The 59182-nt window shown below is 37.1% G+C and overlaps 1 non-coding gene and 1 pseudogene across 1 annotated transcript; both read left to right on the plus strand.

Annotated features, from left to right (window-relative positions):
- Nucleotides 1-26059: 26059 nt before the first annotated feature.
- TRNAR-ACG (transfer RNA arginine (anticodon ACG)) lies at nt 26060-26138 on the plus strand. The gene has a single exon. It is a non-coding gene; the product is annotated as a tRNA-Arg (tRNA).
- Nucleotides 26139-46204: 20066 nt separating this feature from the next.
- Nucleotides 46205-47742, plus strand: LOC141249471 (ATP-dependent DNA helicase PIF1-like; annotated as a pseudogene).
- The last annotated feature ends 11440 nt before the right edge of the window (nt 47743-59182 follow it).

Raw genomic sequence — 59182 nt, forward strand, 5'->3', positions numbered from 1 at the left:
AAGAAGAGGATGTTGAATCGACTCCTTCAAAGAAGAGCAAGAATTAGGTTAAGCAGAAAGACAATAAGAAGGCTAAGAAGTAATCCAAGGCAGATCTACCAGACTTTCCTACAATCCCTCTCAGCATAACCAAGCGAGACATTCTGTGTCCCTTGATTGTGCCTCCTGAGATTTTAAAGGCGATTGAAGATGCTTCTGGTTCATATAGATTCCAGTATTTGTTAAAGATTCAGAGCTCGGACAAGCTTGACACTGAGGTAAGCAAAGCGGATCTTCATCTAGTAAGTCAATTTTATTCACGCTTTACCAACTCTTCTTCAGGTTTTGGCGAGCCCTCAACTATCACCTTCATGTGGCTCAACAACGCCGAGGAGAGTTTTAAGATCAATGACTTGACGAAGGCGGTTGGTCAGGATCTAGGACCAGATGGTTCAGTAGTTGGTTTTGGGCGCTTGTACAAGAAGAACTACCCAAGCGGTTCTACAACAATATAGGAGCAAGTGTTGGGATGAATGTGCCAGCGACTCTAAAGACCAAGCATCTCTCAACGTCTAAGCGGCTTCTTCACTACTTCATAGTGAAAAATATCACCCCTTGTAACACCAACTTGGATCAGGTGACTATATCAGAATGTTGCATTATGGATCAGTGGCTTCGAGACGAGTTAATCCACACCGCCCAGATCATGTTCTCTCACATGGTTTCATCCAAAGAGCATCATGCCAGTCCACTCCCTTTTCCGCATATCGTTGCACGGATGTTGAAGAATGAGGATCTCTATAAGCCAATCTCTAAGACCAACTTCAACGACATCCTCACTATGGAAAAGGTAGCTGACCTTGTAGCAAAGTCAACGAAGTCTCTGCTACTTGCCGCCAGCTCGTACAGAACCCAGTCCCGCGAATTAGCCACACCTGTTGCAAGAGAGTCTACCTCCAGTATCGTCTCTGCTATCCAGAATTTGTACTCTACAGGCGAGAAGCGACTTGTTGAACTTCAAACACAGCTCCAGCTATTTAAAGAACGTCAAGAAGAGGAAAACAACATTATCCTGAAACTAGTAGCTCTTACCAGAGAGCGTGATGTTTAGGGTGTTTATTTCTTGTGTCTATTTTGCTTCTCTTTTGTGTGTTTTTTGCTTGTCTAAGGTTTACTAGAAATCGTAGGACCCCCCAGCTCTCAAGAATTTGTAAGGATGGTTTTTTAATTACAATAGTTTGTTTGTTTTGCTTCTATAAACTTGCGTTATTCTAATTGGTTACTCCTTGCTATTTTTGTGCTGAATGTCTTGATCTGTTTGATTACCTAGTTCGCTTGTTACCCTTTCCCAATATTAGTTCCCTTTCCATGAATGATCTTGCATTTTTATTATGTTAAAAGGAGAAAGTAAAATAGATAAATCTATTTGACTAATTAGGAAGAATTTAGACCAGGTTGGTCTAAGGGGGGATAAAGTTATACTTGCTAAGTGCTTTTAGTAAGATTTTGAGCAGATTTGGTGAATCTGATAAGTATCAGTTTTAGCTTCATTTCATATCTTATAGCTTAACTTAGTATGTTTTGAAGTATATGTGCTTACACTGTTTAAGTGTTTGTCATAATCAAAAAGGGGGAAATTGTTATTTTAAGCCTCCTCGGCTTAAACACTCCTCTTATTTTGATGATGATAAACACAACATTTGATGTTTCTTATGTGTGATGAGCTTTAAAGGTATATTTTTAATAGTTAAGAGTAGGTTTGACACAAGCGACCAAGCTAGAGACTAGATTTGAGCCTTGCGAAGACAGCGAGTCTTGCTAAGGCAGTTGCGACCAAAAAAGAACAAAAGAATCAACCCAGAAGTGAAGACAGTTGAAGGCGAAGGACTAGCGCAGTGCGTAGAGAGTCGATGCACACTATTGAATCCTTTTCTTCAACCAAAGTGAAGTGAAGAATGTCCCATGTAGAAATCTTGCACCAGCGTGTAGAGTATTCAGGCCAGGCGAGGATAGTCGAGAAGCTTAGTAGGAGGATGTGTGGTTCCTGCCTATGGAGAGCGAGGGACGCGGATTGCCATGTTGGAAAAATAAGAAGCGTGAGGAATGGTGTGGATAGGATTGCCAGTGTGGACAAAGTTTTCTACAATGGTTGTTGCTCAAGAAAAGAAGAAATGCGTGTGGAATTCTGGTGAAGCTAGAAGTGAAGACAGTTGAAGGAAAAGGACTAGGACATAAGTGAAGATAGTTGTAGGCGAAGGACTAGCGCAGAAGTGAAGACAGTCGAAGGCGATGGACTAGCGCAATTGAATCAACCCAGGAGTGAAGACAGTTGAAGGCGAAGGACTAGCGCAGTGCGTGGAGAGTCGATGCAAACTATTGAATCCTTTGCTTCAACCCAAGAGAAGTGAAGAATGTCCCAGGTGGAAATCTTGCACCAGGGTGTAGAGTATTCGGGCCAGGCAAGGATAGTCGAGAAGCTTAGTAGGAGGATGTGTGATTCCTGCCTATGGAGAGTGAGGGACACGGATTGCCATGTTGGAAAAATAAGAAGCGTGAGGAATGGTGTGGATATGATTGCTAGTGTGGACAAAGTTTGTTACAAGGGTTGTTGCTCAAAAAAAGAAGAAATGCGTGTGGATTTTTAATGAAGCTACTTGGTGCAGCGGTCACTAGTATTGCCAACGTGGTGATCTTCTTTGTTGTAATATTGTATAGGTTTTCCTTACTTGGGGAATAAGTTTGGAATTCTATAAATAGGTGTGATAGGAGAATTGCTAGCACAAAAACTTGAGAACCTCATTGGAAGAGAAACAATCTAGCTCGCTTAGGAGAAGCAACCCAGGGAAAAACACGAAAGGATTTGAAAACCTGGAAGTTACTATAGTTGAGTGTGTAGGAGAAACACAACAGGACTAGAAAGCTAGGAGGTGAGTACGATTGAGTATTTAGGGTGAGAAGCTAGTGATCTCTGAGGGAGGGAGTGTGTCAATTCATCTTGAGAGCAACAATAGGAGGAAACCTTGTATACACCTGAAGAGCGTTTGTATTGAGTCGAGAGTTGTAAAGGATTGTAATTCTGTGATTGATATAATCAATATATTGGTGAGTTTCATCCAAGGCTTGAGTTAAGCCAAATGTTCTCACCATACCAAATATATGTGCATGTTGACCCGAACTTTCTTTCTAACAATTCAAAGTTCCTATTGTTGCAAATCCCTTACTTCCTCGTTTATAACATACTCGCTTTGTAGCGACTTGTGTTTACAAAGGGGACATAGACTTGCTTTAACGTGTTTTTATTGTCCGCATCTTTAAAACACTTAAGCTAGACTATCGAGCTACTCTTTTATAAGAGCTAGTCGATTTAAGCTACTCTATCTTATTGAAAGAGCAATTCATTCCTACATTAACTCGGTAAATTCGATCCTTGAACACTAGTGTTTTAGCTACTTGTACTTCAGGTATAAAAGTAAGTGTGATATTATTTTCACTATCTTTTATCACGCTTATAGCCAGTCTTGTACATATTTTATATAAACCCACACTTCAACTCGAACATCATCATATGATTGCTCGTGATCTACAAAGAAACCGCCTCCAAATCACCTGAAATCATAAAATACAAAAGTAGACTTGAACTCTACAAAATTTATGAAAATAATATAAAACAAGACTAGAAAGAAGCAAAATGACTCTATTTAGACGAGATAAACATGACCTTCACTAGCCTAAAATGTATGCTATCAAAATCCCCCAAGCTTGAACCTTGCTTTCCCCAAGCAAGCACACGATAATGAAAGGCCAAACCAAAGACACATTTCTTCCTAGCATACTTCTCAATCAATGATAGGAATACATCAGTTCCTCCACTCTACATCTCCACATGATAAAAGAACAATTCACTCATACTCATGTGTTTAGGCATGTGTTTCACTCAAATTTATTCCTCAAATTTGAATGTTAACTACAATAAGCTTGCAACCAAATCTAGATCTCCACTTTTAGGTATGATGTAAACTTTAATCATGAGACATATAATAGAATTGTAATGGGGCCAAGATATATTGATAAGGCATGGATAATTTTTGGCAAAGTTCTGCTAAATACAAGGAATATGAACTTCACCAAAAACTAACACCAACACGGTTGATATTGTAATAAACACAATAATCACAACCCAACCCAAGAATTACCACGTTGTCATTTGTTGCTTGTTTTCTTTTTCTTCACTTATTTACTTCTTCTTTTTTCTTTTCTTTTTCTTTTTTCTATATCTTTTTTTCTTTTTATAACTTTTTTCCTTTGATGAAAAATAATTAAGCGAGTAGATAGAGACAACGTGATAAAACATTTGATAATCAAATATCATAGAACACCCGTCATTTACACAACTCCTCCAAGATTGTCTCACACCCACACAAAGAAAGTAGAAGTTCAATTCACCGTATAGGTAGGATACAAATATATTGTCAGATTACTTTTGTGGATCTATCAAATATAAAATCTTTAAGGCTCAAAACGCTACAAGAGGAGAAAATTAATATAACAGCGGTCAAGGATAGTATGGGCTCATTAAAAAAAATCAGTGTCTCAATCAAATGTAATGCATATTAGACCAAAATGCAGTCTCCAAGAAGTATAGAAGCAAGTTTTATAGATAACAAGAATAGAGATCACAAATAAAAAAATATGAGAGGACTTATGCAATTGTTGCCCAAGAAAGGCCAACAAGCTCACTAGGCGAGGTATCTATAGTATCGGTTCTAACAAATCTTAATCAAAGTCCACATGCTCAGGTCAATGTCAAAAGCTTGATCAATCATATCATCCCCATAATGAAATTGCAATATTAACATCTAAAGAATATTAAAGAGAATCATAGAACATGCACAATTATAAGAACCCACAATGGACCAAGCAAGGGTATATGATAACAGACACACAAAAATCCAAACAAAAACCAAAATAAAAAGAAAAAGAAACAACCGGATATGCAAATAATTACATAACATACATGCAATGAAAACTTTAAATACTCCCCTCCCCAAACTTATAACTAATATTGTCACCAATGTATAATTATAAAGCAAAGGAAGAGAAGTACTCTCAATGAACTACTCTGAATACGGTGACCAAGGAGAAGTTCGGTCCTGGAGCGCACGTAACTCAGCAGCCATGGAGTCCAAGCGGGCATGGAAAGCGGCAAACTCGACTAACATGTCACGATGCATCTTATCAACCATATCATATAAGTGTGGATCAGATGGGTAAATGGAAATCATATAAATGGGCCTAGACTCTACCCGAGTAGCATGAGGGTCAAAACCCTTATCGGCCTCATCATCTTCCATATCCAAGACATCCTCTTCTTTCATCAAATCATGCAGCAGGTCGGACGGACCACTCTTCAACTAGGCATGAGTAGGATCACCAGGATGGACAATGGCTTTCTAGGGGGTTGATTGCTTGTGTGAAACTCTCCCATCAATAGGAAGACAAAGAAGATGGACACCATCCATCAGAGCTAGGTCCGAATACATAGTTTTGTGGTACCGGTACAACAACCGCATGTTATAGAGCAAGTAATATCCAAGAGGGAGTGGATCAACAATATTAGAATGTCCGGTCAAGTCAACATGAAAGTACTTAGCCAATAAAGTCACCAATAAACCTATAGCAATGGTCTCCTTATCCTTGTTGCACGTCGAACTCAAGTGTCCCATCAATAAGCCACCAGAGTCAATTTTATGGGCATTTAAGGCCACACTAAGAACCATCACCTCTTTCTTGGTGGCATTATTCTCTCCCTCATCAAGAGTTCTACTAGCATAGTAGGTAGCTTGTAGCTTCTCGACCTTCCTTTGGCAAAGAACATCCCCAACAACATGATAACTTTCATCACACATCACCTCAAATGGGAGATCCCAATCAGGAGGTTGGATTATAGGAGCATAAATCAAGGCATCTTTCAACCTGCAGAAACACACAAAACATTACTCTGAAAGCTAAAAGGAAATCCTTAATGACTCTCCTATAAAACCCAGCATGTCTAAGAAAACTTGTCACTCCATTGACCGATTTTGGAGGTGGCATCTTCTCTATGATCTCAATCTTGGCCCTGTCAACCTCAAATCCAAGATTAGAAAGAAAATTCATTAATACTATCTCCTCATTTACCATGAAATGACATTTTGCCCAATTTAAAACAAGGTTAACTTCTCTACACCGTTGCAAAAATTTGGACAAGGTAGACAAGTAAGCATCAAAAGAACTACCATATATGGAGAAATCATTCATACAAACCACCATGATATCCTCAATAAAGTCTGAAAATATAGCCATCATGCATTTTTGAAAGGTACCTGGTTTATTACATAGACAAAAAGGTTGTCTCCTATAAGCATATGTGCCATGGGGACATGTGAATGTAGTCTTATCTTGATCATCCAAATGGATAAGGATTTGGAAGAAACCACTATAACCATCCAAAAGAAAAAGTATGAATGTTTAGATAACCTTTCCAGACTTTGATCTATGAATGGGAGTGGGAAATGGTCTCTCCTACTGGCCTTATTCAATTTTCTATAGTCAATGCATATTCTCCACCACTTAACAGTTCTAATGGGAATCAATTCATTCTTATCATTTTTCACAACAGTCATTCCCCCTTTCTTAAGAACAACATGAACAGGATAACCCATGCACTATCAGAAATGGGATAAATAATGCATGCATCTAGCAATTTAAGCACTTCTTTTTCACTACTTCTCTCATGATAGGATTAAGTCTTCTTTGACGCTCAATGGTGGGTTCATGATCATCTCCTATTAATATCCTATGCATGCACATGAAAGGACTAATTCCTTTTATATCATTAATTAAATATCATATGGCATTATTATGCAATCTAAGTTCATGCAACAATTTCTCAATTTCACAATCACTTAGACTAGCATTAACAATCATGGGATAGTTAGAATTAGGTTCAAGGAACTCATACCTCAAATTCAATGGAAGTGTCATCAACTTGAACTTGGTTCCTCTTGAGTTTCTTTCGTGGGAGAGGTGTCTTCACTATCTAGGGTCTCAACAATGGTCTCATGCATCTCCATAGTAGATTTCAAATCTAAGAGGACATTAGCAAGTAGCTCTAGATTGCCATCTAGGCTCACAATCTCTTTCAAACAATAATCGAAGGAATCATCAATCATAACAGCCATCAAGGATTCTTGGGTTTTCTTGTCAACCATATCCAAGCTATAAACATCATCCTTAAAATCAGGCTGCTTAACAACTCTAGGAAAGTTGAATTCAATTTTCTTTTCCCCAATTGTAAAAGAAAGAACACCCTGATTAAAATAAATTAGAGCATCCTTGATACCTATAAAGGTTATTCCCACTAATATTGAAATAGGAGAATCAACATGAATATAAAAGAAAATAAAATCAATCGGGATATAGAATTTGCCGATCTGGATAGGAATGTCTTCTAAAATACCAACTGGGCATGTTCTGGATCTGTCATCCATGATTAGGGTCATCTTCACCTATCAAGGTTCTCCTATATCAATCTTCTTGAATATGGACAGAGGAATGATGCTCACACTAGCATCCAAATAACACAAGGAATGGTAGGTACTCTTCCTTATCACCATACAAACACTAAAGCTGCATGGATATTCAAGCTTAGGGGGTGAATTGTTTTGGATGAGAGAACTACCCTCATGGGTCAAGGAAAGGTGTGGTAATAATCAAGGTGTCTCTTTTTGGATAAGATCTCCTTCAAGAACATCACATAAGTTGGCATTTGTTTAAGAGCTCCGGTGAAGGGAATGTTGATGCAATGTTTTTCAACACCTCCACAAATCTGCCAAATTAGTGATCCAAATGAGCTTGAGCTCTACTTTATGGGAAAGGAAGAGGAGTCTTGAAAGGTAGTGGTTCCATATACATTGGCACTTCCTTTTTCCTTTCTCTTGAACCACAACTTCTTTGGAATCTTCAATAGCTACACCTTTTTGCTTAAAAACCATCACTTTAGGATCCATAAGTTGCCTTACACTCCTTAAGGACACATCATCTATTTGTCCTTTTAGATCGGCCTCAGTTTGGCCTGGAAGTTGACCAAGAGTCATAGTTTGGCCTGGAAGTTGACCAAGAGTCATAGTAGCATTCTTTGCATATTGAGCATGCAAACTATCATGACTATCCATTTTCATGTTTATGTTCTGAAGCTCCCTTATTATCTATTGATGTGTAGACTCGTCAGATGGTTGGGAACTCTCTTCATTTGAGGGTGAAGGATTCCTTTGTTGGAAACCGGGGGTTGTCTTGGAACAACTTAACCCCCCCCCCCCCCCCCCCCTCCCACCCACAAGAGAACTTTGGATGATTCCTCTAACCGGGGTTATAGGTGTTGGAATATGAATCATCCCTACAAACCGGATTGAAATTAGTCATATAGTTTTCCACACCTTGGGTTTCACTTTGAGTACTAAAATGTTGGCATTTGAAAATTGTCTGGTCACTCTCTCCAAAAACTGCCAAAACAAAATAGATGTATCTTGAGAGGATGCCCCCCTCCATACTCTTTCGACTTTTGAACCACCAAATTCAGCCTCTTGATCTCTTGTTGCATAGAATCTATTTGAACTTGTTGGTGTGTCTCATAATTCACCTCATACAACCAAACAGTCTTATTAGGAATTGATTGAACATCACTATAATAATGAGACTATTAAGCAGTGTCCTCGCTCAAATCCCATGCTTCATCACATCCATTTACAAGATTCTACCTCCAGCAGAAGCATGAATAATGATTCTAGTAGAACTATCAAATGCATTATACAAGACATGTAACAAAGTCCACTTCTCTTTCCCGTGATGAGGGCACAACATCAACAACTCTTTGATACTCTTCCAACCTTAATAGAGAGGCTCATCATCTTTCATGTGTATGGCTAGAATCTGATTTCTCATCTCGGCCGTCTTCTTGGGAGGAAAATACATGGTGAGAAATCCCTTGGCTATCTCCTCCCAAGTGGTAATAGAGCCAAGAGGCAAGGCCTTATACCAAGATTTTCCTCTATCTCATAGAGAGAACGAGAATGCTCACAAGAAGAGTGCTTCTTTACTCACTTCATAGATCTTCATCGTGTCTATAAGCTCTGTGAAAGTGGCCAAATGTAGGTGTGGATTCTCATAAGACAAACCTCCAAACTGATTTTGTTGAACCATGTTGATCAAAGAGGGCTTGAGCTCGAAGTTATGAACTTGCACATGAGGTCGAAGCACATGTGAAACTTTCCCTTGGTGATTGCGTGTCACATAGTCACCTAGAGTCATACGTGGTTAATCCATGACGTTATTCAGCAGAGTATCATTCCATTACCATCCATATCTTGTTCAGTAAGATAACATCGTTGACTTCTTCTCAAATGAAAAGCACGCACAGGTGATGGACGATGTCATAGGCAATCCAATCAAAGTAAACCATAGCGTACTCTCCACAGATGTAGAGCGGTAAGTAAGAGTCGATCCCATAGGGAGCCTGCGAATCTTGTCTCGTCTTTGCAGAAGAACTAATTTAATGAGAATAAAGAGAAAGAAGGGGGGATATTGGTTGATTGGTTTGGAAAACAATTAAAGCAAGCGCTTTGCTCGAATTAAAGTCCTAAAGTTGATCAATCCTGTAATCGTGTGTCTAGTTGCATTATTAACATAGAGGGCATAGTAAATAGACTAAAAATCAAAACACCATTGTAGGCATCACAAAGAACAAGTAGGGGGAATTCATGATAGTCGATACTTAGAAAGTTTAAAAAATGCATAAAAATCAAACTAACTATATAGGTGAGATATTTTCCTACCCCCACACTTAAGCTACACTATATCCTCATCATAAAATAAATACAAAGGTAAAAGAAGGTGAAAATAGAGAATTTACCTCGTCAACGGGTTTCCTCTCGGTCAGCGCCTTTGTTTAACGTCGTTGGCTTGACGTATTTCGCTCTCAATCTGGCTCGGGCTCCTCTCGGGCCTTCTTCTCCTTGGATCCTTTCTTCACTTGGTATTGTTCACTTGCTAGCTTTTTCTTTGCTGCTTGGTCCAGCCAGACTCCTCCTCTTCTTATTGGTCCCAAGTGTGATTCCTTCTTCCCGTTTCTCGTCTTGAACTATCATTGTCTCTCATCTCGTTGCATCCCCGGATTGAGCTCGCCAAAAGGTAATGGAGATGGGAGAGTGTATCGGACCAGTGAGGACAGCGGAGTGTGGATGCGCTCAGGGGGTGCGAGGGGGTGTTCCTTCCTCCAACAGGGCCGTCGCTAAGGCGTGGTCGTGCGTGGTCAAGGCGCGAGTTCGCGGTACGCTAGAAAAAGGGGTGTGATCGAGCCAATAGAAGGCGTGCTTGCGCTTGTCTATAGAGGCGAAGGTGCGATCGCTCTAACAGCAGACGCGATCGCGCAACTGGCCTGTAGTGATTCCGCCGTCTTCTTTCGCGGCTGATTGGGAGATTTCTTCGTCCTAGCTCAGGTCTGTCTAATTCGGGCTGTTCACCTCAGTATCTTCTTCCTCCATGGGCTCTTCGTTCGAACTACCCTTGGTACTTCTGGGTGTAGAGTTGGCGCTTGTGGCCCTTCGTTCTTCCCACTTGGCCATTGAGTCCATCATGCATTGGACTTGGTCCTTCATGAACTTAGTGGTGTTTTACGCATCCTCGACAACCATCATTGTAGTTTCCTCGAGTGCATGAGTGGTGCTCTCGAGGATCCCTATTAGAACTTGAATTAGGGTCCTTGTGGAGGTCTCCCGGTCGGATTAGGGCCTCCAAGATCGCAGGATTTCCACCTGGGATGCTCTTCATTTTTACTTGTGTTGAAGAAAAGGATTCACTAGTTTGCAACGACTATCCACGCACTGCGCTTGTCCTTCGCCTTCAACAGTTGATTCTTTTTTTTCTTTTTGGGTCGCAACTTCCTTAGCGAGACTTATTGTCTTCGCAAGGCACAAAGCTAGTCTCTAGCTTGGTCGCGTGTGTCAAAGCTACTCTTTAGCTATTAAAACTATACCTGTAAAGATCATCACATACAGGAAACATAAAATGTTGTGTTTATCATCATTACAACAAGAGGAGTATTTAAGTTGAGCAGGCTTAAACTAACAGGGTTCTAGAACACCCAGCTCACAAGGATAACAAAGAGCTAGTATCCTACGCTGAGCCAACATTGATAAGTAACGCGCTGACTAGGAGGCAACCTGGTAACTATTAAAGCATTATTAGAGTATAGTAGATTAGTTAATTTATCTCATTTTATCTTGAGAGTTTCGGTATACAAGGTAACTTCAGGCAAAAAGAAGATGTTCCAAGTTCCTGCAATCTCAATCTATCTTCCATGTGGTGGGAGGTACATATCCTTATCACTACAAGGGAGCAATAAAAAATGCAAAATTTTATATAAAAGAAAAAAATACAAAAAGATAAGTGGGAATAGTGAAATGCTCTCAAAAAGTACAAAAACAATATAGAAATAGAAAACATCAAAGAAATAGAAAGATGGTCGAGGCACGCCAGTTTCACCTTCCGTTTCACCAATACTCTCACATGTTTCCCTTCTACTTCCATATCTAAAGCAGTCGCCTCCATTGGCTAACACCGTTCTAGCGCTGACAATGTCCCACTATTTTCTTTTTACATATCAACGGATTTGGGTTTTTTCCACGGATTCTGGTGTCACACCATCACCCACAAATCCACATTTCGTGAGATTGACGAATTTCATGCTGAATACATCTAAAAGTTTGTTCTCTGAGTATCAAAGTAGATTTTACCAGAAGCACTGTTGTGCTGGGTCCCCAGCTTCTTACGTCTCACGTCCATTCTCCGGTGAAAAAGCATTTCTTTGGTATCTTCTTCGATAAATTCTTTCACTTAGTTATTTTTATCCTCTCACCCCTTTCTCTACATGTTTTTATTTTTCCCTTTTTCCCTTATTTTCGTGTGTCCTAGAATTACATTGAGGACAATGAAGAAGTTAATTATGGGGGAGATAGATTCATTATTATATGTAATTCACTATATTTTTCGTAATTTTGTTGAGTCGCATTTGAATTTCATAGTCATAGGCATTTCCATTTTTTTATTATTGAGTCTATAAATATTGTATTTTTTGAAACAATAATAATATGAAGCCACAAAAAGAAAAAGGCAATAAATCCTGAAATATTTCAAAAAGCTTCAAGACGATTAATGCAATAAGAAAGTGACCAGGACTTGTATAGACTGGTGCAATATAAGGTTATGAGATATGGAATTATGTGATCCCATTATTAAAAGAAGAGGTGTGGCAAGGTACAATCCCTAAAAGGCACCTAGAAAAAATGAAAGAACGAAAAAAAGCATGATCTATAGGTTTCATCATTTTGTCAAATGTGACATAAGTAGAGGAGATATAAGGCGTTCGGGAATATGATGATTAGTTTGGGGGATTATGATGATTAATTGTTAGATAATGTGAGTTATATTTTCTTGTACATACTAAGACATTTGGTTATGATGATTACAGAGTTTGCTTTATTTTAGCTTACCGGGATGAGTGAAGGTTTAAGTATGGGGTATTTAATGTGGAACAATCATGATGATTCTTCTTGCACTATTTAGCATACATTTGCAGGAGTTTTGATATATATTTTTAGTGTAATGATTCGGACTCAAGAATCGAGAATAATATAAACTTGAAGGTTTTTACATGCTTTTGTGAGTACTCAAATGTTGAAGAAGATGATGAAGAATGAAGTTACATGAGTTTAGCTAATTTGAAGTGTTTCTGAAGATAAAGTACAAATCTCTTGTCAACACTATGGAGATATAGCTTTTGGAAAACAGGAAGTCAACGCGCCCTGCACCCAACTGACCTCACCTCGTGATGTGAGTTTGGGTGGTTATAGAAGATAAAGAAGAAAAGATAGAAGAATTCCAGTATTTGTGCCCCATGATGGATTCGCCACGTCCCGCCGCCATCTAGCAGCAAAATATTGATTAAATTTTTGTATTTCACCTTAGGAAATCTTAATTAATTATGTTAAATTCGGATTTCATTTTATTATATTAGTTTGATTTATTAGTTTATTTTATTTATTTATCTTTATTTGTAAAATGGAATAGGAAGGATTTTTGTATAAAAAGGGGTCATCTTCCTTAGGAGATCAGGAGTTCTACGACTTTTCTATTTTGAGTTTCATTTCTCTTAGTCTGTGTGAGTAGCTAAGTTTACAGTTTTTTCATCCTACATTGAAATTTATATAAGTTTTGTTTTTCGTTAGTTATTCGCAGTTTTTAATTCCATAAGTTTAATTTAGTGCTTCTCTTGAATATAAAGTTGATTGTTTTATATTTCTTTCCTAGACTGCAATTAGTTGAGTAAATATATTGCATATTGTTATCCTAGTAACATAAGATTTTATATGGCCAAGCTAGTTACATGCATGTTAAAGTAGGGAGTTACATGTGTCTTATTTCATTGTACCTTCTAATCTTAGATCAGGATAAGGATAACACTAAAATTAAACATTACATGCTAAAGAATTACAAGGAAAGAAACCTTAATGAATATAAATGAATTTGTTAGGTGAAACATTCATCACACAATAGTAAAAATCAAACCTTTGTTAGTTTTGCATATTTCTACAACCCATGCTTGCTATTAAAACACCAAAGTTCTTTACTTGCTAAATTATTTCTTTATATGTGATTGACGTGGACTTTCCTATTTACTACTTATTTAGGAATAGTTCATTTATTATATACTTTGATTATCTTTACCGATGATTGCGTCCCACATCAGTGCACATCTTATTATATCGTACTATACTAGAGTTTAATGCAGATACTTAAGATACCTTTTTGAAAAATAGGATCCTGCAACTTTATAAGGAACTCAAATGTTGTGTCCCGTGCTTTGCAAAGGCTATAAGGAAAACTCGAATTTAGATGATAATTCATCCTTATTATATATTATATATAGCATATCATTAATAATTCAACTATGTGATATTATTATTATACTTTGTTGTTGACATGAGGACTCGAGGGTAGATGATAATTCCTTCCTATTATATTTTTTCTATAGTGTACAATCAATACATCTTCTATGTGATCTTATTATTATAGTTTGTTTTTATTGGTTACTAATGAACTATTTTTTGTTATCTCTATATACTTTTAGTTGTTGCAATAAATGATCTAGATATATGTACTCCATAATTTATAGAGTTGATTTATAATTGTAGAAACTGGAATTTTATTATAACCATATATTTTCTAGAAAGAATAATAATACAATAAAAATTAATATATGAATATTATTAGTCTGATTTTAGTTGAGCTATATTTCGAATGGTTGAATAACCATATCTAATTGAGTCCAAGAAAATGAGTTCCATAAAGAATAATAATACAATTAAAAATACTACATGAATATTAGTAGTCTAGTTTTAGTCGATCTACATTCGGAAAAGTCCAATAAACCTATCTAATTGAGTGCAAGAAAATGATAAACATTTACTTTTTACATATATATGAGGGTTCATATAAGTAACTCAAAATAATTAATGGTGTATTTAGTATTTTATAATAAAATGTTTGTTTGAGTTAGAGTGTGTAACTAGCTAGCTCAACCGTTCTGCTTAATTTGATGATGATAAACATAAGTATTTAATGTCCATTGTGTGTGATAATCTTTCCAGGAATAGCTCGAGGAGTTAGGATAGTAGCTTTGACACAAGTGGACAAGTTGAGTCCATGTGGAGACTAGATTTAGGCCTAGCGGGGAAATAAAGTCTCCCCAAGGCATAGTAAAGTAATAAAGAGAAGAATAAAATGAACAAGTGAAGAGCTGTGAAGACAGATTGACTAGATGAAGTGAAGGAGAGTCCCTGCGAGAGTTAGTGATCGCGATTCAAACTCAGAGAGAGTGTACATGCAATCAAGTGAGAAGACAAGAGTCTATAGAGGAATCCTACACCACGTGTAGAGAATTCGGGTCAGTGAAGGAAGGATGTGAAGCTAAGGATAGGGGAAAAGAATTTTCTACCTGTGGATAGTCAAGGTCGGGGATCACCAAGCTGGAGAAATGAAGGAAGTGCTAAGAGTGTGGAGAGGATTGCCAACGTGGACAAAACCGTTACTCAAGAGAAGATGGACATAATGTGAAAGGTCATTGATGCTTTCCGGAGGTGGGAAGGTCACACGGATCACTGACGTGTAATTCTTCATTGCCATAGGTTATAGTTTCGCTATTACTTGGAGGACAATTTTAGGAATACTATAAATATGTGAAATAGGTGATGTTAGGCACACGAGTTAAGAGAGAATCCAAGAGAGCTAAAGATTTAGGTGAGAAGGCCACAAAGTTGAGTACTAAGGAAAAACTTCACTTGATGAGAGGAGATAGCAAGAGCGAGTGAGACAGACTTGATAGCTAGAGGAAAGCTAATATGTGATGAGTTCGCGTGAAATTAGCAAGTGTCCTGAATCAGATTGAGAGTTATGAAGATTGCTTGTCGCCAGATTGTATTGAAAAAGATTGTTACTGAGTGATTGTAATTACTCTTTATTAATATAATCATTAGTGGTGAGTTTGATCTCGAGCTTAGTAGAAGCTTAGGGTTCCCGCCTTGGTAAAAATCCTTGCATTTGAGCCGAACTCTTTCTCTAAACCTTTCTTAGTTCAAGTATTGTAGCTAATATCCCCTTCCACAACTCTAACACACTAGAAAACTAGCTTGTTATGTTTAACATGGAGATTAGACTAGCTAAAACATGTTTTCAACTTCTATATCTTTAAAACACTTAAGCGAGTGGATCAAGCTACTCTTTTGTAAGAGATACTCGATTTGATCCTAGTAAACCTACAATTGGTATCAGAGCTCATGGTTGCTCAGATGCATTGATTTTATAGCTCGATCTCTCTCTCACTCTCTATCTCTATCTCTCTCTTGTTTGAATCATGAAGGACAAGAAAATTCAAATAATGATGAGATTGATCAGGAAATTCTTCAAAAGAACAAAGCAATTTCAACAACGTTGAACAACCGGCTAAACGATGAAATAAATCCAATGGTGTTCGATGTCATGATTCCAGCTCTCGCTCTAAAAACATTGATGTTCAGCACCACTTTCTATACGACCACGTTGAGCTTGAGAGGGTGAAGCTTATTCATGTGCCGAAAAAGAATCAAATTGCCGACATCTTTACTAAACCTCTTAACCAAGTACCTTTCTTAAATCTCACACTTCTTTTGGGATTAATTCCTCTCAATTAAACCATTCATCCACTTGTTGTAAGTTCCTTCTGAATTGGCTACGTTTAGTCATATTATTTCTTCACTAGCAACTTAAGTTGAGATGCGCTATCATGACTTTTCTTGTTGACTTGCTTTACCTGAACAAGATCTTCCTGGCTTGATATGTATATTGATGCAAACATTGTACTATTTTCTGTATCAATTCATGCTCTTCTTTACTCCATGAATAGAGAGTGGTTATCGTCTTCTTCCCATTGTATAAACCCTTATATATGATAAACTTATACAATGTCCCTAAACTATCTTTAATGACATGCTTCCTGATTCCATGCATACCCCCTCGACATGAAGTATTCATTATATTGACAAAGAGCTCGTGAGCCATTATACGCACATGCTTACGACATGAAATATCTGAGTGTGAGAGTGTTATGTCCCCCCTGAAATGTGCATTAATTCCCCTTAGTTGTGCTTTGATATTCATGATAAGAAATTTCTATTTTATCACATCTCAAGCATGAGCTTACTCCTTCCCAGTTTAAGTAACAGAGAGCCAATTGTTTAAGCAAGTAATGAATCTACTACCTCAAAGCCAAGCACGACTTGCTTAAAACAAGTGCAAACGGGCGAGGTGAAAGCTGAAGTCAATACAGAATTGCGGTGATCAGATAAATAATTTCTACTTCAAAGTCAGAAGCTCGAGACCAGTTCCAAGATACTCTTTATTATGTAGCACTGAGACAGGAGAAGCTAGTCTTCTAAGCATAATTCAAGCTTTTGGTAAATGCTGGTGGACATACTGAGCAAGAAGATCATTTGAGTTGATGCTCTTATGTACTTTCTAACTATTCATCGTGTGACTATTTGATAGAACTGTTAGGATACCAGCTACAAAAAAGTGTGAGGTTTATTATATATTAAGTATGCCTTTGATTGACTATAGTACTTTAAATGCTTCTTGGTTATTGTCTCGCATAATTGTTCTTTGATTGATTTTGCATATTTTTGAGTTAAGCTTGACTCACTAGCTCCATATTAGTTCCCTTTGATGAATTAACAATGTATTTTTCGATGATGCCAAAAGGGGGATTTAGAAAGTCTGGGCAAGTGAATGAATGAGGTACAATACTTTTTCCGTTGTCAAAATTGGGAAGATATTAGACTAGCTTGGTTTAAAGGGAACAAAGATACTCTTGCTAAGTGTTTTTATCAAGATATTGAAATAATTTGTTATATCTGAGAGCACTTGATTAAGCTTAATTACATATCCATAACTTAACTGAGTACGGTTTGAAATATATTGTGCTTTGTTATTTAAGTGTGTGTCATCGTCAAAAAGGGAGAAATTGTTGGTTTGAAATAGAGTGTGTAACCAGCCAGCTCAACCTTTCTACTAGTTTTGATGATGATAAACATAAGTATTTGATGTCCATTGTGTGTGATAAGCTTTCCAGGAATAGCTCGAGGAGTTAGGAGAGTAGCTTTTGACACAAGCTGACTAGTTGAGTCCTTGTGGTGAATAGCTTTAGTCATAGCGGAGAAACCAAGTCTCCCAAAGGTAGAGTGAAGTAATAAAGAGAAAAATAAAAAGCCCAAGCAAAGAGTTGTGAAGATGGAAGGACTAGCTGAAGCGAAGGAGAGTCACTGCTAGAGATAATGGATCGTGCTTCAAAATCAAAGAGAGTGTACATTCAATTTAGTGCGAAGACGAGAGTCTACAGAGGGATCCTACACCAGCACGTAGAAAATTCGGGTCAGTGAAGGGAAGGCAGTGAAGCTCGGGATAGGGAAAAAAGGAGTTTCTACCTATTGATAGTGAAGGAAGGGGATCGCCAAGCTGCACAAATAAAGGAAGCACTAAGGGTGTGGAGAAGATTGCAAACATGGATAAAACCGTTACTCAAGAGAAGAAGCACAAAATGCGTGAGGCCGTTGATGCTTTCCAGAGGTGGGAAGATCACACGGATCGCTGACGTGTGCTTCTTCATTGTCATAGATTATCGTTTCTCTATTACATGGAGGATAAGTTTAGAAATACTAGAAATATGTGCAATGAGTGATGTTAGGCACACGGGCTGAGTTGAGAGAGAAGCCAAGAGAGCTAAAGCTTTAGGAGAGAAAGCTAGAGAGCTGAGTGCTTAGGAAAAACTTCACTTGTGTAGAGGAGATATCAAGAGCGAGTCAGATAGAGTTGACAGCTAGAGGAAAGCTACTTTGTGCTGAGGTCGCGTGAAGTTAGGAAGTGTCCTGAATCACCTTGAGAGTTGAGAAGATTGCTTATACTATGTTGAACGTCAGATTATATTGAGAGAGAGTCTTACTAAGTGATTGTAATTTCTCTTTATTAATACAATGAGTAGTGATGAGTTTTATTTCGAACTTAGTAGAAGGTTAGGGTTATTACCTTGGGAATAATTCTTGCATTTGAGCCAAACTTATTTACTAACCTTTTCGAAGTTCAAGTATTGTAGCTAATCTCCTCTTCCGCAACTCTAACACACCAGCTAAATAGCTTGTTGTGTTTAACTTGGAGATTAGACTAGCTTAAACATGTTTTCAACTTCTACATCTTTAAAACACTTAAGAGAGTCGATCAAGCTACCCATTTATAAGAGATACTCAATCTAATCCTAGTAAATCTACATATATTAAGTGGTATAATTAATGTCTATTAAGAGAGTCACTAGTATTTTTTAACACTCCTAAAATTATAATATATAAGATAAAATATTTCACTTTGGAAACTAGACAAGATCGTTATATAAATGTTGGTTTTATTGATATCATTATAGATCAGCCATTTTAAAATATAGTTTTATGTTGGTTGGAATAACTATATCATGAAAAGTGCTATTCAAATAGTTATAGCTAAATCTATGGTAGTTTGTACTAATTTTGTCGCTGGAATGCATATATTGCATCAAGAACCTGCTAAAATCTATTGTTTGGCAATAAAATTAGTACTTTATTCTCAATCACCTATTAGAGTTAGGTCGTGGAGATATTCATTAATATCAAGATTTTGTGAATGAAAGAAAAATTCAGGATAGTTAAGTTTTTATACTGAATACATAATGATATGCTCAGTGATATCAATGTGTACACTACGACATTACCGAATTATTTATAGACGTATGTGACGTATGTATGCTTGTTCTGGCATTCTTGAAACACATTGGTTTAGCAGGAGTTTGTGTAGATGTTTGGTATTTAGTTATAACAAAGAAAGTTTGATCACTTGTTTCATTATTAAATATATGAACATAATTTAACTTTTTGGATTGATCTCCAAATAACACAATTTTTTTTGAAATCGTCTATATACAAAAGTTTTTTTGTCTACATGCATATGATTATGTGCTCCTAAAATTTTCGCACATATTTGTGTCCCAAAGTAATCGCATATGCGTTTTCAGGGATATTTGTGGAACTTTTGGGTCAAAATCTGTGTGCTTATGCGCCTAAGTTAGCCGCACAAAATTGTCCCCTTTCGCCTTTCTGTGCATTTAAAATAGGCGCACACGCTCATCCCCCCTCCTAGTCTGTGCATTCAAAGTAGGCGCACAAGCTCGTCCGTCCTCCTCCCTGCATTCGAAGTACGCGCACAAGCTCATTGCTTCTTCTCTGTTTGTTAATTTTAAGTGTACAAGCTCATCATCCTCCTCTTCATGTGCGTTCATAGTAGGTGCGCAAACTCGTCCCTCTTCATCCCCGCGTACATTTAACATAAGCGCATAGACAATCTCCTACCCCGCCTATGTAACTTATATTTAGAAACACAAGAAAAGTGATTTAGCTGAAATTTACCCCTCACAAACAAATGAAAAAACTGTTAAAATTGTCCCCAATGTAGTTAAAATAATTGTAACCATTGAAAAATTGAGTTCTATAAAATTGGTGAAATTGCCCCAGAAATATAGAATAAGTAATTGTAATTATTTTCTTAAATGACTTGTGTAATCAATGATCGGGTTGATTTGCCCTAATATGGCCCAAATAAATCATTACTAGATGTCTCATTTATGTACAGGATGATTCATAATTATTCTTTCACTATATCCAAGCTAAATACGAGAGTATTGCCTTAATGGTTAATTAGGCCAATTAGGCCCAATAAGGCCCAATATGACCCATTTAGATTAATACTTGATGTTTAATCATTATATAAGGTGATTTATCCATATTCTTTAACTTCATTATGTTCATGTATGAGAATATTGACATTAATGACTAATTGCGCCAAATTGGCCCATTAGATCATTACTTGATGTTTAATCCATGTACGAGATGATTCAACCTTATTCTTTCGCAACGTCGAGTCTTAATACGAGAATGTCGACCTTAATATTTAACTGGGTCAATTAGACCCAAGTAGATCATTACTTATGTAGAGATAGAATAAGGTTGAAACACCTGGTACATGGATGAAACATAAATTAACGGTGGGCTTATTAGGCCTAATTGGCCCAGTAAACCATTCAAGTCGATAATCTCGTATTTGGACTCGACGGAGTGAAAGAATAAATATAGTTACGTTGATGAAACCCCGCGTAGTGATCTACTTGTGCCTTATTGGCCTAATTGACCCAATTAACCATCAAGATTGATAGTCTCGCGTTCGGACTTGATGGAGCGAAAGAATATGGTTCAATTGCCGCGCATATGGATGCAACATCAAGTAATGATCTAATTGACCCTGTTAACCATTAAGGTTGATATTATTATATTTGAATTGACAAAATGAAAGAATAAGGATAAACCACCTCGTATATTGATGAAACACCAAGTTATGATTTACTTGTGCCTAATTAACAGTTAAGTTCAATATTTTTGTACTCGGGATAGATGTAGTGAAACAATAAGGTTGAATCACCTCGTACATAGATGAAACATCAAGAAATGATCTACTTGGGCCTTATTAGGCCTAATTCAGCGAATAAATTGGATTATTAGACACAATACTGCCGAAGTACTTCTTTATTTGGGCTTACATTAATGTACGATGTAATTTAACCTTGTTCATTCACTACGTCGAGTTCAAATTCGTGATTATAAAATTAAATGTGTAATGGGCCTTATTAGGTCAAATAAGGCTTAATTTCTTCTTTATTCAAGCTTTAATCCATGTACGAGGTAGTTTGAACTTATTCTTATACCACGTCGAGTCTGAATGCAAGATTCTCAACTCTAATGAGTATTAGGGCTAGTAGGCCCAATCAAGCCGAACTACTTCTTTATTAGAGATTTCATCCATGTTTGAGGTAACTTAATCTTTTTTTTCACTACGTCAAGCCTGAAAACAAGATTATCAACTCTAATGAGTAATTGGGCTTAATGGACCCAATAAGGCCCAATTACATCTTTATTTGAGCTTTCATCCATGTCCAAGATAACATGACCTTGTTCTTACACTACGTCGAGTCGACTACGAGATTCTCAACTCTAATGAGTATTGGGCCTATTAGGACCAATAACGCCAAACTATTTTTTTATTTGAGGTTTCATCCATGTTAGAGGTAAATTAGCTTTTTTTCATTGATTGTGGAGTCTCAATACTAGATTATCAACTCTAATGAGTAATTGGGATTCATAGGCTCAAAAAGGCCAAATTTATTTTTTATTCGAGTGTTCATCCATGTAAGAGGTTACTTGAATTTGTTCTTACAGTACGTCGAGTCCAAACACAAGATTCTCAACTCTAATGAGTATTGGGCCTAGTACGTCCGATATTGCTGAATTACTTTTATTTTTGAGTTGTTTTCCATTTATGAGGTAACTTATCGTTGTTATTTCACTACGTCAAGTCCGAATACGAGATTATAAACTCTAATGATTAATTGGGCTTAAAAGACCCAATAAGGCCCAATTACATCAACTTAGTGTAAAAACTCGAATAAAGAAGTAATTGGACCTATTAAGTACAATTACTCATTGGAGTCAATAATCTCGTTTTCGGACTCGACGTGGTGAAAGAACAAGGTTAACTTACCTTCTACATGAATGAGAGATCGAATAAAGAAGTAGTTCAACATTAATGGGCCTACTAGGCCCAATCTCGTATTCGGACACGACGAACTGTTACAACAAGATCAAGTTACCTCGTACATGGATGAAAGCTCGAATAAAGAAGTAATTGGTCCTTTGGGCCTGTTGAGCCTAGTTACCCATTAGAGTTGATAATCTCGTATTCAAACTTGACATAGTGATAGAACAAGGTTATGTTACATCGAACATAGATGAAAGCCCAAATAAAGAAGTAATTGGGCCTTATTGGGTCTATTAAGCCCAATTACACATAAGATTTGATATTCTCATATTTGGACTCGACGTAGTGAAAGAACAAGGTTAACTTACCTTTTACATGGATGATAGCTCAAAAAAAAAGAAGTAGTTCGACGTGATTGGGCCTACTGGGCCTAATACTCTTTAGAGTTGAAAATTTCGTATTCGAACTCGACGTAGTGAAACAACAAGGATACATTACCTCGTACATGAATGAAAGCTCGAATAAAGAAGTACTTTGTCGTTACTGTGTCTACTAAGCCCAATTACATATTAGAGAGGAAAATCTCGTATTGCGGCTTAACAGAACAAGTTCAAGTTATCTCATACATGGATGAAAGCTCGAATAAAGAAGTTATTGAGCCTTATTGGTCCTATTAGGCCGAATTACTCATTTGAGTTGGAAATCCCGTATTCAGACTTTAGATAGTGAACGAACAAGTTTTTTTAAAGGAGGGAAAGAACAAGGTTAAGTTACCTCGTGCATGGATGGAAACTTGAATAACACAAGTAATTGGGCCTTAATTGACCTGTTAGGACAAAATTACTCATTAGAGTTGATAATCTCATATTCGGATTTGATGTAGTGAAAGAACAAGGATAAGTTATATCGCACATCGATGAAAGCTCTTCTAAAAAAAATTTGGGCTTATATGTGATCGTTAAGGTTTGCATGGTTTGAAACATATAAGCTTTATTGTAATGGGCCAAGTAAGCTTGTATTGTCCATACGTCAATTTATATGGCACAGATGATTGTAAATTCGTAAACTAGGTTATATATGACAAGTTAAGCTTTTACTGGGTATACGATGAGTTCTTGAACATTTTATTCATCAACACGGCCTATATGGCCACCTTTAAGGAGACGGTTTGTGTGCTTATGTTTAATAGACACGAGGAGGAGGAGGAGGGACGAGTCTGTGTGCCTACTGTGAACACACATGAGGAGGAGGAGGATGAGCTTTTACACATAAAGTGAACGTATAATTAAGGAGGAGGAATGAGCTTGTTGCCTACTTTGAACACATAGAGGAGGAGGGATGAGCTTGTGCGCCTACTTTGAACGCACAATGTATGGGGGGTGTGCCTACTTTAAACACACTAGAAGAGGAAAAGAGACAGTTCTGTGCGGATAACTTAGTACACAGAGGAGGAGGGGGAAGAACGTGTGCGCCTATTTTAAACGCACAAAAGGAGGAGACAATTCTGTGCGGCTAACATAGGAGCATATATTTTGACCCAAAGTTTCCACAAACACGCCTGGAAAACCATGTACGGTTGATGTTGGAGCACAAATTTGTGCGAACCTACTTTAAACGCACTAGAAGAGGAAAATAGACAATTCTGTGTGGATAACATAGGCACACAGAGGAGGAGGGGGGACGAACATATGCGCCTATTTTATTCGCACAAAAGGAGGAGACAATTCTGTGCGGCTAACATAGGCGCATATATTTTGACCCAAAGTTTCCACAAACAAGCCTGAAAAACCATGTACGGTTGATGTTGGAGCACAAATTTGTGCGAAAATGTTAGGCGCACAAATCTTTGTGGACATTTTAGACGCATAGTGTCGTGTGCATATTTAAAAGACATACATATATAAAAAGATCCATTATTTGTAAAATAGATATATTTTCAAGTAACATAGTATGCAATTTTCATGTCACTCATCCATACTTGATATATGTCATTAATTATGTTAGCGTCCTGAATAATTTTTAGTCAAAATGTTTATACATAAAAAATTTGTGTATGGAAATTGTTTTCTTCATATGTACCTCAAGTGGGAGATTTTTAAGTCATTTTATCTAATATTATGTGAGCTTACATCTTTTTGATACAATTTTTAATAAGGCATAATTAAGTGTCTCAACGGAGAAAGACACATACTAGACTTTATATATTGTCCGTTACGTTCTGATAATGGATTCTCTTGATTATTCTATATTGTAGGTATCGCACCTTCTGATTCCGATTATACTAATTATTCAAATGAATATTGCTTATAAATATCTAAAGTTGTGTATTTTATATATTCCTTGTTATGACTTCTACGACTCTTCCTGCTTAGTTTATGGCTATTCTGATATAATCTATGGTCTCATACGACTACTATTGTGGTTTGACCAACTTCTCAAGTGCCCCATCTCAACCACGTTCTTATGAATATAGCGTATTTGAATTGTCGAGGAATCCAATGACCTTACTTCTAGACTGAAATCTCTTTCATACTTAGAAATAACCACCTTGACATGCTATGCTTGGCAGAGACAAAAACTAACACTCCACCATATAATAACTTCATACATAAGATTAGGATCAAACATGTATATATTGCGCCTTCGGTATTAACAACTAATTCCATTCCATATGCACATATATCCCTTCTTTAGAACGCGAATAATATTATATTGATTCAGTATCATGATAATAATAAATCGTTCCTCGTATTCTTTATTTATGCTTCATCCAATCCAATCGAAAGCCAAAATTCTAGGATTGCTTAATATCTAATCCGACAATAGAATGCTACATTTGTTATTATGGGTGATTTTAACGATCTCTTGTCATCTAAAGATAAAAATGGTGGTTCAATTCCGCATCCTTCAAGATTCACTCATCTTCAAGAGTTTACACGTGATTTCAATTTGTATCCAATATCGGCACATAGATTACCGTTCACTTGGAGGCGATCCTCTAATACTTTTGACACTATATATGAAATATTAGATCGTGCCTTTATACACCATAACGTCATACCTGGCTATGAGAACACTATAATACAACATGAACCAATTACTACGCCGGGTCATTGTTGCATTGTTCTGAAATTAAGCTCTAGATTGCCCTTCAAACAATACCCTTTTAGGTTTGAAAACGCATGGATTGATATCACTAGTTATCAAATGATTATAAGGAAGGCTTGGTCTTACAACTTCTGGGGTTCTTACATGTATACAGTTTACATGAGTCTTAGGATTCTTAAAAAATAATCCAAATCTTGGATGAAAACAACAACTAGAAGCAATCCGGAACAGCTCGCGAAATCGTACATTAAGTTTAATTCACTGCTCAATATTTCCATCCATCATCCTGATAGAATTGACTTGCAATGTAAATATCAGACACAAATGGCTAAGTATAACAACCTTCTAAAATTCCAGCACACTTTATAGAAGCAACGAGCAAAAGTAAAGCATTTAACTGCTTATGATAAGAATACCAAGTATTTTCAAGAGTGTGTTAAATCTAGGACCTTCAAATAATGCATTGCGCATTTCACCTCTCTAGATGGTATTCAGTACTCGGAACAACATAATATATCATCAGCAATAACACGTGATCTCGAATCTCGATTTATGCATTCACATATCCACGCAAATAGATAGAAACGCGCTTTCACATCTTCTTAACCGGAAATGGCTGGGGAGAGGAAAGGTTCCTTTTTTTTTTAGGATACTCCCGCTCCCGGGAACAGATCCAGTGGAGGCAGGGTGGGGCCTGTAGCTCAGAGGATTAGAGCACGTGGCTACGAACCACGGTGTCGGGGGTTCAAATCCCTCCTCGCCCACAACCTTCCCCTTTTGGAAGGACCTATCCCTCCGGGGATAGGAAAATCATGATCGGGATAGCGGACCCAAAGCTATGTGTGTGGGTCTTTTGTCGAAATGGAATGGGCCTTACCTTTTTTTACGTGTTATCGTGAATGAGGTAATTTTAAACTATAGCATGCCCCGGCCACCGGCCGGCAGCATACCTTTTTGTTTTACGTCCCGTAACTCTTCCTCAGCCAGGCTTGGGCACGACATCAACATTATACCAGTAATTATTCAGAGTCACGATAATGACATGCTTCTTGCCAAAGCCAAGCCCACGGAAGATTAAGCTACGATTATGAACTTACAAAAAAAACTTGTGGGCATGATGGTTTCCCCGAGGAATTCTACCAAGCGTATTGGATAATTATTGGGTCCTCTGTTTAACATGTGATTCCAGCATTTTTCCACTCTGGAACACTCCTCCAAGAAGCATCCCAATCATTTTTTACACGAATACCAAAGACTGATGGAATAAACACTATTAACCATTACCGACCAATTAGTCTATGTAACACTATTACAAGACCATCACTAAGCTAATGGCAAATCGGTTATCATCACTACTACCGAGCCTAGTCCACCTATTGCATGGTGCTTTTGTGCATAATTGATTAATTCAAGATAATATACTCCTTTCACATGAAATATTCCATTCTTTCCATAGAAAAGGGCCGCAAAGGTTGGATGGTGATCAAGATCGGTCTCGAAAAGGCTTATGACAAAATTCAATGGTCATTTATAAAGATGATGCTCTCTCATTTTAGGTTTCACGACAAATGGATTCATCTTATTATGACGTGCATTCAATCATCTTCCTTATATGTCCTCAACAATAATATTCCGGGAATGGTTTTCAAACCAAAATGTCGTATCCGTCAGAGGGACCCAATTGCACATTACATCTTCATAATCTCCATGGAATTCCTGGCACGTACCCTCCAGAAAGAATGCGAGAACAGTTGTCATCGGGTAGGAATTAAGCTTACACAACATGGAACATGCCTTCCTTTTCTTAGCTTTGTAGATGACACTGTTATTTTGGCAAATGCAACCAAGAGGAATATGAACTACATTCGCGACACTTTACATAAATTGTTAGAAATTTCCGGCCTCACAATCAACTATCAATAAAGTTCCCTCTAGATGTCAGCTAACATTAGTCGTACCCAAAAACGACGTGTCACTTCCATTATTAACGTTCCAGTTACAACCGGGATGCAGAAATATTTGGGAATTTCGATTGTGGCAAGACGCGTTAAAAACACATGTTTCAATGAAGATATACTCAAACTAAAACAAAAATTAAATTCGTGGAAGACTAAACCCCTTTCTGAGCCTGGCAGACTGACTCTAACACAATTAAACCTCTTATCTAAATACAACTACTTGATGCAAAGCTTCCTCTTACCAGTAGGTGTTTGTAAACAGATAGACGACGTCAATAGGAACTTGTTTTGGAATAAGCAGCATCCTTCGAGCCCACCGCTAATTGCTTGGGATAAGATCTGTAGACCCAAGGAATTTGGTTGTCTTGGCTTTCATAAAGTATCCAACACTAACACTGCTCTATAAACAAAACTAATCTAGAAAATTATCTCCGAACCTTTGAACATATGGGTCTGGATCATCTCGGAAAAATACCTTCAAAGTTCCCATGTGTTTACTTATAACAGCCACAAGAAGCACTTATGGCAGTTTGCACGACTCTTGTACCTCCGAGACGATTTTAAAAGAGGTACACATTGGATTCTAGGAAATGGTACTGACATTCATTTTTGCATAGTTAATTGGATTCCAGACACTAACATTACCCCATTGTTTAACCCAGCATGCCACTCATTATCTACAACAGTTGTTGAATTCATACTAAATGGGAAACAGTGGAATCCCCTTAAATTAGCCTTTATCATGCCCATACATATTGTGAACAAAATTATACGCATTCATATTCCGTGCGAGGAAATGTCGGATCCCCTAATTTGGAAGCACTCCACTTCTGGAGAGTTTTCCACAAAATTAGCAACGAATTCCATTACGAAAGCTCCCTTGTCTTCTTGGTCACATAATCCAGCCTATGTCAATATATGGAAACTCAAGATCCCACCCAAAAATACAGACCTTCCTTTAGAAGGCATTGGAAAATGCATTAGCAATGATAGATAGATTCAATAGATTTTCTAATTTTGTGCCTTTTCTCTATACATTTTGTGTGGCGACTATAGAAACTTCTTCTCACGTTTTCTTCCAATACTCGTTTACCAGCCATCTTATAACCCAAATCGAATACATAATTAACCACACATACAACATCCCATCGCTTATTCCGTTCAACAATAATTTCTATGCAATAATTCAAACCGGGAACCTCTTTGTTTCTTATGGTACGACGTCTGGTTACATAGAAACTCTATAATATTCAGCCATATCACATCAAGCCAATCCTCGACAGATCTTGCATTCTTCCTGGATAGCAGCTCTGCGGGATGCTTCCGACAGTAATCACCGCCCTCGTTCTTAGACCACAAAGCGGAGCCGTTCTCAAGATGCTTGGAAAAAGCCGCTGGCACAATGGTTCAAAATCAATTTCGATGCCCCTGTCCACCCAACTAGTATCTCCAAAACTAGGAGTGTTATAAGGAATTCAAACGAAACAATTATTGCCATCCACAATTGGAACATTCAGGATTGTGACCCTCTATATGCAGAAGCATATTCAGCGCTTGAAGTGCTGCAACTCGCTAATTCGCTGAAACTCCGATACATTATTCTAGAGGGAGACAACCTCTATGTCATTAATTCCATCAAACATATCTGGCGGGTGCCTTGGACTATAATTCTGATTTTACATGACATTAACTCCATTTTGGGTAATTTTATAGGTGTCAAGGTGTTGCATTTCTTTAGGGAATGTAACCATCTGGCGCATCTTATAGCGGCTCATTCAATGACGGAGAATCACATAAATGCTGTCAAAGCTTCAAGGTTTAATGCAGAGGGTCAAGGGTTTTTGTCTGGATTACCTCATGATTTTATTAGGAGGATGTAGCTGAGTGTGGGAGTTACTTCTTCCTCGACTCATCCTTTTGTCTCCCAACTTCTGAGCATTGTCCCCAGAGACAATGTGGGATCCGATCGGATTCGGAGCTAATGGATTCCATATTAGCCTTGTATCCAAATAACATTATGGGCTCCGTGAGGGAATACAACATTTTGGTTCAACCGCTTAATGAGATTCTCTTGATCCAATATATAAAGATAAAAAAAATTACGGACCCTAATATATAAAATCATTCAATAGGCTCCATTCTCTCCTCCCATCAGATGAAAGGCAGGGCATATAAAGTATTCTAAGGAGATCTGAGTCAAGAATATGATACACCTTCATTTCTCATTTTTATAGTTCCACAAAATATTTGATTATGGCTATGGATAATTATGTCGTCAATTGGTTCTTGATAATCTTAGCATGATTGATTTTGGCTTAGTATGGTTTTTCTAAATTGATATCAACTAAAATTTGTATTGAAGAAGAGCATGAAAAGTTCCTCAAAACTCTCCAATTATAAATAAGCCGTTTTGCACGGAATCACCCCTTATTTGGTCGAATTTACAAGGAACCACCCTCTATATCAGTATTTATTCAAAACAACCTATATTTCACATTTTTATTATTAGTGCCATGCAATGACGGTTTCCGTCCAAATTGAGACTGAAACCGACATTGGACATTTAATCCATTTCACCGCTTTTAATAGAAATTTGGACGGATACGTCATCGTGTGGCTCCTGGTAATAAAAAGTTGATATCTGGATGGTTTTGAATAAGTACCGATATAGAAGATGGTTCCTTGCAGAATCAACCAAGGATTGATTTCGTGCAAAAAAACCTATAAAATAATACTAGTATGATTGGTATCGGCCAAGGATTAGTTTTTCCAACTAATTTTGCTTTGTTCTTCTTGAATGATTAGTGAATTGATAATGCAATGGCACATGAACTCTTTTTCTTTCTACTATACTAGTATGAATTCTGAATCTTGTGTTCAAGTTATGAGAAGGATTGTGATGATTAGCTAAGTAAATTAACCCACATTCAAATCAATGATAATATTTTCATGAGCTCTCAGCCACCATGTATGTATAATGTAACAAGTATATTAATGCACAGTCAATATAAAATTGATGCACACTAACAAGTAAATCTATCCAAAAAATAAAATTAATGTCCACTTATACTCACATCAATATTCACTCTCACATCTAAAACTAATGCATACTCTTTCTCAAACAGATGCAAACTCAAGACAAATCAATATACACCCAAGTCTAAAGTTATGAACTCATACTTACACTAATTTTCATCGCAAGCCAGTGCACAAATCTTCTCACAAATATGCATACTCATAGTGAAACAATGAATACAAGAATGATAAGAAATAATAAACGTGTAAGGTAACATAAATGTACAGTTATACTTATATCAAATGCACAACCTCTCGTCATAAAACCAAACAAAGATACTCTCATTTTTAAATAATTGTGCGTTTAATGCAACCTAATAAACATAAAAATATTGACAAACTAATAACACCCAAGACAAACTAAAACCTCCGTTCACACACTTCAAACCTATACAGAGCATGAAAAGTTCCTTGAAAAGGTCCAATTATAAATTAATCATATCCTACTCTTTCCATTTTAGTTTTTCCAGTTAATTTTTGTGTATGTTGTTGTTGTATGATTGGTGAATTGATAATGCAATGGCTCGTGAAATCTCTTTTGCTTTCTTTTATTTTATACTAGGGGTGACCCGCGTGCTTCGCACGCGGGCTTGTGTTGTTTACTCTATTAGTGGGATGTTAAAGATACTATTTAGTTATTTTCTTTGTTGTAAAATACATGTCACTATAAGATATTAGTAACACTAATTTAGTAAGTTTTAGTGTATACTTGGACATATACTTGGATATATAGCTCCCTAACTCGTAATGGTAGAACCTATTTAGCGCTATAAGCTCTCTCGGTTGAGCACAATTTCTAGGAACAGTACATGTATAACAAATGATCGTATTGAGAATATGAAAACATCATCTTGAGGCTCTTATTTTCTTCAACCTTTATGTCTCTCTGTGGATAACTCTGTACTACATAAATGGAGAAAAGATTTTGGACATGAGCAGGGACCTGCAAAACAAAAACAAAGTTACCTTATATTTGGTCAATCACATAGGTCTTATACACAACATTTGTTGCATATAAAAAAACGTTCAAAAATTCTTACCAAAGTTTTGAGAGGGTAGCTTGGATCAAGCTCACGACACTATTAGTTTTAAAAAAAGAGACGCTTTGTCATTCTTCATAGGTAACTCACAAAATAAATGGCCTGAAATAATTTAAAATTGTGAATAACTAAGTATACTATCTTCATAAAAAAACTCTTTCAACTTTTTTTTTCTTCTTCCCTGCATTAGAGTACTTTAGGATTTTTTTCCTTCAGATTCTTATGCCATTTAAGGTCTTAAAAGCATCGTGAACGAACTATTTGGTTCCAAGGATTGAGAAACTAATTACTTTTTAAATAGTTCTGAGTACTCATATGTTGACCACTTTTTAAGTAAAGTTTTTATGGTGTAAGGTAGCACATAGCATTTTGTAGCTTGTTGTTTCCCTGTATTAACCTAATTTCAATAACCAGGAATTCGCAGTTACTCAACTATCTGTTACTATAGAGAGAACTGTAATCATTATGTAGTTTATAATGTAAGTTCTATGTGTCTAATAAATAGTTTAGATTACAACCTGAAAGCATGTATTTTAATTGGATTTTTATTTGCTGGACCAATTGATTGAAGTACTCCCTCCATCCTTATTTTATTTTTCCTTTTGACCGAATACACGGGTTTTAAGGGAAAAGTGAAGAGTAATAATTGTAGAGGAAAGAGATAGAGAGAAAGAGTAATAGTTGGGTATTTAATGAAAATTACTATATTATTATTTTATTATCTCTATCCTTTTTTATCTTTCCACATTCCTACCTTTATTTTATATTATTCTTTTACTCCTTCCGTCCCTTTTTTATCTTTCCGCTTTCCTACCTTTGTGTTATTATTTTACTCCCTCCGTCCCTTTTTTTATCTTCCCACTTTACTTTTCCGGTGTCTAATTTTTATCTTCCCACTTTTCATTTATAGAAACTACTTTTCATCAATTTTTTGTCAACTTTCAATACACTTTCACTCTATACAGTACAAATTCTCCTCTCCTAATACTCCCTCCGTCCCATAATGTCGTTCTGATTTGCTTCTACACACTTGACGATACACGGTTTGTATCGCTAATATCTATCATTGTATGTTAGTGTAAATTATAGGAAATTATATTATTAAAGTACTCATCGAGACGAATCAAAAAAGACCCCGCATGACTTTGTTTTTCCTTACACATTAGCAAGAATACAGAAAATGAACTTCGGTCGTGAATAGCGTCAAAATAACAATGAGAATTATATTATGGACAGGTGGAGTGAAATCTCTACTACTTAAATGTAGAAGAACTGTAAATGAATAGTAGTTTTGCAACTTTGGGCCTGTGATGTTTGAACTTGTGGGCCTGTCCAAATGAAATTTAGGCGTAGCAACCCATTTTTTATGCTCCTATCTCCTCACCCTCTCCCTAACTGGAACCCTACCTCGCAGCTTTCCACTCCGTACCTCTCCACATATCTTCTTTCATATCCTTCTCCAGTTCTCCTGGTGAATCCCGGGAGAAGGCGTCAAAGGTTTGCAACTCATAAACTCAGTCAACGCTCTATTTAAATTCATTCAACGTATAGGTTTTAGATTTCACTTCTTGTCAATTCTCGTATGTGTTCGACCAGTAAGAATATGGATGAATTGCTTTTACTGTGCAGGAGGTTCTCAAGGCTTTGCTTCCTGTTGCAAATCGCCCAGTGTTATCTTATGTGCTAGAGCTTTTGGAGCAACGCAATCTGAAGGACCTTATAGTGGTGAGGATTTAGTTCAATCGCTTTTGCTTTATATTGGATTTTTCGACAATTTGATGACTTTTCTTATGAAATGTTCTTTATTCTGCTTTTAATTTTGCAATTGGAAGTTTAATTTGTTTGTATGCTGGCCCCCTTGTTCCTAATGCCATTTATCGATGTAAATTTATAGGTCGTTGAAGGTGAAGAAGTTGTTGTTCTTGTTGGAGGTTAGAGGCGGAAAACTGAGAGAGTGAGTGCTTAATGTTTTACATATATCCTATAGATATATAGACTTAATTTTCTCCCTCTCAACCTTTTCAACTGATTTTTTTTCCATTGATGATTTGGGTAGGTATCAAATGAACGGACTTAGATGTTTGGTTTCACTGTACAATAATCATTTAAACGGTATCCTTGCTGATGAAATGGGTCTAGGCAAGACTATTCAGGTACATTCTCATTTTACTTGTACGTGTTCTTTTCTTTAGAAAGTTTCAATTGTATATATAATAACATGAGTTACTTTTGTAGGTCATTTCCCTTATTTGTTACCTAATGGAGAACAAAAATGATAGAAGACCTTTTTTAGTTGTGGTTCCATCATCTGTGCTTCCTCGGACCTTGTTCTTCTTGGTTGTATTGTATGGACTCAACTCTGAAACTCAAGATTCTGAGTTCTCTCTCCCTGTTCGGTGTTAGCTAAATTTGCTTTGATATGTGAGCATGCTCTACTATGACTTAACTTATATTTCTAATAATAAGGTGTCAATTCTGATGTACCTTCTTCTATAGTTCAGGATTGACTTATGATTGTGGCTAACCAGCTGCCCGTTGAAGCACAGTGAAGGCCACACAACAAAAGGTGGACTTTCAGTTGGGATAAATGGTGTTTTTTTTCAGTTCTGGAATCTCTTCTAATTTTCCATTGGTAATGGGCGGTATGCCAGTTGGACAACAACTATCATTGTCTCCTAACAATGACAATCAACCAGTGATATGGCAGGCCCTTTCTTATACAGAGATAAGTCATTTTTTTAAAGATCTCTTCCCTCCGTCTCTCCAAATCCAACCAATTCTAAGTTTAAATGTTTTTTTTTTTTTTTGCAGTTCCAGGATGGAATGATCTTCCATTGGTGAATGGTGCTATGGCAGGTGTACAATTGGACTATTAACAAGGCATATTAGGGATATTATGCAGTAATTTGGATTTGATTGTTTTGTGACCTCAGATCATCTAATCTCTATTTTACTTTCCATTCAAAAGGTTGATTTTGATCTTGGAAACTATGAATGATTTCTTGACATCAAGATGACACCCGATAACAACATCACAACAGGGACAATAAGCCAGTTAAGGAGTGAATTCAAGTACCTTCTTTTATCTGTGTTTATAAATTCGTTCAAAATTAACTTTGCTCGTAAAATTTGACAGCATGTCCGTTGAAAGGAAAGGAGGGGAGACTATTTAGAAAAACAGTCCAGGTATTTTCTTCCAGTTTTACAGTATGTAATTATTTTCAATCTATAAATTATTAATTTACTGTGTTTTTTTTTTTAGGTTGTCCCTCAGAAGACAGACTCCATTCAAGAATGGATTGAAAGAGTAGCACATGTACCAGTAGATGGAAAAGATGGGCCACCTGATGTTGTGTTATAGAGTTGGGTGGAACTATTGGTAAGTTGATAATCAAACCGTGAATCTGCAAGAAGATCAAGGTTGAGGAAACAGGTACAGAATCGTATAATTTCTTAATTAAATCTCGTTTGAGAGAGGCTGCTGAAGTTTTGTTTTGTAGGCTGAAACTGAAGAGCTTGCAAAGCAAGTTGAAGCCTTGAGTGTTGAGAATACCGCTCTGAGAACCGAAATCAATCAGCTTGCACTCGCCCACTTTCGAAGGAATAATGTCACTCTACATGTATACAACAATGACATACAACTCATGTTACAATGTGGTAAGGTGGAAAATCACGAACGGTCCCCCATATGCACATGCTTTGCAATATTCAGTTTAGTATCAGATGCTCACAAACTTTCTTTCTATTCTATTTAGTTATCTTTTTTTTATCAGATCCTTTTCGCCGTTGTTTGTGTTTGTCTATGAATTGGATGTTGTTTCCGTGTATTCATTGCTCATAGATTGTGGATCTTGATGGATGTATTGGATTTTAATTTGTATTTATCAAGTTTATTTGCATGAGATTTTGATTTGACCAATTAATTTTTACTTCTGAGCCTCTGCATCTACTTAACTGGTTTGGTGGGAGAATTGGTTTGTGAACTGAAGACTAAGTTGCTTTCTTGGATTTTCATCGCTTTTAAGTTACATCTGTCTGTCCATGTCTTGAATATGTGAAACTTTATGCGTCGCCTGTTCCATAGCCACATGATTTGACAATCTTTTCTTCTCTTTTTTCTTGACAGATATTGAAGACGAAGGTTCTCGATTTGAACTAGGCAATCAAAGACGATGACTTCAGAGGCAACTGAAGAACGAGGAAGGCTAACAAATGCATTAATATGGGGGTTGTTATAATTAGGGTTTAGATTTGGGGTTTTTGAAATTCTGGTTTTGTTTTGTAGGCTGAAACTGAAGAGCTTGCAATTGCATTGGTCTAGCTGCTAAAAAATCTATAAGTTCTTTACATAAATTCTGTATGATTTTCATCTTCAAGGGTTCCGTTGATTTTAGATCTGAATTGTTGTCTAATCGCAGGTTATTTGCAGTCCCTTTTTGGGATTTACTCGGTAAGAATTCAGAACGCTGGTGTTAGGAGACCACCTAGCGATGATGTTCAGATTCAAGGTGTTGCAGATCCAGTTTCCTTTAGAAAGGTGATGTTTTGCACTAATCTTGTGTAACTTCTTCTTAAATTAAGTGTTAAGTCATTCCCTATTGATAATTTCATGCACTTCAGTTCAGGCTGTCTATTCCATCGCAGCTCGCATTTGCCGCAAACAACGTCTTCTATTTACCTACCTTCACTGAGATCGCGTTCGTAAGTCACTTTATTTTTACGAAGTTCCTGTCTATTCTTCTTCACAATTCTATAATTGTAGAAACTAGGTGAGAATTCTTCTGTAAATAGTGCGTCTTTGCGGTTACGACTAGGTTGGAATATCGGTAACTGGCGATCTTGCTTTTAGACTGATAATTCAGGGAATTCGTGAGTCAGAAATTAATTTAGAGATGAACAGATGGGCTTGATTTTAAAGCCAATTCCGAACCAGTAATTTATGTTGTTTCTGTCCATTACTCTGGATGACATTCAATTTCACCTATAATCTCTTGAATCTGTGTGCTCAATGCTCTTAGGTACACCCTCTCCACAAGCACCCCCGACTCAGGGGGACCAGAAAAGTCCTTTCATAGATTATATTGCATTTCTAAAGCAGCCTAAGGTTTTCTTTCGTAAGTTTCTCATGGCTTCTATGTGGTTCAAATTCGACAAATTTCGATCGTGTTTTTTAATTGATGTATTGTTTGATTGAATTTGTTAGTTCGAATAAAAACGGTAAGGGTAAGAGACCTGGTAAAGGAGGAAACAAGTTCTGGAAGTGGGGATTCAAGACTCCTAGAGAGGCCATTGAAAATAATCATCTTCTTTATGTCTCCCTTCCGTTTATTCTCAATATAGGGTTTCTGTTTCACTTCATTGACCTCCTTACTGGTAAAATTAAATCTTTGCGTGATATTATAGCCATATGAATCTATCTTTCCGATCTTGAATTACAAAAAAGGTAAATTGTGTGATGTGAACCTTCTGGTAAAAGGATGAGCTCGAACCTGAATGAAATCTGAATTAAAACACTTCTTTGTTGTCTGTAAATTGAATATGGTTATATAAATCATGATTATCACTGAGCATGAGTAAATTGAGCTTGATAGAACTTGCTGCCATATCATATAGCTTTACTGTTGGTTTATTCTGTGCATGTCATAGCTTGAGTTCTTACTCCTACAAACATCAATATTGACAGGAACTTACATTGACAAGGAATGCCCATTCACTAGAACCGCGTCAGTCAGGGGGCGTATTCTGGCTGGAACTTGCCACAGTGCAAAGATGATGCAAACTATTATTGTTAGTCGGAATTACCTTCATTGGGTTAAGAAATATCAAAGGTCTATATATCTATTGGTCTTGTTTCTTATTGTTTTTTCTACAACTAACATGTTTTTTTTGTTCAATTGTTAGATATGATAAGAGACACTCTAACATCGTTGCTCATGTTTCTCTCTGCTTCTGTGTTAAAGAAGGAGATCATATTATCAATGGACAATGCAGGTAAGATCAGAAAATCCAACATCTATAAGTCATTTTTTTATCATTCAATTATTTATTAACCACTAGGCAGCCTAATTCGTTGTATGCCTATGCCTTGTAGTGATTTAATTACTTATCTTCCGGAAATTAATTCTATTTGAGCAGGAATTTTCATCAAACATATATGATCTAAAATTAACGATCTTTTGAGAATTAGTTATGCCATTTGAAGAAGTCCAAGTTTCTGATCTCTATCTTACTGTCCCCTTAATGAAGCAATTACCTCTAAATCTGGTTGTTAAAAGACTACAAATTTAATTCTAAATCTATGGTTGTTAAAAGACTACAAAAATAATGAAAAGAGTAAGACCTTGTTTTCAGCTACCCGGTTACAACAAGATAATTACAGTTTATAACATGTGATTTATGAATAAATACTTTATGACAAGTAATGCTGCCCTTTCACCTATGTGGGTTTTGTATCCTTCTTTGATAACTACAATTCATGGAGTAACTGCTATTGATTGTTATCATCTAAAATTATTCTTCATACCTGCTTTTTGTTGGATTCAAATTAATTGGAAAGTTGCTCGATGGTGTCACTGCTACCGATTTAGTCTTGACTGTGACACAGATGTTGAGAAAGCATGGTGTTATTGGCAAGTTTGTTGAGTTTCATGGTAAGTTGCAGTGCTATCTGATGATATGAACTTTAACTTTGTGATCAAAGTAGTCTCAGTAAAACCTTTTCCTGTTATGGGTCAACGTGTGGGCAAGCTACCACTTGCTGATAGGGCCACTATTGCAAACAAGATGTTTGTTGACTACAATGAGGTAATATGAACTACAGATGATATAGTTTCTGTATGTTTTTTTCATGTCCTATATAACGCTGATCTGTACTTTATTTTGGATGGGCTTTATTAATGAAATCGGCCCATTTAGTTTCTAATCGGCCCATTTAGTTTCTAACCCTCTATTTGCTGACCAGACATCGGCCCATTTAGTACTAAATTTGCTTAGTGGACTTGCATTATATTATACATATATATATTTATACTTTTTCCATGGTTGAATTTGAGTGCAGCTGTAACATTAAAGTATATTTTTTTACAGTGAGTGGAATACACATGTCTTAAACTAAAGTAGCCTTTCTTTTACATGTGTCCTGTTCTCATGCAGAAACTCTACACGTGTCTTCCATTTGAACTCACATATAGTTGTTATTTATACTTGTTCTTTAGTCCACTTTTCACATACTATATTATTACTTGTAACTTAGTTAGTTCAGTTTCTACTCTCCAATGTGCATGCATGTTTTCTGATTTCTGTTGAGCCAATAGTGCCTCAGGTTGCTGTTCTCATTTCTCCCTCCCTTCTTTTTGCCTTTCTTTTAATTTAATTTTTTAATTATTTAATTTTAATTTTGTTTAATTTTTTTATTTTGAAATTTGAAATTTGAAATCTGGGTCTGCAGCTCTCGTTTTCTGTCTTCCTTCTCTATGCATGTTGAGATTTCTGCTGTGCCAACAACTTCTCAGTTTTTTATTCTCATTTCTGCCATTCCTTCTTCTGATTTTTGTTTGAAATTTGGAATCTCATTCTCTTCTTTCCGTGTTTTTCTGACTAAGGAAATGTAATTTACATAGAATGAACTGCGTGTTTGTGTGTTTTTATCACTTGAGGTTGCAAAGCAAAAAAAAACACTTAATCGATACCCAGAATGCAGATAATTTAAAACAACCTTCTCAGTTCTGTACTTCTGTTTTATTATCTTATTCAGGATATATATGCAAACTTCCTTGACTTTAATTTCTTTTGTATGCAGTCTTCCTTGATTTCAGCTTCTTCAATTTATCCTTTCAATTCAACTATTTCCAAATTCCAAACTCAATGACTACATTGCATTGCCTACTATTTAAGTAAAATAATTTTCTGCAAAAAATATCAGCAATGCCAGTTAACTTTGTGTAATAGAGAATCATATTTACTATCTTGGTTCAGAACACATCATTGATATTGTAATTTTAATATTGTTTGAAATACTCAAGGACATTTATTTGGACTTAGGTTTAAGAACATTGTTATGCAGTTTGTTTACGTTAAAGGTACCATATTCACTTTCTTCTCTCTCTATCTTTTGCAGTATGCCTCCCCATAAAGTGTACTTTGACTCTTTGGTTCCAAGATCTCGATACCATGCAGTCCGTGCAAAGGTAATCAGCAAAAAAAACGGTCAAGGAAAACAAAAGTATCAAAGACTTCTATTTGTTGACGAGAAGGTATTTTACATATCTCCCTTTGTATTTTACCTGTATGAAAATTGCATTATATCCCACTGTTCACCCACCTTTCTAATATCTCTCTTTCATGTCTTCAAAGGGGCTGACAATGAAGGGTATATTGTTCGGTCACAATGTGGATTACTTCGACGAGATATTTAGTGAGGATCACTGCTACGAAATGAGCAACCTTGTAGTATCAACAGTGGACCCATGCTACCAGACTTACCCGGACGAGAAGCAGATTCACATTAACACTTCATCATCGATAAAAAAGAGTAGATTCTGCTGACTTATCAATACAGTTCAACTCTAATCTTTCAAGACTTTCTGACCTTCCAAGAGAGCTCGCCTCGTATAATGCCACTTTCGGTGCGTTTTTCCTACTTTTATTTTCCCATTCATTGTCATTGTCATTTTGGTGTAGACAGCATCTTCAACTAAAAGAATGTCAAAGTAAATAAACAGTGTGTGTTATTCCAGTTTTGTTACAAAGATCTTAAAAACATATGAATAATTACACTGCTGGCTATATATACTGTAAATTGAAAATGACATTTCCCAGAAAAATAAAAAAAAGTCTCAGTAGCGAATTGATAACAGCAACAATGTAACAGTTAGATTATGTATTATTATATTATTCCCGTCCTCTCTTAGGATTAAGAGTTCCATTTATGTATTTATTATGCGTAACTTTTCAACTTCTTTTACTGGATTTCTAACTCATAATTCAGTGGTCATGTTTTCTTCAGCATCATTTTCCTGATTTTCTACTACATCACGGCTCAAATATATGATGCTACTATTCTGCGTGTGCATAACCTGACAGAGTAGCTTATATTACATTGCAAATCAGGTGTAAACTGGCTTTTTACTCTAGCAACAGACTTGCTGTGGTAGCAAGCCACAGTATTCAGACCTAAAGCATTATTTAAACGGAAGGATAACATTGAAAGAAAGAATGAAAGAACCTTAGATTTACCATAATTCCTTGATATTTTTTTACACTGGTTTGATTAATGCCATCTTTCCATTTGTTTATATATATATATATTTATATCTTCATTTAATTATTGAATAGTTTGCGCCTACATCGTCCTGCAGATATGATTGTAGTTGTACTTCATTTCACAACTCCGCGGAAGGTGCATAACAGGATTTCTAACTCAAAGTCACAGCTTGCAGAGTTGCATATCACTGATGATAGGTACAGTTTATATACTTCCCCCTCTTATATCAATTCATCTGAAACTGTCATACCTAACATTATTTCTAAACGCTCATTTTAGTTGTTCGGAAGCTGTTCTCCTTTCTCTATGGAACGAGTTTGCAGTAGCTTGTGAGAAATTCGGCGACACGGATCCTTGCGGTATGGTCATCGGTTTAACTGGTTTGAAGATACGAGAATTAACGGTTCATTTTTCAATGATTTCGTACCGCTGTTAACATATGCAATCTCATCTTCTCGTTCTCTTTCCTCGCGATAACTTACAATTACCATTTCCATGATGCACTAACAGGATTCTCCTTGTCGACGTGCTACCATTCTAAGTTGGACATCAATCCCACTGGGACTAGAGCCGAAGAACTTCGACATTGGTACGCTTCTTCTTTTTCGGGTTGGAGTTCTGATACCGGTCTTACATTTTATATTTTCTCTCTGTTATTCTCTTAATTTTTTCGGGTGACTTTCCTATGTTATTGTTTCTTGATTTGTTATTCTTCTGTTGGTTATTATTAATAGGTTCAAAGCTAACCGTGAATCTATCTTCACCGCCACTGGCATAACCACCATACAGAAGGAAAGTCTTCCACGTGAACTTCCTATCACATCAATACAGAACGCACTTGGCATGACGGTATGTTTTACTTTTTCCCTGTTTTACCCTCTCGTAATTCCTATTTAAACCACTTAACTTCTAACTTCTCAAATCCTTAACTCATTTTTGTTTGCATGCCACCTTCAGGTATCTGATGTCACCAACGCTGATGTCGTGAAAATTGCAGCTTATGTCCCGGACTTCACTTTGCACCGTTTGCGCTTAACCGTATCTTGTAATTTGTGTGCCACGTCCTGCGACGTGCCACCAGACGCTTTTTATCAATGTGATAGATGTCAAACCAATGCGATCTCCACCGCGAAGTAAGGACATCCCTTTATACATATGCAAGGCTTTAACAACATCGTATAATTACTTATTTGCCTTACACACTTGCGTATATATATGTAGAATGTTCTTGGATTTCACCGCCACAGACGGTACAGGAACTCTTAAACTGTCCACCAATAGTAGAACGGCCGAGAAGCTGCTCAAAGTCAAACCAGCCGATCTTTACAACATGTCTGAGAAGGTACTACTTCCTTTTCTTCTGGCCTGTATGAGCCTCCTCAGTACGAACTACGTTTGAGGATGGGAAACAGAAATACTGTTTTCCGTTGTTTTTAATTAGATGAAGTTGCATACATTATATATATATATATGAACATGTCTTACTCTTACAGCTTTTTATTCTGTTTCTAGACTGCAATAATCTAACATTCAAAGGACATATTTGCTACTGGAAAACATGAAACTTTAGTGTAATCGTTGTATGTAATGGCAGGAACGTATTTCCTTTGCTGAAAGCACAAGTACTGCACTGCGCAGCAAGAAAACAGAAATGGTCTTGTCACCTGTGCCTAGCTTACTTACGGATCATAACAAACTGGTTTGGCGGCTCAAGGAAATACTCTAATCAACAGGCCTTTGATGAAACGACATCTTTTGCTTTGTATATTTTGATTGTACATATATGGCGTATAATCCTAGCATGCAAATAAGCGGGCAGGTATATCTACTTGTGGAACCACATCAGGCTTGCGCTACTTCTAAAATGACCCATCCACCACCTCATCCCACTTATTTTTTGGTACACAGTGGGCTTTTGTAAAGAATATGTTATCCCACCTATTTTTTGCAGCAGTGGGCTTTTGTACTGGAAACAACTTTTGTACTGGAAAACAATGTAGTAAACACCAGCTACCCAGCTTTTGTAACGGAAACATTGTATCTGTATTTCCAGTGTTTACTATCACAAGGATTTTACTACTACAAATGTGCGACTAAATTTCGCAACTCCCTTGTTGAAGTGAACCATAGTCATATGTAATAATTATTAAAGTAAATTATATATACTGTCGTCATTAATGCAGGAAAAACTCCCTTGTTGAAGTGAACCATAGTTATATATAATATTTATTAAAGTAAATTATGTATATTGTCGTTACTAATGCCGGAAAAATGTTTGAATAATTGACTTCCTCTTTCGGAAAATGCTTCACTCTTCACATGAATACACTATTATGCAAATACATTCATACATACTAGACCTCATAAAACTCAAGGCAAGAAACACTCAACAAGCATACGAACTTCATTGGCCTTAAAATACAAAATCAAGTACTTGTAGGATATAATCCTATTAGTTTTATTTATTCATGCAATTAAGTACTTGTAGGATATAATCCTATTAGTTTTATTTATTCAAGCTTTTTTCGTGTTAGCAATGTCTGCCCCTAAATGCTAATTTTTAAGTGCAATTACTTCTAGGAAAACACAACTTACTAGATGCAGATCTGTTTTATGCAGGTACAAACATATATACAACGTAATGTTCGCAATTTATAACGTCTAAAAACAATGGCAAGCAGTTCCACATCAATGCCAGCTTCTTCCGGCAAGAAAAGGAGAAGAAGTCGAATACCGATCGAACCAATTTATCGGGCCCTTGGTATGTCTTGCGTGCCCTCAACTACATGCACTATGTCAACTCCAACCACGTGCAAGTCTTGTCAAGCCGTTATATTTGCGTACGAGTGCCCAACTTTCTGCTGCCAGAATAGTAAGATTAAGTTGGCAACAAATGACACTCCTCAGGAACTTATTGACTTGTTCACTAAAAACGATGAACGTGGAAACAATTTCAGACAATACGTTAGAGTTTACAACAAGTTCTTTGCATTCATTTCTCTCGGAGGTAAGTTCAAAAAGTAAACTGAAAAAGGCATATATACATTAGTTCTCCATGGACAACTTTACCACTTCATTTCTGATTTATTGCCTGACTCGAACAACCCGAACTACCTTCAAATGTATTTTTATGACGGTGCTACTGAATTTGATACAAGAATTAACCATTTCAAGGAATTATGCCCAGATATTATTTCCATTCTAATGTCACTTATGAATCTAAACCCTTATGCACATTTTTTCCGGTCCTTACGAGAGATCGATATTAGAGAGAGTTCAAGAATTATAATTCCTCATAACCCTGTATTAGACCAACGTGTTTACAATGCTCCTACGTCTAATGAAGTTGCCGCAATATTCATTGAAGAAAATAACACATCTCAAATTCATAGCCCCCACATCATAGTACATGGAAAATCAGCAGAACCACATAGAGTTATGCACTACTTCGGTTGTTACGACCCATTACAGTATCCACTCTTATTTCCAAAAGGAGAATCCGGCTGGCATCAAGGTATCAAGATAAATCAAGTTATGCCTAACCAGCCAAATGAAGACACCAACTTTCCAATATCTACGTGCTCAATTCAAGACACAACTGCTCTACTACTTCGAGAGATTGAAGGTAATTATCTCACCCTGCATACTCCTTTGTTCCACAATAACAAATATTTTTCATGTCATTTCATATCTGTCTACCTATCTTACAGCATCACAAAGAAGGCCACCTAAAGATGACAAGGAAATATCTTGTAGGGAATATTATGCGTACAAATTACAAATAAGACCAAACAACTTCCCAATCAGATCGGGGCGAATATTTCTCCAGTATATTGCTGACATGTATGTCAAAATAGAAAACTCGCGCCTCGACTTCTTGCGCAGAAATCAAACGCTAATCAGAAGTGAATTATATCAAGGTATAGTTGATAGTGTGAACGAGGGAAACAGAAATGCCGCATCAATTGGTCGACGTGTTATTCTTCCACCATCCTTTATTGGCGGTCCAAGAGACATGAGATGTCGATATCTAAATGCGATGGCTCTTGTTCAGAAATATGGCAAACCAGATTTATTCATAACAGTTACTTGTAATCCAAACTGGCTAGAAATACGATCACAACTTGCGCCGACGGAAACACCTCAAGATAGGCCGGATTTACTATCAAGAATCTTTCACTCAAAGCTCAAGTTGCTGAAAAAACAGATAATGGAAGACAACATGTTCGGTCCAGTTGCTGCAAAAGTTCAAGTTGTTGAATTCCAAAAACGCGGCTTACCACATGCACATATCTTATTAATACTTGAATCGAAACATAAAATAGTAAATCCTGAAGCTTTTGATAGATACGTATGTGCAGAACTACCATCTACAGAATACCCGTATTTAAGAGGACTCGTAATGAAACATATGATGCACGGTCCATGCGGAAATCTTAATCCGAATTGTGCATTAATGAAAGAAGAGAATCATCGACGCACCTGAAAGGCAAAATATCCGAAGAACTACGCAGATTTCACTACATGCGGTGAAGATTCATATCCAATTTACCAAAGACGTCACAATGGAGATTCTGTCCGCATTAGAGGTTGTACACTTGACAACCAATGGGTGATTCCTTATAATCCCTACCTCCTTGATACTTTGGATTGCCACATTAACGTTGAAATATGTTCCACCATAGAAGCGGTAAAATATTTACAAATACGTATACAAAGGGCACGACCGAGTTAGCTTTAACATCTCACAGAATGACCGTTACAAAGAGGACGAAATCACAACATATCAAAATGGAAGATGGGTATCCCCGCCTGAAGCTGCTTGGAGAATATTTGGATTTAATTTATTCGAAATGAGCCCTGCAGTACTCCCATTACAAATACACTTACCACAAATGCAACTTGTTCCATTCAATGAATATGAAAACTTACAAAACGTGGTTAATAATGAAAACAGAAATAAAACAATGTTAACAGAATTCTTCGTCCATAACAAAAACAATCCGGGAAATGTTCCTTACTTATACCACGAATTTCCTCTGCACTATGTATGGAATAAATCACGCAAACTTTGGAACCACGAGGAAAATACCAAAATCCTTAGGCAGGCTAACATATGTTAGCCCTACAGAAGGGGAACGATATTACTTGAGACTTCTTCTAACACATACAAAAGCACCGACTTCATTTGATGACCTACTAACAGTGAATGGTATCAAATACAATACGTTTCAACAAGCAGCTAAAAAGGCAGGATTAATAGAGGATGACCATTATGTCGATCTATGTATGGAAGAAGCAAATCAAACTCACATGCCCACCACATTACGCAGACTCTTTGCAACTTACTCGTATATTGTGACCACGTAGATCCTAAAGCCTTATGGAAACGCCATTTCAAATCCCTTTCAGAAGACTTTACATTCCAATATCCCACACAACATGCAAAAGTTTTGCATCTGACATGCGTAGCAATTGAAAATTACTTAGACAGTATGGGAAAGAGTCTTAAGCATTACAAACTCGATAATCTTGATGAAATTGATACATTTGGATGTAGAATTTTCAAAGACATCACTGATGCACTACATGCTCCTATCCCTCCATGTTATTCTAACGCACCCGATCTACTCAACCAAGAACAACAAGTAGCGTATACTAGCATAGTAAATCACATCCAGCAAAATATACCTGGAGCATTTTTCATAGACGGACCTGGCGGAACAGGAAAAACATTTTGTACTGTGCTCTTTACGTAAAGGCTCGGTCACTAGGGAAAATCGTCCTTCCAATAGCGACATCTGGAATCGCTGCATCAAACATACCTACAGGAAGAACAGCACATTCTCGTTTCAAACTACCGATCGATGACACGGGCTCTTTAGTCTGTAATGTTTCCAAACAAAGCAGTTTAGCACACCTACTCAGGCAATCTTCACTCGTAATATGGGATGAAGCGTCAATGGCCAAAAAGGAGAATATTGAATCACTAGATTTGCTGCTGCAAGATATATGCGACACCAATGACATTTTTGGTGGAAAAGTGATAGTGTTCGGTGGAGATTTTAGACAAGTTTTACCTGTACTACCTCACAGAACACAGCATGAAGCAGTATGTGCAAGCTTAGTAACCTCCCACTTGTGGCCAAAAATGACTAAATTTAAACTTACTACCAACATACGAGCACAAGCAGATCCTGTATTCAGCGACTTCCTACTGAAACTCGGAAATGGAAATCTACAGAACAAAGAAAAGTCGTTTATTGACGTTCCTACTACAATTACAGAATGCCATACAATCGATGACAACTGCTTCAACCTACTAACTACTAGCATATTCCCAGAAATGAGTGAGCCTGACTTAAACGTCTCTATTTTTTCCAACAGAGCCATACTGAGCCCCACAAATGATGACGTTGACATAATAAATGCCTCATTAATTGAAAAATTCCCAGGAGAACCATCTACATATAAAAGCATTGACACAGTTACCGACGAAAATTGTAATATATATCCAATGGAATTCCTACACACACTTTGTCCATCGGGAATGAGTCCACACATGTTAACTCTGAAAGCAGAATGTCCTGTAATATTACTAAGAAACATAGACCCATCGTCCGGTTTGTGTAATGGAACTAGAATGATTTGTAAAAAATTCTATCGAAACCTTATATACTGTGAAATATCTTCCGGCTACTACAAAGGTGAACAATTTTTTATTCCACGGATTACACTCAAAGCACCATCATCGCTAAAATATCCTTTCCAATTCCAACGCAGACAATTCCCCATCAAATTATGTTTCGCAATGACCATTAACAAAGCACAAGGACAAACTCTTGATAGAGTAGGATTGTACTTACGCCAACCATGTTTTTCACACGGACAATTATATGTAGGCTGCTCAAGAGTAAAGTGCAGGAACGATCTTAAAATTTTCACCAACATTGCTACTGAAACCTCTCACAACAAACAATCTATTGAAAATGTTACATCTTTTGAAATTCTCAGAAAAGCACATATCATATAATCATAAACTGCATCACTTACATCTCATTCTCTTAGCAAAACAAAACGTAACCATTCCACATCAAGGTACGCTTTTGCAATTACAACTCCTACTAATATATATAACAACAAACAAAATTATTCACAACTACCCATGATACCATCCTCAGGTATCGTCCTTCAGATTACAAGCAAAACTTCAACTACAACTCCTAAGAATTCTTCCTAGATCATGAGGCAGCCACAAGCTTTTTGGAGCCAAACAAGTACTAACAGTATATATAGAATAATACCCTCTTATTGCAGTTTCCATTGATTTTTTAATTTATTATTAATTAATTTAGTGATTTGCTAATCCCGCTTTTGCATGAAACATGACTTCTATATTAGGTTGTACCTACTGAAGATCATTGTCAACTAAACCTCGATAAAATCTACAAAGCAGCTGCGCAAACTAAACTTCCTCCCTCCCTCTTCAACCAAATATCAATGCAATATAAACTTTTGTTTCATCAGTTTTCACTATTGTAAAAATGTTCTTTCTTTCATTTTATTTACCAAACACGAATATTGTAATAGTACTAAGTTCCGCTTCGTGTTGTTCTTCAATTTATATTATATATATATAATAGTAATTCGTATTGATAGTTTAATCCGACTCCAAGTAAAATAAAACAACACCGAAATAATAGAAAAACACATCGTATAACACACGGGCGCTTGCGCCCGCGCCTCACCTAGTAATAATATAAAAATAGGATACCGGAAAAGGGTAGTGGAAAGAAGAAAAAGGAGCGCGAAAACCTTATGAGCACTAGTTTTTTATATTATTATTTTATTCCATCCGTCCCTTTTCATCTTCCCGCTTTCCTTTTCCAGTGTCACATTTTTATATTATTATTTTACTCCCTCCGTCCCTTTTTTTTATCTTTCCGATCTCCTTTTCCAGTATACCATTTTTATCTTCCTACTTTCCGTAACAGTAGTTTTTATATTACTATTTTATTACCTACTTTTCATTTAGTAAAAAAGGGACGGAGTGAGTGAATAATAATATAAAAATGAAACACCGGGAAAAAAAAGTGGAAAGATAAAAAAGATGGAGGAAGCTCTCACAATTTTATAATATGTATAGACTAGTATGAATTTTGAATTTTTTGTTCAGGTAATGAGAAGAATGAAGATGATTAGCTGTCAAACTAACCTACGTCCAAACTAATGACAAGATTTTATGTACTATCGGCTATCATGTGCGTAGAAGTGACAATTAAACTACTGCACACCCAATACTAAATTGATGCACACTCTGAAGGAAATTAATGCACACTTATACTCACATGAATGTGTATTCTCTTATTGCAAACTAATGCATACTTCTTCTCAATCCAATGCAAACTCACAGATCAATGTACATCAAAGTCTAAAGTTATGAACTCAAACTCACATGAATGCACAATTACTCATCACAAGTTCAACGCATCTTCTCAAAAATTTGCATACTCAAAGCAAACCAATGCACATAAGAATGATAAAAAACAATGAACACATAAGGAAACATTACTGCAAAATTATACTCATATTAATTCACAACCTCTCATTGTAAAACCAAGGCACACTTCTTTCCAAAGAGATGTAAATTTTAATGCAACCTAATTAACGCAAAAAAGCTAACACACTAATGACCCTCAAGATGAACTAATGCATATGATAGGCTTAGTCGTTTATGACGCCTAGAGTTGTTGTTAGGCATTTATAGGTGTATTTCGCAAGTATTTAGTCGTTAAATGAATCATATGAGGCATCGGTACAAAAGACGATAAAGTGAAGACTAAAATGCGAGAGAACAAAGAAGAAAACTATAGAGCCTAAACCACGGTGGCGTTCAACCGAGCGTTGTAACTCCATTCAGCGCGGGTACCATTAAAAAATATCAAACCGCGGTCGCGGTCAGTCAAATGTGGCCACGGTCAGTCGAACGTGGTCGTCGTGAGTCGACCGTGGTCTCGGCCTACAAAGTAACTACCAGATCTGGAAGTCTTTGTAACCACTTGATCTTTTATGGGCATTGAATTTGTTTCGGTTTTTCCTTTTTGGGAGGGGAATAAGAATAGTTTTCTAGGATGTTGACAATATTCTCTCACATTCTCTCTTACTCTCTCATATTATAAACTCCATTTTCACTGTAGAAACTCTTATACTTTTGATTCTTTTGCAAAGATGATGAAGAACTAATCTCTCTTGTTCACTTGTTGGATTGAGGCTCTCGAATTTGGCTAGATTGTAACATTTTGAACCCTTGAGTTTTATTGAATATAAAGTTGTTTTGATATTTATTGTTTTAAAGATTTGATTGATTTATGCTGATTTTTCTAGAGTATTTAACAATATTGGTATTTAACAATATTGGCTAGATTGTAACATTTTGAACCCTTGAGTTTTATTGGTGTTTACAATATTGCTAGAACTAGACAATTCGATTTGGAAAGTCTTGTTTTGTGATAGCAAACATATTTTGCATAAACTATTTGCAAGTGCATGTTGTGTAGATTTATCAAATTCGTTTTGAGTATTCGACGTTTTGTCTATGATATAGTATCAACCTATCTATTCTTGATCTTAATACTATTGTGTTATTGAATCTTGGGATTTCCTTGGTTATAGCAACAATAAAGGTTTCTATGACTATTTTGACTACTTGTTGAATGTATGAACCTAAGGTGTTATGAATCTAGAACCTACTGCCTATCTGTTATACCGAGATATGATGAGCGAACGCTTTAATCCATTACTTATTTCTCGTATTTGCATATTTGTGCTACAACCGCGCCCCCCCCCCCCCCCCAATCCTTATCTGTTAATCACAAATATGCTTTAAATGGATAATTGAATCACTTGGGTTTGACCGTTACTTACCACTATTTCTATAGGGTAGTCTGGTGATTCACTAATAAGTCATACGACATTTAGCCTTCGTCAAATTTGGCGCCATTGTCGAGGAGGCAAATTTTACGTTTGATACTTTGTGTGATTAACCTTGGTATTGATCTATCTTATGGTCAACACTCGTGCTAGTAATACACCTCTTTTTTATTTTAATCTAAAGATAGAGAGGACGCATCTACAAAACTTGAGACAATCTTTACAAGACCAATTTATAGAGACGGTGGTTGCTCGCACACTCTGAGAGCCTACAGCTCCCGATCTTACTCAACAGCCTTTGGCGGTTACTATACCTCCTTTGGGCAATGGTGTCTCCTTTGCGTTTAAATCCAGGGTCATCAATATCCTCATGGATTAGTTGGTGAACATCCGATCATGCATTTGGGTGAATTCCATGACATTGCATGTGTAGTAAGCTGGACAATGTTACGGATGAGCAGTTCAAGATGAGGGCTTTTCGTTTTATGTTGAACGAAACTGCTAGAAGCAGGTATTATCATCTGTTGACGGGAACTATTGGTACTTGGGCCACGCTGCACAAGGCCTTTCTTGACAAGTAATTCCTCGCCAAGAAGGCAACTGCCTTGAAGAGAGCTATTGCTAATGTAGAGCATGCAGATGAAGAGACGAGGTATGACTATTGTGAGCGGTTCATGATATTGTGTGCTAGTTTCTCGTTTCTCGATTTTGATGAGAAGGAGCAAGTAATCCACCTCGACGATATTTTACTAGATCAACATAAGAGATTCATAAATGTTGCTTGCAACGGTAGTGTCTTGAACCTAACCGCTGCCATAGCGATGAGCAAAATACATGAAATGGCTGATGGAACAAGAAGCTTTTGAAGGACGTATACAAGAAAAGGATCCAGTTGTCCTGATCTTACTAGTGAGTTTGCTGAGTTGAATAGTATGATCAAGGGTCTTTTGATAAACAGTAGAAATCAACTAGCAAGAGCTTGTGGTATTTGTGTTGATCCATGTCATCCCACTGACACTTTCCCTCAATTGCGTGATCCAACCATCGTTGAGGTACATGTTGTGGAGGTTATGGACCTCCTATAACTAGGTTTGACAATCAAACCAATACCTTTAACAAGAGGTCAAATGATCATGATGGATTCCGATATGGTGATCCATCCAGAGGACAACAACACAATCAAACTCAGCAAGGTAACCAATACCGGGCTCCTTACCAACTAAATAGACCTCAAGGTCCATCAACCGAGGATATGTTGGAATCCTTGACCCAACACTTCAACACTCTGTTCAAAAGACCGAATCAAGCATCAAGAACAATGAGAAGCAACTCAGTCAACTAGTCGATGCAATGGCTCAACAGAATAAACAAACTTCTATGCAATTGTCATCTCAAACTGTGACGAATCCAAGACAACATGCTAATGATATACATTTGAGGAGCGGAAAAATTGTGAGGTACCAACCCCCTATTTGAACAAGGCGAAGCCGAAACAAAGAAAATAGAGAAAAAACCGTGGTCGCGATCAGTGGACATGCCCCATCTAATCATTTTTCACCGAGTAACACAGAAATTCAATCACGGTTACGGTCTAGGGACTGCGGTCGTGCTTTAGGCTCTACAGAGAGCTCTCTTTCTCATGACCAACTGCGGTTGCATTTTGGGGACCGTGGTCACGCTTTGTCTTCTGGAGGCAGATTTGAAAGGAAGATTAAAGAAGATGAGGAGGAATACGAGGATCGAGGGGACTTCCATCTATGCCAAGAAAACTATTTGAGGCCAAATTTCCCTCCCCTCTATTCCGAGAAGCCTCCCACACCCTTTCCAGAAGTCATTAAGGACACGAGAAGGCCAGTAAATGACAATGAGCTATTCAAGATGTTTAGAAAGTGTGAGGTCAATATACCTTTGCTCAAACAGATCAAGAGCGTTCCTCAGTATGGCAATTTTTAAAGGAGATTTGCACTGTCAAGAGGAATCAAAATCTTAAGGGAAAGTTATAGGTGCAAGTGAGTGAGCGTGTTTTTGTGATGCTTCAAAAGCAAGATTCAGCGAAGAGCGAGGATCCATGTATGTTTACTATCCCTATCATGATTGGTGAGACTTGGATTGATAGAGGCATGCTAGATTTAGGTGCTTCTATCAATGTTTTGCCTTACTCGGGGTATGAATCACTAGCACTAGGACCCCAAATTAAAACTAGAACTGTGATAGTGCTTGCTAATGGGTCTTTCGGTGTTTCCTAGGGGAGTGGTAGGGAATTTATTAATTAAGGTGAAAAATTGTTTTTCCATGCTGATTTCTTTGTCTTGGATGTGAGTGAGAGTGCTAGGGCTCCTATTATACTAGGTAGGCCTTTATGAGTACCTCTAGGACTAAGATTGATGTTTTTGGAGAAATTATGACTCTAGAGTTTGACGGGGATATAATAGAACATAATATTCATGACGGCCAATCTCTTAACTTGTTTTTTGTTTGCTGGATTGATACTGTTTTACCTCCTATTATGGAGGCTCATGAGGTTAACTTAATTGATGAGGGAGCTTAACCACCTGATATGATCTATACCACTATTAGGGGCAATAGCCTCATCTTTTTGACCCCCCAGGGAAAGGTACTTGCTAGTGTTGTTGATGGGGTTGTCGTAGGCCCTATCAAAGTTAATCCTTTTTAACTTCTCTACAGGTGTAGAGCGGTAAGTAGGAGTCAAATCCCAAAGAGAGTCAATAAGTAAAATCTTGTGCTTGTAATGGAATTAGCTTTAACGTAACCAAAAGGGAAATAGGGGGAGATATGATGAAACTGACTAAATGATTTTTAAAACAATAAAAGCAAAATCTTTGGTCTCCTAGCATCTACCTACGGATTTATGGGTTTGATCCTTGATTTCCTATTACTATTTGAGTTCATTCTCTCAATTATATGCTAATTTTGTCCTAATCCATGTTCATAAATAGCTAATCCGTCAACTAGTCCTAACAGCCCTTACCTACGAATCCTTTCTAACTTCTTTACAGGTGTAGAGCGGTAAGTAGGAGTCGAATCCCAGAGGGAGTCAATAAGTCTAATCTTGTGCTTGTAATGGAATTATCTTTAAAGTAACCAAAGGGGAAATAGGGGGAGATATGGTGAAACTGACTAAATAATTTAGAAAACAATAAAAGCAAATGCTTTGGTCTCCTAGCATCTACCTACGGATTTAGGGATTTGATCCTTGATTTCCTATTGCTAATTGGGTTCATTCTCTCAATTATATGCTAAGTTTGTCCTAATGCATGATAATAAATAGCTAATTAGGTCAACTAGTCCTAACATCCCTTACCTATAAATCCAGCCCTACAACTATAAAGACTATCTCCTAGGCAGCATAAAGTCCATGAATAGATATGAAGATGCAGTGCCACTTGGCTAATAACACCTAATTACCCTTCACATATCTAAAAGTCCAACTAGTCCAAGTAAATGAATTGCCTCTAAGTCGGCAAGGTTCTCCTATTAGGAAAAACCAGGCCCTAGCTATATAAAAGAGATATATAAAACTAGGTAACTAGGCTAGATAAACACATTGAAATCAATCAATGATATAAGGAAGAGGATAAAACAAATCAAATACATATATTATTATTAGAACCATAAGAGGAAATCTACAAACACATACCCCCGCAGGCTTCCGCCCGGAGAGCAATGTTGGGGAAACTACTCCCTCCTCATTCTAATAAACCCTAAGAAATAATTGCAACGAATGTTGTGTGTTAGAGGGAAGCAAATATCTCATTAATTTATAAAGAAACTAACCCTAGACAATAAGTACCAAGAACCCCAGCCCGAAATCTGTACAAAAACTAGGTAAAAGCCCACTTAAACTCCCACAATTAGGGCTTCTCGCAACGCATCTTAGGAAAAAGGTGTGGGCACGCTTATGCCGGCACGATCGCACCGACTCTCAGTAACTAGGGCGCGGTCACGCCACTGTGCAGTTCTTCTTCCATGGTCACGCCACTTAGGGCGCGGTCGCGCCCTAGGCCAAAATGCCTCTTTGTGTCTCTTCTTTGCATGCGCTTGTTCCTCGCCTTCCGCATCTTCACCCTTGTACTCATAATCCTCGTATTTAGATCCTTTTCTCCACGGAGTCAGGACTATGGAAATATGCTCTAATCATGACCTAATATGCTGATAATTGATGCTAACTTCCACTCCTTACGACGTACGAGATGCCGCCAATCAGTTGTTGTGCAGGTTATGAAGAAAGAGCCTATACACCCCCCGGCTAAGTCTAAGTGTGGGAGAGGGAAGAAGGAAAAAGGTTCACTTGGTATGGGGTGTCAAGGAAGTCAATGGTCTAATGTTCAAACCTTTCCGTAGCTGGTTCAAGGATATGCTTATGAGAGCGGAGGTTCCAAGGGGACCAAAAGAGTATGGATGACATGACGGAAGTCGAGCCAACGACATTAATTAAAGGCGCAACTCGGGAGGCAACCCGAGGTGTGAGGTTCGTCTACTTTCTCCCTTTTCTACTTTATTTTGAGTCCTCTTTTGCTGCATTGAGGACAATGCCCATTTCAAGTTTGTGGGGGTATTAGTTATTGCATTCATGTAGGTTATTTTTATTTGTTTTGCTTGTTTTTGTGTGTTTTTGTTTGTTTTAGGTGTCAGTTATCATATTTCCTACTTGATTTTTGGATTCATATAATGGTGCATGTACACTATGTTTTGGTTTTAGTTTTGGATGTGTGTTATGATGATGATATGATTTGTTGAACTTTTGACATTTACTTGAGCATGTAGACTTTGATTGGATTGCATTTGGACTGATACTCTTGAATTGCTTAAGTCCTCATATATGTGTGTTTCTCCTTTCTTGTTGTCTTTGAAAACTTGCTTCTGAATCTCTTTTCAAACCGCATTTAGGGTTATTTTATATGACATTTTTATGAGGGTTTAATTTATCACATAGGAAATAAGAGTTGAAATGGTATACTACTAGCACAACGATCGTGCAGGTGTGTGATCTCCGTAATGTGAAAGATCACTCCAGGTTCGAGTCTCCATGATTCTCGGGTTGGCACGCAATCTCTGTGGTGTGAAAGATCACTCTGGGTTCGATCCTTTATGGTCGTGTCAAAAAGTTGTAATTACTAGGCTAGGATCATAAAACAAACGGGCCTTAATAAAACAAATATTTGAATTAATAATATTGTGATACTTCTTGTACGTCTCTAGATAATGATTTGAATAGCGCCTAGTGCTTTAGATTTTGATGTGGCTGCAAGCCTATGGGATTGACATTCAAGGGTGAGATGTGAATTTGAGTGACTTGCTTTTGCCAATGTCGATATATAGAGTTAAGGAATATTTGTTTTCTTGTCATTGAAAGAAGCATGCTAGGAAGGAAAAGTTTCTTTTGTTTAACTTATCATATTTATCATTCATACGTCACTTGGATTGAAACAACCATTGCATATTCTTAAGATTCACTGTGACGTACTTTCTTGGGATACATAAGAATAAAGTATGGGGATGTCAATTACATGCATTTAGGTTAGAGTAGTTCATGTTTATTTTCCATTTGTTAGTGTCTTGTTGGGGTCGGAGCCTTTCTTTTGTTGAGTGCATGTATTTGAGAGTTGAGATGTTGATGATACCCGCTGCTATCAAGTACATCCATACTCGCTGAGACCTTTGTGCTTCATGGAAGAGTTAGCATTCTTTTGCTTACTCGAGGACGAGCAAGGTCTAAGTGTGGGGTATTTGATAGGCGCAATCACGTATGGAACCTAGAGTGGTTGTTAGGGGTTTATAGGTGCATTTCGGAAGCATTTATTCGTTAAATGAAGCATATGAGGCATCGGGACAAAAGACGAAGAAGTGAAGATGAAGATGAGAGAAACAAATAAGAAAACTACAGAGCCTGAACCGTGGTCGTGCCATGGTCGCGCCATTCAACGCGGGTACCATTCAACAGAGATCAAACCGGTGTTGCAATCAGTCACCGCCATTGAGGTCAGTCAACCGCGGTCACAATCACTAAACCGCGGTCGCATCTGTGGTGTAACTCCCAAATCCCGGAGTCTTTGTAACTGCTTGCTCTTTTATGGGGTTTGAAGTAGTTTCGGTTTTTCCTTTTTGGAGGGGAATAAGAACAGTTTTTCAAGGGTTTTGACCATATTCTCTCACATTCTCTCATATTCTAAATTTCATTTTCTCTCTAGAAACTCTTAGACTTTTGCTTCTCTTGCAAAGATGATGAAGAACTGATCTCCCATGATCACTTGTTGGATTCAGTCTCTTAAATTTGGCTAGATTGTAAGATTATGTACCCTTACGTTTTATCCAATATAAAGTTGTTTTGATATTTTTGTGCATATGCTTTGATTGATTTATGTTGATTTTAATACACTAGCTAACTAGATCTATCGGTGTTTATCATATTGCTAGAACTAGACAATTTGATTTGAAAAGTCTTGTTTTGTGGTAGCAAGTAGAATTCACATTCACTATTTGTGAGTTCATCTTGTGTAGATTTATCCAATTCTTGTCGAGTATCCGACGATTTGTCTATGATATTGCATGAATCTATTTATTCTTGATCTTAATGCTATTGTGTATTGAATCTTGAGATTTCCTTCATTATAGTGACAATAAGGGTTTCTAGACTATTTGGACTAATTGCTTTCTTAGAACATGGATTAGGACAACCAATTGAATGTATTAACATAAGGTGTTAGGAATCTAGGATCTATTGCTTATCTGTTATGCTGAGACCTGATGAGTGAATGCTTTAATCCATTACTTATATCTTGTGTTTTCATATTTGTGTTACTTGTAACCACCCCCCCCCCCCCCCCCAAACAATCCTTATTTGTGTTACTTGGGTTCGACCCTTACTTACCATTATATTCTGTAGGGATAATTTGGTAATTCTTTGATAAGGCATACGACATTAGCCTTCATGAACATAATTAATTTATACTCTCATTAATACACACTCACCCACCTTCACAAAATAATGCACACTAATTAGTGTGCTGCTAAAATGTACAGTGCATATGCATTCTCAATATTCTTAACGTTTTTCAACTGAATATTACCCTTGTCTAGTCTGTCGAGGACCCCCATTAGCATAACATTACGTGTGGGCGTGATTTGAGTCTTATAGGTCTGACGTAGACCTAACAAAAATCACCCAGCACGTTTATTGGTCATATAAATCCGATAAGTTTTGGACTCGACTCGATGACCCGAGAAATTCATTAGTCAAAATACGACCTGACCCGCTTGTTCTTGTCAATGTGTTGTATCAAGAATATATAAGAATACAAATATTTAAAAAATAATTTCAAAATAAATTAATTTTTTTACCAGATCAAATTTATTTGTATATGAACTAAACTTTTTGCTATATCGACACCAAAATGGACCGCATAAGATCGGCCACTACTAGAATATAGTTGATTAGCGACGGATTTTTCGTTGCTAATCAAGGTATATCCCTCGCTAAATTAGGTTTGTGATGGATTTGTGATGGATTTGCGACGGACAATGTCCGTCCCGGCCAATTTCATCACAACTTGAATTTAGAGACGGACCACGAGTCCATCGCCAAATCAGCGATGGATTTGGCGAAGGATGGTCGTCGCAAACCATGTCTCTGACGAGACAATTGGAACAATTAATTGGCGACGGATTTAAAGATGGAAATCCATCGCCAAAGCCAAAAGTCACCCAATGACATGGTGAGCAAAACGGCGTCGAATTACTGACGGGATCCGTCTCTATTCCGTCGCAAAAAACGGCTCCATTTCATCGTCATTTGGTCACAAATCCATCTCCACCTCGTCGTTAATCCATCGTTATTCATTCACAAATATGTCGCTATAAAATTCTCAAAAATCATTTATCGACATCCAAATCACGCCATTTTGCATTTTTCAATTAAAAGTTTACATGACCATGATATTCAAAGCAAATCCAACATTAACATTCATAAAACCGACATTGACATTTTAAAAAAATATAAAATAATATCTTATAGCATAGTACATACAAAACACCACAAACATAGTTCATACATCATAAATGTTTTTGAAGTAAAACATGGAAAACACTACGACGCATCGTCGTCGTCTCGGGTGGTGAGCGATACTCTAGAGGGAAGGGTTGGCATCATCTTGGCCACCTCATCTTGGATTAACTCAATCATTTGCGCTTGCATTTGCACCTGCATTTATGCATGGATATGCACTTGCATTTATATATGCGCTTGCGTATGCTGTTGTGCCTGCATTTTCATTTGTGTTTGCATTTGTTGCATTCTCTCCTCCATTTGTTCTTGGAGTTCTTGACCACGATGATGAACCTCCTCTTCGTTAACCTGTGAAGATGAACTGGGCCGAGATGAGCTGGGTCGATGCGACATACTGTGAGCTATATCAATATATGCACTTGTCGCGGAACGAGTCGTACACCCGATGCTTCTTGTTCACACCCTAGATATCCAGAAACAACTGTGTCCTAATCCACGTAAACTCTCCTCGAGCAATCAC

This window comes from Phyllobates terribilis, unplaced genomic scaffold (assembly GCF_046119375.1).
Source record: "Phyllobates terribilis strain yellow unplaced genomic scaffold, ASM4611937v1 Scaffold_4585__1_contigs__length_59181, whole genome shotgun sequence".
Lineage (NCBI taxonomy): Eukaryota > Metazoa > Chordata > Amphibia > Anura > Dendrobatidae > Phyllobates > Phyllobates terribilis.